This window comes from Panthera uncia, chromosome B1, assembly GCF_023721935.1.
Source record: "Panthera uncia isolate 11264 chromosome B1, Puncia_PCG_1.0, whole genome shotgun sequence".
In the NCBI taxonomy this organism is placed as follows: domain Eukaryota; kingdom Metazoa; phylum Chordata; class Mammalia; order Carnivora; family Felidae; genus Panthera; species Panthera uncia.
The window spans coordinates 129,831,108-129,903,196 of record NC_064811.1 but is presented as its reverse complement, the minus strand read 5'-3'; the positions used below and the strand labels follow the sequence as shown (position 1 = coordinate 129,903,196).

General features: G+C 36.8%; 1 protein-coding gene across 4 annotated transcripts; it reads left to right on the top strand.

Annotated features, from left to right (window-relative positions):
• Positions 1 to 31,457: 31,457 nt before the first annotated feature.
• Positions 31,458 to 68,910, top strand: MAP9 (microtubule associated protein 9). Of its 4 annotated transcripts, none has more exons than XM_049632325.1 (14): positions 31,458 to 31,652; positions 32,519 to 32,674; positions 33,431 to 33,515; positions 34,652 to 34,972; positions 41,348 to 41,577; positions 49,547 to 49,640; positions 51,410 to 51,654; positions 53,739 to 53,809; positions 54,837 to 55,005; positions 56,062 to 56,151; positions 57,804 to 57,965; positions 58,096 to 58,241; positions 58,421 to 58,553; positions 65,596 to 68,910. In XM_049632325.1, the coding sequence occupies exons 2-14, from the start codon at positions 32,600 to 32,602 to the stop codon at positions 65,716 to 65,718; spliced, it is 1,944 nt and encodes a 647-aa protein (XP_049488282.1). In that variant the 5' UTR covers positions 31,458 to 31,652; positions 32,519 to 32,599; the 3' UTR covers positions 65,719 to 68,910. The 4 variants fall into 4 exon arrangements, with proteins under 4 accessions (XP_049488282.1, XP_049488283.1, XP_049488281.1 ...); XM_049632326.1 differs by having other exon boundaries at positions 31,458 to 32,153; positions 51,485 to 51,654; XM_049632324.1 differs by having other exon boundaries at positions 31,458 to 32,153.
• The last annotated feature ends 3,179 nt before the right edge of the window (positions 68,911 to 72,089 follow it).

The following is a 72,089-nucleotide window of genomic DNA, read 5'->3' as shown; positions in this document are numbered from 1 at the left end:
GTTGGTAAAGGTATATATATAAACAAATACAGAATATTCTATTAATGTAATGGTGGAGGATAAATTACTTTTAATTCTTGTATGAACTTTAAAAGATAAAGTTATTAAAAATAACCATCACTAAAATATACATCAATAGATACACAATACAAATAAATTTAAATTGTGACATCAATAACAAAGTGGGAGGGGTACCTGGGTGGCTCAGTTGGCCGAGCCTCTGATTTCTGCTCAAGTCACGATCTTGCAGTTCTTGATTTCCAGCCCCTCATTGGGCTCTGTGCTGACGGCTCAGAGCGGTCAGCACAGAGCCTGGAGCCTGCTTCCATTTCTGTGTTTCCCTTTCTCTCTGCCCCTCCCCTGCTCCCCCCCTCCAAAAAAATAAATAAATAAATAAACATTTAAAAAAATGTTTTTTTTTAAATAACAAAGTGGGAGGATGAGTAAAAGTGTAGAATTTTTATATGCTATTGAAGTTAGGTTGTTATCAGCTTAAGATAGACTATTATAACTGTAAGATATTATGATATATGCCCCATGGTAACAAGAAAAAAAAAACAACTACAAGACAAACAGAAAACAACAAAATGATGAGAGTAAATTTTTCCATATCAATAATTTATTTAAATGTAAATGGATTAAATCCCCCCAGCTAAATGACAGAGTGGTTGCGTAGATTAAAAAAAAAAAATCAAGTACTGTATATGCCATCTATTAAAGACTCACTTTGATCTAAGGACATACATAGGCTGAAAGTAAAAAGATGGAAAAAGATACCCTATGAAAATGGCAATCGAAATGGAGCAGAAGTGACTACACTCATATCAAACAAAATAGACTTAAAGTCACAAACTGTCATAAAAACAAAGAAGGACATTGTATAATGACAAAAGCTCAATTCATCAGAAAAATGCTACAATTTTAAGTGTATTTGCACCTAACATCAGAGTACTTAATGCAAACATTGACAGAATTGAAGAGAGAAATAGACGGCAATATAGTAAAATTAGGAGACTTTAATACTCTACTTTCAATAATGGATAAAACAACTGGAGAGAAAAATCAACAAAGAAACAGCAGACTTGAACAGCACTATAGACTAAGTAGACATAAAAGGCATTTACAGAACATTCCACTCAACAGCAGCAGAATACATTCAAGAGTATAAAGCACATTCTCCAGGATAGATCGCATGTTAGAAAAAAGACAAGTCTTAGCAAATTTAATCATAATGGAAAGAAATTGTAAATCAATAACAGAAGAAAAACTGGATAATTCACACATGTGTGAAAAATAAACAGCACACTTTCACCAATCAATGGGTCAAAGAAAAAATATCAAAAGAGAAATTAAAAAATATCTTGAGGCCAGTGAAAACAAAAACACAAAATACCAAAACTTAAAGAATGCAGCAAAAGCAGACTAAGAGGGAAATTTATAACAATAAATACCTACATTAAAAAAGAAGAAAGATCTCAAATAAACAACCTAACTTGGCATCTCAAGAAACTAGTTAAAGAACAAATTCAGTCCAATGTTACAAGGAAGGAAACAATAAATGTTAGAGGAGAAATCAATTAAATACAAAATAGAAAAACAGTAGGAAAAAAATTACCAAAACTAAGAGTTGGGATTTTGAAAAGATAAAATTGACAACTTTCAACTAGACTAAGAAAAAAGACAAAATATTAAATAAATAAAATCAGAAATTAAAGAGGACTCATTACAACTGATACCTTAGAAATAAAAAGGATCATAAGAAATTATAACGAACAATTATATAGCAAGAAACTGGATAACTTAGAAGAAATAGATAAATTCCTCAAAAATACAACCTATAGGACTCAATCATGAAGAAATAGTAAGGCTAAACACACTTATATCTACAAAGGAGACTCAATCATAGTCAAAATTGTCCCAATAAAGAAAAGTCAAGGACAAGATGGTTTCACGATGGATTCTACCAAACACTTAAAGGAATAATTAATTAATTTCAATTATTATCATATTCTTCCAAAAGATTGGAGAAAGAACACTTCCAAACTCTTTCTATGAGGCCAGCATTATGCTGATATCAAAGTTAGACAAAGACACTACAAAAACAAAACAAAACAAATAAACAAACAAACAAAAAACTACAGACCAATGTCCTTGGTGAACATAGATGCAAAAATCCTCAACAAAATACTAGCAAACCAAATCAAAATCACATTAAAAAGATCATTAAATAAACCAAATAAGATTTATCCTTGGGCTGCAAGAATGATTCAACATATGCAAATCAAAATGTGACACAGTACATTAGCAGAATGAAAGATAAAAATCAGATGATCATCTCAATAGATGGAGAAAAAGTATTTGGTAAAATGTATTACCTATTTATGGAAACCTTTCAACAATAAGAGAAAGTGAAAAACTTATACCCTGAGCACCACAAATTATTGATGAAAGAAATGTAGAAAGACACAAAAAACTGGAAGGATACCTATATTCAAGAATTAAAAATTTTCACATTGTTAAAATGTCTATAGGATACAAAATGATCTACAGAGTCAATGCAGTATCGAAATCTCAAAGGTATTTTTCTGTAGAAATAGGAAAAACTATTCTAAAATTCACGTGGAATCACAAAAGATAGCCAAACCCACCTTAAGAAAGAAGAATAAAGCTAGAGGCATCACACTTCCTGATTTCATAAATTATGCAGCTACAGTAATTAAAATATTATAATCCTGGTATAAAGACAGAAATGTAGTCCAACGGAACAGATCCATGAAATAAATAATCCAGAAATAAATCCATGTGTGTACAGTCAATGGATGTTCAACAAAAGCATTAAGAATACACAATGGAGAAAGGATAGCCTCTTCAACAAATGGTGGTGGGAAAAGTGGATAGCCGCATCCAAAGAACACAACTGAATCTTTATTTATACCATACATAACAATCACCTCTAAATGGACTAAAGACTTAAATATAAGACCTGAAACTGTAAAACTTCTAGAAGAAAACATAGGAAAAAATCTTTATGACATTAGTCTTGGCAATGATTCCATGGACAGGACACCAAAAACTGACAAAATCCAAATCCAAAAGTGACAACTTTATATGTGTGGCAGGATGCCAGTGAGGTAAGCTGTATCTGTTTTACCAGGAAGTACACAAATAGATGTTTAAAATTATAAATCAAGTACAGTAGTTGAATTATATTTTTTAGAGATGACTTTTATGGGAAATCATTACAAATCAACCCTCAGTTAAACATTGTGGACTTTAGAAAGGCTGAGGGCCAGGAGTGGTAGGTTGGAAGAATGAGGGAATCATTTCATTTTAGTAGAAGCTTTTCAGTACTATTTTATTTTTATAGTATATATTAGTTACTTTGATTTAAAAATTGAGGTCAAAAAAAAAGGGGGGGGGGCATGGGCTTTTTGTTGGAAAATACTGTCTAAAGGCACACTGTTTCCTACTTTAAATTTTCTATTGTCCTCAGAGGCGCCTGCGTGGCTCAGTCGGTTAAGCGTCCAACTCCAGCTCAGGTCATGATCTCACACTCCGTGAGTTCAAGCCCCACGTTGGGCTCTGTGCTGACAGCTCAGAGCGTGGAGCCTGCTTCAGATTCTGTGTCTCCCTCTCTCTCTGCCCCTCCCCTGCTCACGCTCTGTCTCTCTGTGTCTCAAAAATAAATAAAACATCTAAAAATAAATAAATAAATAAATAAATAAATAAATAATAAATTTTCTATTGTCCAAGTCATACTTCAAAGAGCAGAAGTTCTCTTGTTTCCAGCTGAAAATTACCAGGACTTTTACAGAGAAGAGTAAATGTCTGAGCAATTATTAAGTAAAATGAAGAGAATGTTTCTGACAATACAAAGAGCTGCCTACAGAAGAACATGAAGAGCTACTCAGGAACCAGATTAATGTCCAAAAAAAGGCATAAGAATATAAAAAAATCTCCTAAGAGTACCTCTAATACCCATACTAAAGGCCTGGGTATAATCCAGTATTAAAAGAATAGACACTGTAAGAGTTGCTCCTGTAAGTATGCAGTTTTGGAATAGATGCAAAATCTTGAGAGATGTTTAAATCTTCAGAATCTCACCATCTTCCAGGAAAAAAGAAATGGGTTTAGAATCAGAGGTAAAATCTTCTGAATTAGGTAAATTTTCTGAGTATAGCTAGGAAACATCTAAAAATATATGTCATTTTTAATCTTTAAAGAAGCCAGAGAGAGCAATGGGAAAAATTAAATTGAAAGCATGGGGTTCAAACCTGGAAACGCAAGTTGGGCATACTTGAGTGACTCTAAGTATAACAAGCTAATTTGGTGTTCCTTATATAAATAACTTCAAGCAAATTGCAGAGCTTGAAAAGGAAATCAAGCTTCAGAGCTGCAAAATCTCACATCAAAACCACAAATGTTTTAAGGAGATTTGCCTAAGAGCATGCATGTAGATAAAATATTTAATGTTTATGTATTCATAAGCTGTACACTATAAGGAACTGCTTAAAGTGAAGTTATAAAATATATATTAATGAATGAAATGCAATTTTTAGAAAATGTTGCCACTTCTACATTCTTCTTATTGTATTTTCTTTTATAGAATAATTAGATGAGGTTTTTCAAATCTTTTACCGTATGCCTCCTATGCCACTACTTTTTGCCTTGGCCTTTTAGCTTGTATCTATTGTGATTACTTTTACATAAAAAATTTCTCTTAGGTAGCACTTTAAAAGACTCCTAGGGGTGCCTAGGTAGTTCAATCAGTTAAGTACCCGACTCTTCATTTTGGCTCAGATCATGATCTCATGGTTCATGAGATGGAGCCCTGCATCGGGCTCTGTGCTGACAGCACGGAGCCTACTTGGGATTCTCTCTCTCTCCCTCTCTCTCTGCCCCTCCCCCATGCTCACTTGCTCGCTCCCTCTCACATTTCTCAAAATAAATAAATAAACTTAAAAAAAAGACTCCTAAATTCAAAAGATACTTAGCATTTAATGAAATAATATTAAAATAATAATAAAAATAATAAAGAGGTTTGGGTGGTTTCCTTTCATAGAAGCTATTTTATGACCAAGAGTCATAAAGTTAATAATATGTAAAAGTTGACAAATACGTTACGAGTCTTTTGGTTTCTAAATTCTTCCCAACATTATCATGCTAACTTACCGAACCAATCAGATCAGGGTTGTCTTCACAGAAGTGAAAATTTGGGCCTTGGAGATACACATTAGTAAAAGCAAGAATAAGAGCCAAAAGGTCAGAAAAACCAGCTGGGTCATAATAACATAAGCCATTAGAGTATAGATTGGCCAACTCCATTTAAGAAAGTGTCTTTTGTCACTTTTTCTAGAAGCAGTCTCCAAAACAACTCTGTGTACAAGTCCTTGCTAAGGAATTACTCAGAGTAGAAACTAAGTGAGACATGCAGGAAGCTAGGCAGAAGAAAGGACCAGAAGCAAGAATGTGAACTCAGACAAAGTCCCAAGTAGGCTTGCCCAGGACCAAAGGCAGCTCCTAGATACAGGGTTTTCAGTGCTAACATTGAAAACATCAGCAAACTGGGATGAATTGGTCCCCCTGCCTCAGACTGCTCTTGCAGGGGAACTCAGGAGTATAGATTAGACCTCAGACTCATCTGATGTTAGTCAAGGGAGGTATGGCTCTCCTAATCACAGGCCAGTCAGTCACTTTTTAAGGGATAACTTGAAAGAACGACGTGTATTTCTGGGGACTTTGGGCTTCTAGCATCTGACCATAGAAGGAGCCAGTTGCTCAAAATAGTCATCTGAGAAATAATTGCAAGTTCTGGCTGTTTGATGTGAAAAATCTTCCAGAGGAGGTGAAGGTGACACACAAAACAAGGGAATCTAGGTGGATCAATTCCCTAAGAGACAAGCAGAAATCTACCCCCAGAGCTATTTGACCTAAAAGAGTTTTCTAGTTATAAAAATAGATTCCAGTAATAGATTCAAGTAAGATCTCACTGTTTCTAGATTCCCAAGAGACTGTGTTCCAAACATGCTTGCCTTCTTTATTTTCATATGTATTTTTCTCTTAACACAACAGAAGAAATGGTGAGATCTATCTATCTATCTTTCTAATCTGATGGAATATTATTTAGCCACAAAAAAGAACAAAATATTGCCATTTGCAACAATATAAATAGACCTCAAGAGCATTATGTTAAGTGAAATAAGTCAGAGAAAGATAAATACCATATGATCGCTTTTATATGTGGAATCTAAATAAATAAATAAATAAATAAATAAATAAATAAATAAATAACCAAGCTCATAGATACAGAGAACAAGTGGGTGGTTGTCAGAGGTGGTGGGTGGGAGAAATGGGTAACTTTTTTGGTTTAAATAAATTCAGTCATATCTATCTACCTATCTATCTATCTATCTATACATATGATTGAAAGATATGGATATACAATTCACAGAAAGAAAAGCCAAAAGCTCATATCCTTTTGAAAGTATGGTCTGAAGAATGCCCCAAATCACTATTAATCATAAAGATACACATTAAAATTCATAAGAGTGTTAAAATTTCAAAAGTTAGATAATAATTATTAGAAAAATTGTGAGGTTTTAAGATTCTCATTCTTTGCCACTGCAAATGTAAACTGGCATGGTCATTTTGGAAAACAATCTGGTAGGATTTAGTTGTCATATATATTCTTACACCCAATGACTTCCAATGTGTGCAATTAAGTTAAGCATACCTCAACACAGAAAGTATGTATTTACACATATCAAGTTATATTATACTGTAGGTGGGATCAGTTGCCCTGATTAGGAATGCAGATTCTAAGTGAGATTCTAATTTTAATTGGTAATGTTAGTGGTCAGTTAGAATTCTAATCAGGAAGCCATGCTCTAGAGTCAGCTACTACAAAATCTTCAAAGATTTTTACCTTCCATTAACACTAGAGGATTTACTAAGATTAATACATGTTGGGAGTGGATTTTCATTAGTAAAATTAATAGTATTCAGGAGGCTTTTCATTCTTGCATAAATAGGATTAAGAGTTTATTTAGTCAAGGAGACTGTATGCTAAGAGTTGGTGCCCTAAAATGTCTGTATCCTGCCACTGGTTCTCAGAGGATTCCTAGTTTCTTTTTACAAGAAGTGTTTTTTGTTTTTTTTGTTTTTTAATGCTTATTTATTTTTAGAAAGAGAGAGAGAGAGAGCATGTGCAAGAGACAGCCAGGTAGGAGCAGAGAGCAAAAGGGAGACAGAATCTGAAGCAGACTCCAGGTTCCAAGCTGGCAGCACAGAGCCTGATGTGGGGCTTGAACTTATGAACTGCAAGATCATGACCTGAACCAAAGTCAGATGCTTAACCACTGAGCCACCCAGGCACCCCAAGGATTTCTAATTTCTTGAGTTCAATGGATGATAGGCCATATCCTGTCATTGGAATATTGTCTTATTTTTCTGAAGTAAAGTTTTCATACAAGGCATTTTTGAAGCACCAAAGAAATACAGAAAGCTAAGAATTCATTGAGCTTACAGAAAAGATTATTGTTTTGTTCTTGCTTATTGATAAATATTCATTGGTCACAGAATGTGTTATAAGACTTGATTTAATTATAACTTCATGACAAGATTATAGGAAAGTAGGTGACTGTAATCCACATTTAACTATGGGTGGGTTCTGAGTCCTATTACAAATAAGCTAACAGTCATATGAACCAAGTTGAATTAGGTCAATTTAGTGGTCTTTAAACATTTTGCTCATAATCTCCTAAATGAATACTTATAAATTATGTTTCACAAATACTTCTAAGTTGACATTCAAAAATTTGATTAATTTCAATGAGATACAATTTCCAGATTTTTGTAAATATTGATATCGTGAAATTATTAAAGTATCTATTCAATGCTTCCAATAGAATCTAAGTATATTACAATTATGCACTTGACAGAATTAGAACATTATCAAATCAGCATCTGAGAAAAAGGTCTTATCCTAATTACATTATACTAATTTTCTAAAGTTCAAGGACAATTTGTCATAGGTAAGATTTTGGTAACATTTTGCCCAAAACCCTTAGAGATATTCTGCTTTGGAAGAGTATAATATAATGGTCTTTATTGAAATAAATATCAGAAAAAAGAAATGATATTAGTCTACTGTTAATTTTTAAGGTTACCAAATGTATGCTGATAATTTTAGTAAGTGCACTGCTGACAGTAGATTTCCAAACTTGTTTGCATTTTGTAAATCTAAATTAACCATTATATATGGTGTTACATCTGTTAACAGCCCCAATGGTCAAAACAAGTTATATCCAAAATTAAGAAAAAAGTAAATAAACTCTGGGGTTTTTTTTTTAGGTTTATTTACTCATTTTGACAGGCATCAGGGTGTGTGTGTGGGGGAGAGAGAGAGAGAGAGAGAGAGAGAGAGAGAGAGAGAGAGAGAAAATCCCAAGCAGCCTTGGCACTATTGCAGGGCTTGAACTCATGAACCGCAAGATCATGATCTGAGCTGAAGTTGGACACATAACTGACTAAGCCACCCGGATGCCCCAAATAAACTTGGCCTTTACTGAGAGAAATAAAGAAGTCGTCTAGCAAAGGGCATGAATATAGGGAAGGATGAAGAATTGGGGTCATTTCTGCAGTTACATAAATAATAGGGCAGAAATAGCCATGAAGTTTGCTTTTCTTCGCTCATCTTTCCTGTTCTACCCTACCTCTGTCGTCCAGATCAGCAAAACATACCAGGGACATTAAGTCATTCTGATAGAAGTGAAAGAGGGGCAGTGAATTAATTGTCATATTTTTTAAACAGACGATTCCAAATAAATGTCTTTTAAAATATATATCTGAGAAAGTGCAATCTAAAAATATTTTTTTAATGTTTATTTATTTTTGAGAGAGAGAGACAGACAAGAGTGTGAGTGGGGGAGGCGCAGAGAGAGAAGGAGACACAGAATTTGAAGCAGTCTCCAGGCTCTGAGCCATCAGCACAGAGCCCAACACGGGGCTTCAACTCATGAACCATGAGATCATGACCTGAGCCGAATTTGGATGCTTAACTGACTGAGCCACCTAGGCGCTCCAAAAGTGCAATTAAAAAATATCTATATCTATCTATATCTATATCTATATCTATATCTATATCTGTATCTATATTATCTATATCTATCTATGTATGTGTGTATCTATCCATCTATATATATGTGTGTGTGTATAGATATAGATATAGATATAGATATATAGATATATATCTGGAAATTTGGGTTCTATCTCTGTGTCTATCAGCCAATTGCTCCTGGACAGCCCAAGAGTCTGTCTCTGAACTTTGGTCTACTCTTTCTTAATGCCTTCATTATAAGAGTGTGCAACAGAGGTACAGGTGGAGTTGGTCAGATTGCGGGCTAGAGAGAAAGAGAAGAAAGACAAGGGGATAGGTAGACAAAGAGAAGATGAAAAAGAGAAATCCGTGGCAAGTCTAGAAAGAAACATGCATGTAGGCATTGCTCTTCCATGATTTTATCATTTCAATTCCTAAGATTATTGAATGATACCACCCTGACAGTTTTAATGAGAATCCATTATAGCTAGATAAGAAAGAGGGAGTCTATAGAGACAAAGTCGGCCAAATGGAGCCTGACCAATCCATTCATCTTTCACTGCAGTCACTGTTTGGCCCCAGCCTTCTAAAAATGAAAGATCCACACAGGCTGGTTAATCCCACTCAAGAAATGAAATCTGTGGGCCAACGGTGTCCGTGTCAACCAGGAGCCTGTTAGAAATTCAGAAGCTCAGATTCTACACCCATACCTGCTGAATCAAAATCTACATTTTAACCAGCGGCTGAAGGGATTTGCAAGTGAAGAACCTCTGGTCAAATGTACAGGGAACCCCCTTACATATGTACTCCCAGAAGCTAACAGGCTGCAGTGCAGAGATTAAGAGAGTCTTTGCCTCAACTGCATGCTTACTAAGGCTCACTAGGCTCATGGGTATTTGCTTAAGGCCAGCATAGGCCTTTTATAAATCCCACAATGTCCCCTCGCCAAAGCCTAAGGTCTAAAGCTATATATCCTGGTGCCACAAGGCCTCCATGTGTTATTTTGTTTCATAAAATTTACCTAGTTTGTTTCTCAAGGTTCACATTTAAAGGAACCACATGCAGGATTTTCTTTTTCTTTAAATAACATAAAATTAAACATTTTAAGGGGTCCCTGGATGGCTCAGTCGGTTAAGCCTCCGATTTCAGCTCAGGTCATGATCTCACGGTCCGTGAGTTCAAGCCCTGCAGCGGGCTCTGTGCTGACAGCTGGAAGCCTAGAGCCTGTCTCAGATTCTGTGCCTTTCTCTCTCTGCCCCTCCCCTGTTCACACTCTGTCTCTCTCTCTCAAAAATAAATAAACATTAAAACATTTTTTTAATTAAATATTTTTAAATGTACAATTCAGTGGCATTTAGTATGTTCACAAGAAGTAACTTTCATCGCCACAAGAAGCAACTTCATACATGCTTTAACAGTCGCTCCTCTTTCCCCTTTGTCCAGGCCACGGCAACTATGATTGGCTTTCTTTCTCTATTGATTTACATACTCTGGACATTTCGCATGGATGAAATCATACAGTTCATGCTCCTTTGTACCTGGTTCCTTTCACTTTGCATAGTGTTTTTGAGCTTCATCCATATTGTAGCATATATCGATACGAGATTTCATTCTTTTTATGGCTCAATGACCTTCTGTTGTGTGGATATACCACTTTGTTTATGCATTCATCAGTTGCTGGGCATTTAGGTTGTTTCCAATTTGAGCTATTGTAAATGTTTCTAAGAAATTTGTGTATAAGTTTTTGATTAAATACCTATTTCTAGTTCACTTGGGTATATACCAAGAAGTGGAATTACTTGGTATCTTGTGGTTTCGGTTTGCATTTTCCTAATGACTAACGATGTAGGGCATCTTTTCATGTGCTTATTCCTCACTTGATTATCTTCTTTGAAAATGTATCTTAACAAATCTTTGGCCCATTTTTGTTAATGGAAATATAACTGACATTAAACGTTATATTAATTGCAAGTGTACAATATAATGATTCAATATGTGTATATATTACAAAAATGATCATCACAGTAAGTCTAGTTAACATCCATCGCCACACATAGTTACACATTATATTTTTGTGATGAGAACTTTTAAGATCTACTCTCTTAGCAACTTTCAAATATATAACACAATATTATTAACTAAAGTCACCATGTTGTACATTACACTCCCCCATTTTTTAAATGTTCATTTATTTATTTTACTTTTGAGAGAGAGAGAAAGCATAAGTGGGGGAGGGGCAGAGAGAGAGAGAGAGAGAGAGAGAGAGAGAGACAGAATCCAAAGCAGGTTCCAGGCTCTAAGCTGTCAGGGCAGAACCCCAGGCAGGGCTTAAACCCACAAATCAGGAGATCATGACCTGAGCTGAAGTCTGAAGCTTAACTGACTGAACCACCCAGGCGCCCCTCCCCCACTTTTAAAAACTGGGCATTTTGTCTTTTTGCTGTTGAGTTCATTTGCACACTCATTCCAAATCTGATTTCAGAACCACCTGGGAGATAGATGTTGGAGGAAGTCAGATCTGCCTTATTATTGATGAAGCCATAACAGAGGCAACAGCTGAAATGGGGGAGTTAAGTAGAGTGATTCTGCCTCCTTCTCCAGTCCAGATCCTGCACTAGCTCACCCAACACAGGATTGTTGCCTCCAGGAGTTTATCCAGGATTGCTGCCTCATGTTGTGGTGGTTGTTTTTAAATGTTTATTTACTTTTGAGAGAAAGAGAGCCAGCCAGGAAGTGCAGAGGGGCAGGGCGGGGGAGGGGGGGGGGGATGAGAAGCAGCCTTCCCACTGACAGCAGAGAGCCCAATGAGGGGCTCGAACACTTGAGCCGTGAAATCATGACCTCAGCCAAAGTTGGGCCCTCAACCTTTGGAGCCATCCAGGCGTACCTGCCTCACATTGTTTTGAATGGAGTGAGGCGAAAGAGATATCTTACTTTCAGCTTTTAAAATGGTTAGCTCTAACCACATGAAAAACATGGATCAATGGCTTTGATGAAGTAACTCATCCCACTTCCGTGGAGACGAGTAAAGCATGGGTTAAGAGGCCACAATTCCTTAGTAAGGAAAATTCTTCCTCCTAGGAACCAGAAAGTGGGGAAAAATCATCTCCCTATTTGAACCACCAGAACAAAAGTATTTTAATTTTAAAATCACTTGCTTATTTTAACAACGTAAACTTGACATTTACTAAATATCGAGGTGATTTTTTTTCCACAGTCCTTCTCATTTTGTGTTTTAGATTGCATTCCTAAAATGAGTATGACATCGACTATCAGATTAAATGTTTATAAGAGTATTGTGACAGTTAAGGGACTAAAAATAAAAACAGACCACAATAGAAAATGTTTATATTGTATTTGGTTTTGTGTTCTTGAATTCTTTTTTATTTTTAGTTTTCTTGTTTACTTTGTCAGTCAAAATAAATTATGTGTTTGTTTCTGGAAGCATACAATAGTCTTGATTACCCCATTAAAGGGAGTCAAGCAGAGACATTTCATGGTTGAAGTAATTCCTTTAGAGCATATTATTTGAAGTACCAGACAGTACGTGGAAAAGAACACTGCCTGCCTGACATGCTTTTGGGAACCTCCAGTGAATCAGCCATTATCAAGCTGTGGGCAGCACAGAGCATTCGCAGTTGTTCCTGATGATTCTCACACCACTCGATTTCCTTAACATTTATGGTAGCTTCCCTGCTTTTCTGGAACAAAGGTCTTTCTGTAGTTTTTAACCCCTAATGGTCTATATTCCATCCCTTCTGGCTTTAAATACTTGAAACGGTTTCTACTCCTCTTACTGCACTCTGGCTGATGCAATTTTTGCTACCAGATAGCGTTCTGGGCGCATCAGAGAGCTTCCATGACTACCCAAGAATATCTTCTCCCTCCTAGACCCCAGGCCACGATCTGACTAAAGCAAATCTAAATTTTATCCTTCTACTTATAATGACAGCTCAAGCTGAATTATAGTGCTACTTGAATTCATAGTCTGAGCAGGTCTTCTTTATAAGTCAGGACATGGTTGAGAAAGTATGAGTCCTAAAGGCTGGACTTGAGAAATATGGGGAGATTTGGAATAATCTAGCGACGTTTCTCCTTTAAATTCCACTGGGTCTGTTCAGGAGCAAGCGCTTGATTTTCTTAGTCTCAGGGCATTAGATATTCTTTCTTGGAAATCCTTTATTGCCTTTATTTGAGGTATTTTTCTTATTCCTCAAAATGTGTTCTCCATACTTCTTAATAGCTTTAGATCCATAACTAGAGTTGAGTCTTACATGCTCTATGTGAACAAATAAAAAGTATGGAAAAGGGAAAGGGAGCATGAAGACCAAAATAATCACAATATCTTTCAATGTATTTCAGCACAAACCTGGAGAATATTTATTAAAATAGATTCTATAGGTGTTAAACCAGGGAGGGACTAGACTAACACAGATGTAATTTTTTGATTGCATATTTATCAGAGGGTCTTTATTTAATGTGCTGGCTCAAACCCTAGGAGTAGCTTTAATTGTTGGTTGTCTGATGGAAATCTAGACTCGGTGGTATTGTATATTTAATGAACTTGAGATTCCAGAACTTTTTTTGTGTAATCCCAAGAAGAAATCTAAAGAATAAGAAGATGGAAATGTTGGAGTAGCTTTATTATGTGTAGCTGATTCAACCAGTCTCTACCAGATGCCTTGAAGAACCCTGAAGGACACTCCTCTGAAGCATTGACATATGTCGGTGAGGGGACCTCCAGCATCCTTGAAGAGCTCTAATGCAGTTCTTTGTGGGCCAGAGTTGATGGTAGATATTATACCAGGAAACATATTCCTTAGTTTTACTGGGGAGGAAGTAAGATCTGAGAATGCTAGAGGCCAAGTAACAGCACTTAATTTCTAGTAATGAGGTGGGGCTGATTCTGTAATAAGTAGGAACGCTGGAGCAGTAATGAGAATGAAGTAACCTGTAGAGATCTTTAGAGGCAGCTAATTGATGATGCCAATTAGACAGTTGGGCAGCCTACAGAAGTCTCACTTGATCTCTACAATTACAAAAAAACCGTAAACATGCAGACCTCCAGGTTTTCGAAGATATGTGGTGCCACAATATCCCCTAAATCAATTCCCAGACCTGACTCAGTTCACGGATTCAAATTCACTTGAGGGGAAGATGAATATCATTGTGGATCAGGCAAAAGGGTCACAAGTATGAGCTCTAAATTTCCCTTTAATTTTAAGGGATCTATAGCCATTTTATGAGGCACTGGGGGAAGATAAACACAGAACACTGGCTCTGAGGTAAAGTTAAAATCTGGGGATCCAAAATGTCATGGTGTTCCATCAGTAAGAGAGGTTTGCTCTGTGAATATTTGTCAGCCTTTCTTCAGCTACCCCAGTGTATACTCAAAGCGGCATCTACAGCAAGGTTGGAGGTTATACATGAGCTCAAAATAAATGAATGTTTTGCCCAGGTCAGTTTTACTTTGGTCCATTTGGCTTGAGAATCAACCCTCTGCTAATTTGTGAATTGGCAATTGACATAGGCATTCCCTGCAACTTTTAGAAGCCACCTTGGCTCACTGAAACTAGCTTGTGGGTGATTGTGGTAGGAAGGGTTAAGAGGAAACCCTGGAACGGATCTTCCTTTTCAAATAATAAATTTTTTAAAAAGTACCGCTTATCTGAGGTGATTATAAATATCATGGCATCCACCCAAGACTAGAAGGGTACAGGAGTGGTGAGTCCTGTTGAGTCCTCAGTTAACTCACCTATTAAGTCTGTGTGGAAGACAGATTTACCTCAAAATAATAATAATAATAATAATAACAACAACAACAACAGTGGTCTATTACAGCTATATCAAGTGGTGACTCCAACTGCAGCTTCTGTTTCAGATGTGATCTCATTACAGACAGAAGTCCACAGAGCTCATGAGGCATTGTTTGAAGCTACTGAGTATTAAGAACCTTGTTTTAAAGATTTTTTTAAATGTTTACTTATTTTTGAGGGAGAGAGAAATGGAGCACTAGCAAAGGAAGGGGCAGAGAGAAAGAGAGACAAATTATGAAGCAGGCTCCCGGCTCCGGCTGACAGCACAGAGCCTGATGCAGGGCTCAAACCCACAAACTGAGAGATCATGACCTGAGCCAAACATGACCGGACCCTTAACCAACTGACCCACCCAGATGCCCCTAGAACCTTTTTTTTGTTTTTGAAAGGGAAAGAGAAAAATAAAGCGCATGTGTGAGTGGGGGAGGAGAAGGTGGGGGGAGAGAATCCTAAGCGGAATCCATGCTTAGCAGAGTCCACCATGGGGCTCGATCCCACGACCCCAGCATCATGACTTGAGCCGAAATCAAGGGTCAGTCTCTCAACTGACTGAGTTACCCAGCTGCCCCACATTAAGAACCTTTTTAAAAATACATATTGTTTAGCAAAAACCACTGGGAAACACTAATTTGCACATGGCAGAGAGCACACCATGCCTTCTCTGTTTTAACTTAAGGATATATGATCTATTTCTATTTCTTGATAAAGAACCCATGGCAAAGACCCCATAACCATGCTTACTTCTGCAAATAATTAATCTCTTTGAGAAAGAGCCCCTGACCTGGCTGCTGATCAAAACTTACCATCTTAGAAAACATGAATTGTCAAAACTGCCAAGTTATGAAGTCGAAGCGACATAACAGCACTCAATTATCAAGCGGAAGCAGTTCGTGCAAGATTGGGGCTCACGCAAGCCCTGAAGGCAGAGGTAAATTTACATAAGCTTCATATTTTTGTGGCATCTACTCCAACTGCATTTAACCTCGTCCTCAACCTAAACAAAAACCACTTGGGGAATTCCCTACGACCAGTTACTGAGAGAAAATAACCAGGCAATATGCCGATGTTGGTCAGCAGTAGCCCTGCAGCATTACAGCTCCTGAAGGAGAGTGAGAGGAAAAAAATCCTCCAGTGGGCAGAACTTGGGCAGTCAATCCGCTTATTCACTTTTGGTGCAATAAAGGGGGGACGGCAATTCCTCTACAAGGAGCTAATGAAATGCCTGATGATTTCTTGGAAATAAAAAAAATAGAGAATTGATGACAAGAAGGTTTGTGGATAGACCATTGGAATGAGACCCAATTTTTAGTATATTGTTCTTCTAACAGAATGCTACATATAAAGCCAGGAGGACTATATTAATAACCAGGTGGACAAGAATAGCTGATGTCCTGTGAATGTTAGTCAGCTTTCTTCAGCTATCCCAGTGCTCACTCAAAGTGGCATCCACACAATGATGGAGGTTATACACGAGCTCATCGAATTAAATTTATCCTCACCCAAGCTGATTTGACTACTGTTAATGTTGAATGCCTAACCTTCCAACAGGTGACACCAACTCAAGCCCCTGCTAGGGCACCATAGGCAGAGAGGACCAACCAGCCATTTTTATACAGTTTGATTCTATTAGACTGTACCTATCATGGAGGAGGTTGAGATCTGTGATCACTAAAATATACATAGTTACTCTGTATATGGCTTTGTTTTCTCTGTTTAGCTTGCCCTGCCAGAGACACCACCCAGAGGTTTATGGAATGCCATATTTACCATCATAGTATCCATCAGAGCACTACATTTGACTGAAGAACGCTTTTTACAGAAGACAGATGTGATATGCTAGGCTGATCCCATGGGACCACTGATTGTATCATGTCCCCCCCCCACCCCCCTTACTCAAAAGCGATTGGCCTCATAGTATACTTGAAAGGATTATTGAAGCCTCAGTTATTGTACTGGTCAGAATAGGATACTCTCCCACATGATGCAGTACATGCATTAAACCGGTATAGATACTATGACTGGCTCTCCCATAGGTACCCAGTTTCAAGAACCAAGAAAGGAAGTAAAAAAGCCTTGTCTTACTATTATTCCTAATGAATTACCTGAAGACTCTGTGTTTCTCATCCCTGAAATGGTAGGTTCTTTTCGTTGTGAAGGTGTTGTTTCCCAAAAGATGAATGCTTCCATCAGGAGATAAAACAATGGTCTCATTTAGAAGTTGAGACTGTGGCCTGGCCATTTGTGGCTTCTTTTGCCACCACGCAAACATGAGAGTAATTGATCTTGATTATTAAGGGGCAGTTGGGTTGTGTCTATAAAATAGGGACAGGAGGAGTTTATATGGAACATATAGCATGTATTATACAATAATTAATATGTGATGGAATATGTAATATAAAACATGGAAGGATTATCACATACAAACATATATTCCCAGCTCCGTTATTGACTTTTTACCATGTGCTAACATTAGGATAAAAGTATTACATGTTTATCTTTATTAATCTTCTCAATAGCAGTCAGAGATAGGTATTTCCATTTTTTTCTCTGTTTGCAGAGGACCCTGAGACTTAGAAACGTTGAGTAATTTACCCAAAGTCACAAAGTTATTAAGTGGAAGAGGCAAGATTTTAACACAGAGTTATGATTCCGAAGCCCAAACTTAACTGACACATTAAAACAAGCAAAATGCCACTATGCAAGACACATGAATGTAGTGCCCACTTGCAACATCTTTCAACATTTCCACTGAAATTGAAGATGTAAAGGAAAGTAAAAGCATGAAACAAATGTTTAACTAAAAAATCATAAAAAGAGAAAACAAAGAATACAGATTCAAATTTAATAAGCAAATGGAGGAAATTAATGAATAACGACACAAAAATGGCACATAAATCTAAGAGGTACTCATATGAATGACTAAAACGTGATAGGTTTATATCTAGTGTTAACAGGCATGGAGTATATTTATAAGATTGATAAATTGATATACCCATTGATAAATTGACTGCCCATTGATATACGAGAGTTGATGAGCACAGTCACAGGTGCAAGTGTGGTTCTGTACAGCATCATTCTTGTTAATTAATCAACATTCTTGCCCCACTGAATTGATTTTCAACCTTGCCTATTACCTTGTTTCCGATCTTTTCCTGTCTAAAATATATTTTGATTCCGTTTTTCAAAGATTTATTTTCCTCTATTTACCTGCCATTTATACATATCCAATAACAAGAATATTCTAAACTTAAAGGAAACATCAGCAATTAACCCCATCCCTGAATCATAAATGTTCAACTTAGTCTTGTAAAACCTCTTGGCCTCCTGAAAGAGTAATATTCCACCATAAGTCAATAAGAAAAAGCCAGGTATAAGAAATAAGCAGAGGTGAGTTCACAGATTTATTCTAACACACACGTACGCAATTGTTGAAACAGTCCTCTTTACTGTTTTTGAATATAATTTTTGCATGCACTTTTAATATATTACAAAGCTGTCTAAGTTTGCAGTACTTGAGGAGCATATTGTGGCAGCTGATTCACGAAACAATATATTCTTCAGGACAAAATTAGCATCATTAACTATCATTACCAGAATCCAAAAGTAGATAAGCTGTTATGTTTATTGCACTGTCCTTTCAAAAGACTGTTAAGCAAATTTCATCCCTCTCCACTAAAAAATACAAAAATGGAAATTCATGCAACTCTTACCTGATGTAATATTTAACTCAAAAAAAAAACCTTATATAAGATCCATATCATATCTACACACACAGAGCACACAATATCCCTAACTTTGCATGTCTATAAGTTACGTACAAGAATCATTTTTACTTTATTCTGTAACTGCCCACATATAACAGAGATTAAATGATGGAATCTCTCTATTTTAACATCTGGCCAGTGAGGAATAAAGGTGAATACACAGGGAGAAATGATCACATTGCATTTGCTTAATTATGAAAGTTTTTGTGGAGGATGTAAATGTGGGAAAGAGTTTAGAATGACTGTATGTGGGAGGATCAGAAGAAAGGACATTTCTATTTAAAAGGTGGTTTCAAAACACAGTGTGTATGTAACAATAAAACATAGGTTTGCCTGAATAGAGTGAGAAGGCAGGCTTGGAGGCAGGTGTACATTCATGGCATTCTGTATTTCTCTAACTTTTGTTCACATTTTTGTTGCTATTCATTGTATCGACCCCTGCAAAATTATTTAGAGGGCTTAGTCCATTTCCAATTGTAAAGCTGTCAGACAAATTGGAGCTGTCTTCCAGTAATGGTGGATAAATTAAGTATTATGGTTTGGGAAACTGGTTTTCAGGTTGCACAAGAACTAGGAGATTCTTATCTTTCTCCTCCCGTTCTCTTTCTTAAAATAGAAGTCTATATTCAACACTTCAGTGGCTGTCAGAAATTTTTGCCACTACCTACTCTAAAAAAGATATTTTATTCCATAATCTCAACATATGTGTGTTTACAATATAAATATATTTATATCTTATGTAATATATTACACATATGTGTGATGTATTTCCCATATATAATTACTCATTATGTATATGGGAATACAGACTTTCTGAAATAGCACATACTTTTTCAGTTTGTAATGTCTGTGTATTTTTGTACCATTCTAGTCTAGTTTATGTCAGGAATTTCTTTGTAATCTTGATCACAGTCAAATTAATGCGATGACTCATTAAGTGGGTCACACTCACAGTTTGGAAAATGCGGCCCCTCCTCGCACACACTCAGGGATATAGCTTGAAGCAGTTCCTGCCCCGGGCACACCACCCACTCCTTCGTCCCGTCCTGTGCAGCGTTCCCTGGTTTTCATGTTCTTTCACTCCACATATATTCCTAGCACCTCCAATTTAGAAATGGACACAAATACGGTATCTGATTTCCAACTCCTTTGTTGAACCGGGGAGGTAATTATCCGTTCCTGTGTATTGTTCCCTGGGCGGGCTCTCACCGCCCTGCGGGTTCCACCAGTTCTCTGTGAACTTCCGGAGAGCTGTGGCGGCAACCGCCCTGGAGTCCTCCTTGCATGCCCCTCGACTCTATGCACACTGAAAATGGTAACATCACAATAATAATAATAATAATGAAAGCACCACTGCAGTCCCCCATTTTCAAGATTTACCCTTATACTGACATGGATACAGGAAGTAGGATTGAAATTTCATAGAAATAACTAAGGTGAGAGTGGTGTGATAGAAATAGGGCAAAATGCCGCTTGGGTGGCTCAGTGGGTTGAGCGTCTGACTGGGCTCAAGTTCCTGAGTTTGAACCTCGAGTTGGGCAATGTGCTGACAGCTCAGAGCCTGGAGCCTGCTTGGGATTCTGTGTCTTCCTCTCTCTCTGCCCCTCCCCCTCTCACGCTCTGTCTCTCTCAAAATAAATAAACATGAAAGAAAGAAAGAAAGAAAGAAAGAAAGAAAGAAAGAAAGAGAAAGAAAGAAAGAACAAGAGAAAAGGAAGGAAGGAAGGAAGGAAGGAAGAGGGCAAAATCTACCTCCAAAACATAAAAGCAATGCCCAAAGTGACAAAAGACCTTATTCAAAAATCATTTGAATCCTATCCCAAAACTATGAAAGCCTGAATGTTTTTAGGTGTGTATGCAACAAAAGTCTAACCATAAAATCAAGCAGAAATATTCTCATCAATAATTCAATGTCTGAAATTAAAAAAAAATAAAATAAATGGAAGTATGTCTATTAATGTTTCCTGTAATAGAAATGTAGCTTATCCTAGGATTTTGGGTACTTCATATGTAATACTCAAAAAAAATAAAAATAAAATAAAAGAAGAAATTCTTCCATTTTTTAAATTTAGTCAGCCTAGTCTATCAAAGTCTCCTAATTAAGACTATTTCTCTTTTCACTTTGACTTTATGCTTGAATTCTTTATTTGCCAAAAAAAAAAGAAAATTATTAATATCTCTTTTGGGTTTTTTTAATGTTTATTTATTTATTTATTTTGAGAGAGAGAGCACAAGCAGGGGAGGTGCAGAGAGAGGGGGAGAGAGAGAGAATCCCAAGCAGCTCTGGGCTGTCAGTGAAGATCCCAACATGGGGCTGGAACTCAGGACCCATGAGATCATGACCTGAGCTAAAATGAAAAGTCAAATGCTTAATCAACTGAGCCACTCAGGTGCCCCATAATATCTCTTTTAATACTTCAATACTTGAAGTGTCTGATAATAGTAATTTTTATAGTGTAATTATGCCCCCCAAAACCATCTTAAATTAAATATAATTTAATTATACATAATTAAATTAATTAAGTATTATTAATTACTTATATATTTATATATAATGTATAATTATATAACTATTATTATTTATTAAATATATTAAATATAATAGTGTTGAGGAGGTTTTTTTCTTCAAGCTTTTATTTATATTCCAGTTAGTTAACATAAGCATAATATTAGTTTCAGGTATACAGTATAGTGATTCAACACTTCCATACAATATCCACTGCTCATCCCGACAAATGCCCTCCTTAGTTCCCATCAGCCATTTAACCCATGTCCCAGCCTACCTCTCCTCCAGCAACCCTCAGTTTGTTCTCTATAGTTGAGAGTCCGTTTTATGGTTTGCCTTTCTCTCCCTCGTTTTGTTTCCTCCACGTTATCTGTTTCGTTTCTTAAATTCCACATATAAGTGAAATCATATGTGTTTGTCTTTCTCTGAAAGACTTACTTTGCTTAGATAATACTCCCTACCTCAATCCATGTCATTGCAAATAGCAAGATTTCATTTCTTTTTTGATGGCTGAGTAATATTCCATTGTATATATGGATATACCACATCTTCTTTATCCATTCATCAGTTGATGGACATTTGGACTCTTTCCATATTTTGGCTATTGTTTGTAAGACTGCTATAAATATTGGGGTGCATGTGCCCCTTCGGACCAGTACTTTTGTATCCTTTGGGTGGTAATTGCTGGATCTGAGGGTAGTTCTATTTTTAACTTTTTGAGGAACCTCCATACTGTTTTCCACAGTGGCTTCACCAGTTTGCATTCCCACCAACAGTGCAAGAGGGTCTCCCTTTCTCGGCATCCTTGCCAACAATGGTTTCCTGTGTTGTTATTTTTAGCCATTCTGACAAGTACAAGGTGATATCTCACTTTGGTTTTGATTTGTATTTCCTTGAAGATTAATGATGTTGAGCATCTTTTTTATATGTCTGTTTGCCATCTGTATGTCTTCTTTGGAAAAATATCTATTCATGTCTTCTGCCCCCTTTTGAACTGGATTATTTGGTTTTTTAGTGCTGACTTTGATAAGTTCTTTATAGATTTTGGATACTAACCCTTTATCAGATATGTCACTGACAAATATCTTCTCCCATTCTGAAGGTTGCCTTTTAGTTTTGTTGATTGTTTCCTTCGCTGTGTAGAAGCTTTGTATCTTGAGAAAATCCCGATAGTTTATTTTTGCTTTCATTTCGCTTGTCTCAGGAGACAAAGCAAAAAAGAACATCCAATGGAAAAAAGGCGGTCTCCAACAAATAGTGTTGGGAAAACTGGACAGCAACATCCAAAAGAATGAAACTGAACCACTCTTTTACACCATACACAAAAATAAATTCAGAATGTATGAAAAATCTAAATGTGCGACAGAAAACCATCAAAATCCTGGAGGACAACACAGGCAGTAACCTCTTTGACATCAGCCATAGCAACTTCTTACTAGATAGTGTTGAGTTTTTAGAGAGGAAAAGCAATTCTCAAGAAATCACAACACAAAGAAATAATAACCTACATATTATAGTAAATACATGGGGCATTAATTTCTACTGGGGCTTCATTCAGTTAAACATTTATTGGACATTTATGATTTTCTATATAAAGTTTTAGGTTTCAATCACATTGGTTGACTACTGAACCTATTAACAGACTATCACATAAATACTGTAATACTACTGAAGGACAAGAGAACCAAATGTAAGAGAGCCCTGATGTTGCTATTGCTGCCTTGGGAATGAGAAAGAAGATTGTGGCTCAGAAGTAAATTCCATTTCTCTAAACCACTGCCAAATGGGAAATAGTAAAACCAACTTGCATTAAGCCCTGATTAAAAAGACATCCATGAATATGGATAAATTAAATGTTCCAATGATATTTTTAATAATGACTTGTATGGACACATGACATGTACATATCCTTATTAAACTGAAAGATAATACAGAAGTGAAAACTTGTATGCTGGGTGACAAAATAAGAACTCAAGAAATTTGCTATAGATTGAACGATTGAAAAAATATGCCCCAAACCAGACAATGTTATTTAACACATTAAAATATCAAATCCCACATTTAGGTTCAAAGAATCTTTTGAATCATATGGTATCTAGAAAACCACAGCATCTGGTTGAATACAAGTCTATAACATGTACCAATGTGGAACCCTAGAAAGATGTTAACTTAAGCTCAGACTGTTATGCAATGTTCAGACCTTAAAAAGGAATCATTTCTTTGCATAGGTTAAGCCACATCTATGTTATTCTGTTTATCTTTAGACACAACTCTTTTTTAAAAAAAGAATTAATTTTTTTAAATTATTTTTGAGAAAGAGAGAGAGCACACTAGCAGGGGAGTGGCAGACAGAGAGAGAGAGACAGACTCTGAAGCATGCTCCAGGCTTTGAGCTGTTGGCAAAAAGCCCAACGTGGCACTTGAACTCATGAACCATGAGATTATGACCCGAGCCAAAGTCGGACACTTAACCGACTAAGTCACCCAGGAGCACCTGGGCACAACTCTTAATGGACAAAATTGAATTATATTGCCCAGAAAAGAACAACCAGGATGGTAATGGGATGCAACTACGGGAAATAGCAGTAAAGGGAAATGGAGAAGGGGGTGGGGGGGGGAGTATGCTAAATCTTTCCAACATGGAAGTTTTATCATATGAATGAAGGATTGCATTTATTCCCTGAAACTCTGCAGAATAGGACTAGAATCAATGTAAAGAAAGTGGGGAAGCACATTTTGATTAAGTATGAAGAATAAAATTGTGACAAAGCTGCCCAACAATGGAAAACATGTATCATATGTTGATGTATTTCACCTATGTCATTGGGAGTGTTCCAGCAGCTGTTTTCCCTTAATATTGTCAAAGGCATTCATATAGCAAAAATTATTTTATTATTTCTATGGCATTCTAGGATTCAAGTTCCAGTCTTGCAGGATAGCACAGCTTCATTTAGAGACGAGAACTCTCTAAGTGAGACATAATGTTCTTGAATTGCTTTGTCTAAAAGAATCTAAAACATACTCAAATATAAACTTTAAAACTGATGTTCATATAACCATATGCAAAATCATGTCTGATTACTTCATTGTCTCACTCCATCTAAAACAGCAAGATTTCCTTTTTAAAAAGGTGAGCCCAAATTTGCAAAAGATTTAGATTTTGCAACATAAGCACCCAAACAAGAAAGAAAGAAAGAAAGAAAGAAAGAAAGAAAGAAAGAAAGGAAGAAAGAAGAAATAAAGAAGGAAAGAAAGGAAAAATAAAAGAGAAATAAAAAGAACGGGAAAAAAAGAATCCAGAGTCTGTACTATCTGTAACTTTTCAGACATCACAAAATTTTACGAACCCCAAGCACACAACACTTGAAAATGCAAAACAGAGGGGTGCCTGGATGGCTCAGTCAGTTAAGCTTCAGGTCATGAGCTCACAGTTTAGGAGTTTGAGCCCTGCATCAGGCTCTGTGCTGACAGCTCAGAGCCTGGAGCCTGCTTTGGATTCTGTGTCTCCCTCTCTCTCTGCCCCTCCCCAACTCATGCTCTGTCTCTCTCTGTCTCTCAAAAATGAATACAAATTTTTAAAAAATGTAAAATAAAACAAAAACAATAAAAACAGAAAGAAAAAAAACCAGATTCACTGACAAGCTAATACAGAAAATTGTTCTTATTAACAAGTATAGTACTGGCTTTTCTAAAGGGAAAATTTTGTGGGCCTTAATTATAGAAAGAAAAGCAACATTGTAATATATAATGCAGAAAAAAAGAAGTCTGGGGGCACCCGGACTTTAGGCACACTTAAAATAAGAAAATGCCCCAGGGGTGCCTGGGTGGCTCATTTGGTTAAGCATCTGACTCTTGGTTTCCACTCAGGTCATGATCTCATGGTTCATGAGACCGAGCCTGGCATCAGGCTCCATGCTGACAGTGTGGAGCCTGCTTGGGATTCTCTCTCTCCCTCTCTCTGTGCCTCCCTTGCTTGCTTGCTCTCTCTGTTATTGAATAAATAAACATTTTATAAAAAAGAAGCCTGCACCAGATTTTTATAGAGTACATTCTTTATTCTTTCTCCATAATAGAAAAAAAATCAGTTGATTATGGGTTGCATGGACATGCTGTTTAAAACAAAAAGTTGACATCTGGATCCAGCCCAAGGAATAAAAGCATCACCTTATATATTTACTCAGGAATCACAAAAGTTCATTTTAAGGTTAAGAAACTTGCATAGTAGAAAGTTTTTATGAAAGTTTATTCTAAGTTTGGCTACATTTTATGTATATAAAATGCCTAAAACTGAATCCTTGATTGGGCAAATGTAGTGCCTTTGAAGTTACATAAACTATTTAGTAATACCTTAGCATTCATCATTGCCTGTTTTAAACATGAAGAGCTTTAACTTATGTTATTTTTAGTGCCTGTGACCTAATGGATTTCCTTAAGGGCACTATATTAAATAGTGCCTTCCTAGTGCTAGGAATAATAGTTATAGAATTAAGGAAATTTGAAATGTTTTACTTTGACTCACATAAGAATATTTTTCCTTTTACATTTTAAAACAATTTCTCCTTTCTTTAACCCTTAATGTTTCTTTTTAAACACTGAAGAAAATATTTTATGTTCATGTTTTTACTTGATATGTAGTTTTTAAGTTTGTGCCAATATCTGAAATTTATTAAAAAAAAAAGATACAATAAAGTTGCACCGAATAAAATGAGAAGCAAAATTTAGCAAGCCAAATCGCATCTTATATAGGAGCAATAAGGGTATCCAACTAATGAATAAATCTAGGTGAAAACTGTTCTTATGCCTGTATGTTTTTATACATATGCTGTAAAAACTTTTCTGAAAGGCATTTTGGCAATAACTACAAAGCCAGTTAACGTACATATACTTTGAACCAGTGATTCCACCAAGTTTACCCAAAGTAAATAACTAAGGGGGCGCCTAGGTGACTCAGTTGCTGAGCAGCCAACTCTCGATTTCAGCTCAGTTCATGCTCCTAAAGTAGAGGGATGGAGCCCTGTGTCAGGCTCTGTGCTGAGTGTGGGGTCTGCTTAAGACTCTTTCTGTCTCTCTCTGCCCCTCTCTCCCTCTCGTGCTCTCGCTCTCTCTCTAACATAAATAAATAAATAAAGAAATAAGACCCAATGTTTATTCAAAGTTGCTCATAAAAATTGGGAACAGTCTAAAGGACTATCAGTAATAATTTTAGAATATACATAATTGTATAACTATAAAGTAATGCACAATTCAAATTGTAATTAACATGAAAGGATTTTCAAGTGAAAAGATCAGGTTCTAGAAGCATACATGTAATCTGGACATTTTCATGTGAATAGAAAAAACAGTATGGAAAAGAAGGCTAACTATTAACAATGACCATGGCTGAGTTTGGGAGAGTCAGGAATAGTTTGGGGTATGAGGAGCAGTTATGCAAAGTCTTTTAAAAATATTTATTAAAATTATATTTTCTTGTCACATTAAACTACTACATTTCTAACATTCCAACATAAGGAAAAAGCTGATCATTCAATAAGCCTCATGAAAATTATTTTAAAAGTGGTTTATTTTTCAATGTAATTTTTAATCACTCTAAGCATAATAAAATAGCTCCAAAATATTAACGGTTATGTTCCTGTTGTATTCCCTGGTGCTAAATCCTTTGCTGCCATCTTTTGGAAGTACATTACTAATGCATGCCATGGGATTTCTCTTCCCTTCTGGAAAAGACTTCCCAAAGGAGAAAAACAAAGAAAAATTACATTCTTGCAGGAGTGCAACGCTAAAGCAAAATTAGCTTTTCTGTATAGTGTGAAGAATTTGTCTTACGTTATCCCCAGCTGGATTCTGGCCTCTCTTTGAAAATCCTGAAAGGGGTGATCTTTTACAAGGAGACTCTGACCGAGCAATGCCTGGGCTTTCCTCAATGCCGCGTCTTAATTCTACAAAAACTCACAAAATTTTTGTGCAAAAAAAATTTTTTTTGTCTTTTCTACCCCTAAACCAGATTTGTCTTAGAGAGAAGGTGCACAAAGCAGGAAGGTTTTGAGCAGTTCCGCAAACGTAGATGAAAAGGGAGCTACAGTTGGAAGATGACATGTAAAACTACCTTACACCTTGTGGGCTAACAGATCAGGAAAGAAAGAACACACTAGCTCAACTTCGGAAGTAGGAATAATTGAGTTCTGTCTTTGAAACGTTACCAAAACTGAAGATTTCTTAAAACTTCAGGGACACCGTAAGATGTATAAGTAAGTAAGATGTATAAGTAACATCGTAAGCATGTATAATGCTGGTATATTTGACTAAAAAGGCCAGCTTCCCTCACTCATCAGAAGCTGGTAAGCACTTTTAATCAATTTTAATCACTTAAAATCACTTTTAATCAGCGTAAAAGTCTTGGCTGGTCATGGCTGTCTTTCGTCAAGATTCGAATACTTCCCTTCTGTTAAGTTCTCACCCCACAAGCTGCATTTTGAGAAATGCACCTGTATCTGGGTGCTTACTCTCATTCTCTTCTGCCCTGCGCACTCAGTGTTTAATGTAAATATAGTCTTTTATCAATTGACATGGAAGGGGATTTGCTTTTTGTAGCACACTTCTCAGAATGCCAGACAGGTGCTTCATTTATTCACCCAGGGCCAGCTGTGAGTACAAGATCCTTTGTCTCTTTCTAACTTGTGCTGCCAGTCCCACGACAATAAATAATTTGCTTGCTGAGGAGAGGGCAGGGAACTTTTGAAAAAAGAGTCACTCCTCAGATGCTTCTTGATTGAAAATAGATCTCATTCTCTTTGTCACCCAAAAGGGGGCACACTATCACTTTGTTCAAACGCTGGAATCTACAATGAGATAGACTCCACATTCAATGACCATTTCTTCTGCTTAAAATATACTTCTGATCCTTCCTTTTCTCCTAAACTCATTAATCAACTCACGCTTAATTTCTCTTTGAAAACTTTGTGTCTCCAGGAAGAATTCTTTGCTCTTTCCGGACAGCATCTCTCTTTGTACTTCTACAGAGAAATTAGCATGATGTAAAATCAAACCTTCCAGCTATCTCTGGTCTGTAAGATCCCTAGGCAGAGCTCTAGTCTGGTTTACATTTGAACTTCCAAAATCTGACCAAGAATGTTATTGACGTGGGTGTACCTACTGAATACATGAATGGATGAGTGAAGGCAAGGCTGAACAATGAAAAGGGCATAAACTCAAAAAATATTTGCAAAGCAAATATGTCTGAGATCAAATGTATTTTGGAAAATGAAAAAAAAATGTTACATGAGCTACGGAAGTTTTGTGTGTTGCAGTGTTGTATTTATTTTTTTTTTTAATTGAATATATGTGATCTTGTTTTGGAATGCTTCAAAAATTATTTTTCAGTTTAAAATGCTATGTGTTTATTCATGAGTTCATTAAACAATTGTGTATTTATTGCAAACTGTGTTAGATAAAAATAATAGTATTAATTCAGGTATCATGTTGTTATTAACATATTATACTGAAGCTACCTGAAAATATTGATAAAGTACATAATATTCTGCAGCTTAAGGTAATAGAATACTGTGCTTTACGTCTTGTGTACAATAAGTTCAGGTTAACTGTCTTTGTTTGCTGTAGCTTTGTAAAGGATAGCTTAATATTGTTTATTAATTATTTTGTACTAAGTTGAAAATAAAAATCTAGTGGGTACTGTGGAAAGGACAGGATCTTTTCTTTTTTTTTAAATTTTTTTAAACATTTATTTATTTTTTGAGAGACAGAGGAGACAGTGTTAGCGGGTGAGGGGCAGAGAAAGAGGGACTCACAGATTCTGAAACAGGTTCCAGGCTCTGAGCTGTCAGCACAGAGCCCGATGCGGGGCTCGAACTCACGAACTGCAAGATCATGACCGGAGCCAAAGCCAAACGCATAACTGACTGAGCCACCCAATAGCCCCAATGATCTTTTCTTAAAGGTTATTTTCACTAATATTTTTCATGAATTTTCTTTTCTTTTTCTTTTTTTAAGTTTATTTATTTATTTTTGAGGGGAGGGGAAGGGACAGAGAGAGAGGGAGAGAGAGAATCCCAGGCAGATTCTGTGCACAGAGCCTGATGCAGGGCTCTGATCCCACAAACAGTGAGATCATGACCTGAGCAGAAATCAAGAGTCAGATACTTAACCGACTGAGCCACCCAGGTGCCACATGAATTTTGTTTTCTTAAATTACATCTAAGTGAAAACTATATATTAGCTCAATGGATAAAAAATGAGCAGAGTTTTTTTGAATGAATATAAATATATAACATGAAAAATAAGGACTTCACATAGTGGGACAATGTGCATGCTGTGTTCTTACTATGGGCACGGGTACCATGATGGAATCATATTTGTTTATCCATAACTTATATGAAATAGAAAGTTAACAGTAACTGGTAAGAATGGATAATATTTCTCTTATGCAAAGACACAAAAATGTTTGAAAACATCAAACTTAAAGAAATATTGATCAAACTGAGTTTTCCACACAAGTAGACTATGAACAGAGCACAATATTTTTAAAGTTGCCTTGTAAATATTGTTAAAAGTATAGTCTTTAAACTAAATTTCCTAGTTCTTGTGATGTACATTTAACTTTCAATACATTAATTTATTAAATACATATCTGGGGGCACCTGGGTGGTTCTGTGGGTTCAGCACCTGACTCTTGATTTCAGCTCAGGTCATGGTCCCAAGGTCATGGGATCAACCCCTGCCCACCCCTGTCATGGTCTGTACTGAGTGTAGAGCCTGCTTGGGATTTTCTCTCTCTTTCTCCCTCTGCTCTTCTCCCCCACTCTATCTAAAATAAATAAATAAATAAATAAATAAATAAATAAATAAAATCTCAATGTGATTTATTTGTAAATAATTGTTGAATAAGTTAAAAATTAATAAACCTTTAGAGATATGGGGGAAATACCAGGAACAAGTTTAATTTCTAGTCAGGGAATTCATTTGGACAATTTAGCAAGGACTAAGTCTTTTTTAAGTTAAAAATAGTAAGGGGCACCTAGGTTGCTCAGTCACTTAAGTGGCTGACTTTGGCTCAGGTCATGATCTCACTGGAAGAGTTGGAGCCCCAAGTCTGGCTCTTTGCTGGTGCTTCAGATTCTGTGTCTCCCTCACTCTCTGTCCCTACCCCCACTCACATTCTGTCTCTCTCAAAAATAAATAAACACTAAAAATTTTTAAAAAAATAAAAAATTGTAGAAATCATGTTATTTCGAAGTCTTTAAAGAATTGCTTCTGTCTTTCGATTGTTTAAGAATTGCTGTACTAAGTGATGTCTATATTGGTTACTTCAGCAGAATGTGGTCCCCCAGTCTATGAGACTATTTTGTTCATTGCCTGGCTTGATTTTAACCAGATTATCCATCCACTTCGTATACAAAGAAGGGGGGGGGGGGGACTTTCCATGAAAGAAACACTTGGAATGGGTTTTCAGCTGTGTGGACAAGGGACTTTGTGTCTGTTGCATAAAAAGTGTATCTAGGGGCGCCTGGGTGGCGCAGTCGGTTGAGCGTCCGACTTCAGCCAGGTCACGATCTCGCGGTGCGTGAGTTCGAGCCCCGCGTCGGGCTCTGGGCTGATGGCTCAGAGCCTGGAGCCTGTTTCCGATTCTGTGTCTCCCTCTCTCTGCCCCTCCCCCGTTCATGCTCTGTCTGTCTCTGTCCCAAAAATAAATAAAAAACGTTGAAAAAAAATTAAAAAAAAAAAAGTGTATCTAATATTGACTGAAGGCCATCTCCGGCCTCTTGCAGGTGTTCCACCTACATTATTTCATTCAATACTCACAGCAACCCTCTAAAGTGGCTTTTTCCTTTTTCAGAAGAGGAAACGGGGTGGGGGGGCGGCAAAATTTGCATGACATCTCACGGGTATAGAGAAGGAGTGCCAGGATTCAATGGGGGCAGTTGGTCTCAGTCTGCAAATGTCTCTCTGTAGCTATTCTGTCCCATCTGTCAGTACACTACTCCGATTCGCAAAACTTCAAATCCTAACTCTGACAAAACGGTGATTCTGCTTTGACTTAAACAGGTGGAGGTAAGGGCTCTCAGTCCTCTAGCAAGCGCATGGCTTGGTCCCGGGTGGGAGCCTGGGGGGTCCTGTCTCCTAGGCAACTGCAGTAGCACAGTAGGCTTTAATGCACCCTTTCCACAGGACCCAAAGGGGTGACGTCATTTCCTCCGTCTGGGCGGTTGCCCCAGCGACGCGTCAGGCGGAAGAGCGGTGTCGGGTACCCGAGAGACCTGGCGGTGAGGAAGTCACTTCCTCCCAGAGACGCTGTTTCCTAGCAACCTCCTCCCATCTCCGCTTTTAGTCCCTCCTCTTTCCTCAGATCAGTGACAGCCTCCAAGAGCCGGCAGGCCCAGGCCCTGGCGAGAGGCTCTTGCCCAAGGCCAGGCGCTCAGTCCCTAGGGTAGCGGGGAGCTCACCGCAGGATCGGCTGGGTGGGTACAGAACACGGGTCCCGGGGTCTCGGAGGAAGGGGACTGGGACAGCGTTCGGTGTGCACGGGCCGGTCGAGTGCTGGGACCTGGGCTGTCTGTCGGCGCGGTGCAGTGCGGAGCCGGCGGGGACCCGGGTGCCACCTGGCCTGGCAAGAGCGGTTCCCGGCCGCGCGCTGCAGTGGATGGCAGGGTGACGGAGGCCCGAACCTCCACTCCTAGCACGAGAAAGGTTCACGGGCCCACTTGTGCAGTGATTTTAATGCTGCCTATCACGGAGGCTTCGTTTTGTTTTTAGCTCGCCCTATTAGCACTTTTATGGGAAGGAAGAGCGACTGGAAAAAAATATCGCTATTGCAGTTTAGCATTATGATCTTTGTCTTTCACTAGAACTGTACGCAAGGTTTTTTTTTTGTTTTTGTTTTTGTTTTGTTTTGCTTTTTTGGTAGCGCTCTTGGGTGTATCTTTTATGCTGCCAGTCTCCTTGGTAGTTTTCTAAATAAGGTATGGCTCTTTCTTGGACAATGTTATACTTTGGGGATGGAAGAGAGGTGAATAAGATATTGTATTTTAATTGGCAACATTTTATCATATTAACCTGTTGCAGTCATTTATTTGATCATCCTTAAAATAATTGCAAAATAATTTTAGGATAACTTCAATTTGACTTTTCTTTGATAACAAACTGGTGAGAATTTTATATTTCTTTAGAAGAACTCTACATATTTAAGTGATTATTAGCTTAATGTTCATATGAGATGCTTTTCTCAATTGTTTTTTGTTGGCTCTTTTTTTCTCTTTGCACTAACGGGTAGTAATAGAAATTCTCAAATGTGCAAAAAAGTCTGATTTCTTTTTGTATATTTCAGGCACCATCAGAATTTGAATTATTTCCCTTGCCTATTAGCCATTTTATAAAGATTTAAAAAAGAAAAAAAGAAAGAAACACTATGTCTGATGAAGTTTTTAGCACAACTTTGGCTTATACAAAGAGTCCAAAAGTCACGAAAAGGACTACTTTCCAGGTAAAGTATTTCAAACCTTTTTTATTTTGAGTGACTTGACAAGGTTAACTCTGTATTTGTAACGATGGACTCAAAATGATTCTAGGAATGACCCTGTAAAATGCAGGAGGAAATCCTACCTTCCTTTGGAGATTTTGCATTTCCTTTGGAGATCATATGTGGGCTCCAGTGTTACCAACTCTTCTGTGTGGCTTTCAGACTAGTATACTATCTTTTGAAATTTTAAATCAGCTTTTAAAAGTTAAGTTATATAGCAACTTTAAATTTGCATGTAAGTTTTGTTTTTTTTTTTTCTGTTGTGACATAATACCATTTCAGTTTTCTCTGTCTAGTCACTGCAATTTTGAACTCAGCTTCTAAGTTTGCCGTATGGATTACATGTATTACCACAATATGCTAAAACAAAAGATCACAAAAAGGACCAGTTTCTTCCAAAATGCCAGTGTGTAATAAATCCTGTATAAATTGAGTCCTGCCTTGTTTATTATTCTCCCACCCTGATTACAGCCTGTAATTCATTTATTTGATATTGCCTGTTTCCTCCGATTTAACTGTAAGCTCCATGAGGAGAGGGATCTTGTCGGTGGTGTTACAATGGAGTCTGAGGGTTTGGGTGCATGGCATAAGGATTATGTGTTATATGAATGAAACCTGGGTTTGAAAGCAGTTAATCAAGCATTATTTGTTTAAAGAACTAATTCTAAATATGAGACTTCTCTGTTTGGGTGGAAATTAATCTTAATTGTCTCGTTTCAGGATGAGCTAATAAAAGCAATTACAGCCCGCTCAGCCAGGCAAAGAAGTTCTGAATACTCTGATGACTTTGACAGTGATGAGATTGGTATGTGTGAATATGCAAAAGTAAACCACTTGTCCTTTTTTTGCTTCTTTAGTTGCATTTAGCCCATCCCTACAAAAACAATCACTTACGTTAAAAAAATACCTATAAATACACTGGTTTTAAATTTCCAACTTTTTAATGAGTAAAAAGCCATTCAGAACTTTTAAGAAGTTGTAGGATTGTCTTTGTTTATTTCTGAGCGTGTATACTGAAAATGTAAATTAATTGATAGGTTTGCAGTGAAAGGATGTCTGTCAGTTGTAAACCATGTTGGACACGAGTGTTGACCCTATGAGACCCTCCAGCGAATTGAAAACTAGGGCCTGTGGAACTAAACTTTGGTGCACATCAGAATCACTTTTGTAATACTTTTTATAAGTCAGATTTTTTGGCTATAATAGGGGCTCTGTTTTAAAAGCCTAGCATATCGGCACTGGTATTTTAATTTGGTTCTTTGATTATGTAAAAATATTAGCATTTTAGGTTTCAAGTGTAAAGACACATAATTCCAACCTCACAAGTCAGTGTATTATACTTTAATATTCAGTGAATAGCTCTTGATATTGTCTTTAAAAGTAATCAGAATAATAGTTAAATCATTGCTATATAGTTAAGTTAGCATTCTTTATCAACCTTCTCATAGTAAAAGCTAATACTCTGGTATGCATGAAATTGTAGTTCTGAAATTTTTATGGAAAAAAATATAATTAGCAAATAACCAGTAAAATTCTTTCACTTATCAATGTTCTTGATTTTATATAATGACGTCATTTGCAGATAAAAGCTTTACAGTCCAAAACCCAGCTTAAATATCCCATGTCATTGTTATTTTGCGGGACCTTTGGATGATTCTCAGAGCGAGTGTAGGGCTTGGCACACTCTTCACACTCAGTAAGTATGTTTTGAATAAATTAATGAAATTGAAATTTTTATTTCATCAATACCAACAAAAACTCCCTAAGTTAGCTGTGTCTTAGAACTGCAGACCTGTTGGTAAAGCAGACTTGCATCCATTCTAGCTGTAAGTTCATTTTACAACCTTAAAGATTAGTTTTTAAGGTTGTCTTTTTGATTAATGTAAACTTCACAACTTTAAAAAAGACTGTGGAAAACGGTTTTTCTCTCCCATTTTTCAGTTTCCTTAGGTGATTTTTCTGATACCTCAGTAGATGAAAATTCAGATAAGAAAAAAATGAATGATTTCCATTTATCAGATGATGAAGAAAAGAATTCCCCAAAACTATCTTTTTTGAAAACCAAGAAATCAAACATTGACATGACAAAAGATGAGCCAGCTTTCTCTGCCAAAAATGATGAGGACATGGCACCTGGTGGTTGTGGAGACGTGGTTGGAGCTCCCTTATCTGAATCTCAAAGTGAAGACCAGGAAATTGAAAAGGACAAAATTAAAATGAAACCTAAACCCAGGATTCTCCCAGTCAAAAGCACATCTTCAGGTAATTTGTTACGTTGGTGTAATCGCAGTTCTTATAAACTTATTTTCAGATAATCACAAAATATCTTTATATGGTAGCTAGTAAATATTTAAGAAATAGACTTACCTTTGTAATTTCGATTTTTTTTTAACTTTCATTCAGTCTTGAGAGACAGAGAGACAGAGTATGAGCGGGGGAGGGACAGAGAGAGAGGGAGACACAGAATCCAAAACAGGCTCCAGGCTCTGAGCTGTCAGCGCGGAGCCCAACGCAGGCCTGGAACTCACTGAACGGTGGGATCATGACCTGAGCCGAAGTCGGTTGCATAACTGGCTGAGCCACCCAGGCGCTCCTGTAATTTTAGACTTATAAATCAAAGTAATGGATTTATAAAACATATAGTTCTGGCATCCAGTTGTATGTCAGTCTTGCATCTATGCTGGTGCCTTTTAGAAGGTCAGACAGAGTACCTTGTCATTCACAACTGTGGCTCCCGAAGCTTCTCGAGCCTTGCGAGGCCTTTGGGCTTCAGCTTTGTTTTCAGGGGTGGATTGCAATGCAGTCCTTTCTAATCCATTTTACACTCCAGAAATTAGTGTTACAGCAGCATTAGAACTAATCCTTCGAACAATCATTTCCATGCCATCATTTGCCAGAAGATTTTCTGACATTTGAGTATTTGAAGGGAGAGGGTTTTGTTGTTGGTGTTGTTATTTAAGCCTCCAACTTTCCTTCAGAAAAGAGAATCTCTATTTAGTTTCTCTGTTCCCTGGGAAAATCCACTGAAACTCAGTTTCCTGAAGGGAAGTTCCTGGTGCGATTGGGAATATAGTAGTTTCTCCACAATTCTACTGAGCTCTAGGCACAGTGAAGTGAAGATGATGTGAAGCAAGAAGCAGACTCTCTGGGGCGCCTGGGTGGCTCAGTCGGTTAAGCGTCTGATTTCAGCTCAGGTCACCATCTAACGCTCCGTGAGTTCGAGCCCTGCGTCGGGCTCTGGGCTGATGGCTCGGAGCTTGGAGCCTGCTTCCGATTCTGTGTCTCCCTCTCTCTCTGCCCCTCCCCCGTTCATGCTCTGTCTCTCTCTGTCTCAAAAATAAAACGTTAAAAAAAAAAATTAAAAAAAAAGAACCAGACTCTCGGAGGCCCCCTGAGCCACCACACAAAAATATGGGCATAGAAGATTAAGGCTTTGGTGTCTGTTATTTAGCCCTTTTTTCCTGTTTTATAGAAAAAATATTCATTGATACTTACCTTCATAAAAGTCTATTTCCTTTATATCATTAAATACTGTACTGGTAAATACTTCCTACTTCACCTGTTAGGTATCACTGGTAACATTAGACAGAACTTTATTTCAGACATATCCCATTAACCTTCAAATAAGAAGATATGAACAGAGCAGGAAAAAAAGCCACTGTATGTTAATTACAGGTGACCTTGGCAAATAGGGTAAGCCTTATTGTCTTTATGAGGAGGAGGATGAAACCTGTTCTTCTTGTTCTACAGAATCATTTTGAGACTCTATGGAAGTGTGTCTGAGAAACTATATAAGTCTACAAAAATATAAGCACAAGGCCTAATGAAACAATTAAAGTGCTGAAATGTACCTTCCCAGTGTACTGAATAGCATCAAAAATGAAGAGAAAGGGAACATAAGGGAACTTGGCAAATATCCTGTAGTTCACCATTTCCCAAAACACATTCTACAGTTTGTTCATTTGTATCATTGGAAAAACACAGAAATATGGAAATTTTAAAGTAATTTCTTTATGAGAGAACTTGTTAGAGCCGTTCAGAAAGAAATATGCATGAGAGATCTTTAAGAAGGATTGAGTAGACAGTGTTTCCTAGTCCTAGTGAATTTGGAAGTCTATTTTTATGGATTATATTTATCCTATTTGTCTTGATTCTGCAAAGCTTTTCATTAGGTAAATAAGAAAGTATAAACACACAGAAGCTAAAATTTGGTCTGATGTAGATAGAAGCATATAATTAGAACTTTATGGTAGATAATCATCAATAATCCATCTATTTAATACCTTTTTTTAAAAACCTGTGACAAGCTAAAATGAATAAAGAAATACTTTTCTTAAACCACAAGATGGCACCAGGATTCTAAACACTATACACAAATGTGCAATACCTTATTTTTAAAGTCATTAGCCATTTGCAATTCGCTATATGTAATGTAAAACTAGTTACCAAAAACAGGTAATCATTTACATTTAATTATAAAAGAAAGCACTTTGAAAATGTATAGAAGTATTTTTTTCTTTCTGAATTGACAATAGTTCTAGAAGTGGAATTGTGGTATAAAGTACATTAAAGTCATTATTCCTAGCCTCTTCAGATTGAAGAAAAAAATTGAGGCTAGTGGTCAGTGCCTGGCATATACAATTCAGTAAGTATTTTAACGTATTAATGAATAAATGAATGATTCATTCCTGAAAGAAAGAATGTGGTTCACGGGTTAAGCTTTATCCCTCTCTAAATTTTTAGACTCTTTTTCTTACAAATTTGGAACTTAATATTTAAAAAAAACCTTTTAACATTTCATTTTTGAGAAACAGAGACAGAGTGTGAGTGGGGGAGGGACAGAGAGATAGCGGGAGACACAGAATCCAGAGGAGGCTCCAGGCTCTGAGCTGTCAGCACAGAGCCCGATTCGGGGCTTGAACTCATGGACCACGAGATCATGACCTGAGCTGAAGTTGGACACTTAACCGACTGAGCCACCCAAGCACTCCTAGAGCTTAATATTTTTAATGTGGTGAGACATTGCTGAGTAGCAGTTAATGCTTTATAAAAATATTAGAATCTGAAAGTTTCCTTTGCTCTTGCTTGGCTTTTGGAAAAAGTAGACTCTCATTTCTTCAAGCAAATGTCACATGGACAGTGATTGTAGAAAGTAATTTTTACAGGGTATGTTGTTTTTATTTTAACATTAAAATGACTAAAGGCATGATCTTCAGAGTCAGGGTGCTCTTGCTTTAATCCCACAAGCTAGAGTTTATGATCATGGGTGTACAACCTCTTTGTTCCTCATTTATTTGTCTGTGAATTGGGCAGAATAGTTGAACCTGCGCTAGAGGTTTGAGACAATTAAATGGGTTTATATATTTGAAGTGTTTAGAACAATCTGGTGGAAATTCAGCACTTTTCTAAGTGCTTTTATTATTTATTTTATTATTTAGCATTTGCTCATAAGCAGATCAATTTATTTCTCCACACATATTTATTGTGAATATAGTTTTATTTCCATAATGTTACAAGTGCTGTGATGATAACTGAGAATACGACATTATAAAGACCTAATACCAATCCTCCAAGACTGTCATAGTCCGTTTGGGCCACTGTAGCAAAGCACCATAGACTGGATGGCTTTTAAACAACAGAAGCCTATTTCTCACAGTTCTGGAAGCTAGCAGTCTGAGATCACAGTACCAGCATGGTCAGATGAGACAGAGCCCTCTTCTGGGTCTCAGACTTCTTATCGTATCTCTGTGTGGTAGAAGGGGTGAGGGAGCTCTCTGGAGCCTCTTTTATAAGGGCACTAATCCCATTCATGAAAGTTCCACTCTCATGGTCTGATCACCTCCCAAAGACCCCACCTCCTAATGCCATCAACTCTGTGGTTAGGATTTCAACCTAAGAATTTGAGGGGAGGGTGGAGACACAAACATTTAAGCCATAGCAAAGACTTTACAATTGAATGACAAAGTATATAAAAGGTATCTAAGGAAAGTAGGCACCTAAGTTTACTTGAGGGCATCAGGGAAGTCTTCCTGGAAATGGCAATAATAGTAATAACTGACAAATAATAGTACCCATAGTCAGAAGTCTTGGTTGCAAACTCAGCTCAGAGTTCAGTGGAAAGAGGAATTTATCACTTAATTGAGCATGGATGTCAGAAGACCTCTCTTTAGGTGTGATTAAGTTTAGAGAGTGTCCTTTTATGTCATCTGGATTCTCTCCACTTATGTCTTCCCTCCCTGACTCCGAGACCTTCTCACTCTCTCCTCCCACCCCTGTCACTGGCCCACTTACTCCATCCCTTGGTCCAGTTGTTTTTTGTCTGTTTGTTTGTTTGTTTGTTTTTTAATCATTTGGTCTCTTTGTCTCAGCCATCCCTTCACTTGGCAGGAAAGAATGCCACTAGCAGTCTCCAAATCGTATCCTCACAGATGCATATGATCTTAAAGGTATATTCTCCAACTCTAAATAGAAAAGTACTCACCTCCTGACCGCCTGCTGTGGACGGGGGAGATGAAGTTTCTGTGATATGCTGGGAGGGTGGGGTGCATTGCGGACCCCCCCTCCTTACTGAGGTACAGAGGAGGTATTTGCTAATCCACTAGAATCACAAGGATGGAGAAGAGGAGAGACTACCCCAAAGAAAACAGGAGTGATGGACACACCAAAACCAAAACCAAAAAAACAAAGAAAGAAAAAGGAAGGGAATAGTTTACCAGAGTTATCAATGTTCATTGAGTACCATACACTTTATATGTATTTTCTTACTCAGGTCCCACAGGTGCCTTAAGAATTCTTAACTCATGTAACCGACGGGAAAACTGAGGTATGTGGAGGTTATATGATTGTGTGAGAGTATGGTGCCAATGAGTGTCAGAGCCAAGGTTCAAACATGAAATATCTTAAATAGACAAACTCATCCAGAGAGCAGGTAGAATGGTGGTGGCCATGGCCTTTGGGGAGAGGAAAAGGGCATTTGCTGTTCAACAGGTGTAAAGTTTCCCTCAGGCAAGATGAAACGTTCTAGAGGGCTGCTGTACGACACAGATCCTTTAGTTGACAATACTGTATTAGGCACTTAAAATTTGCTAAGGGGGTAAGATCCCTTGTTAAGTGTTCTTATCACAGTAAAAAAAACTGACTCAGCCCCTTCTTTCAGGCATTATATAATATTCCGCTTACACTGAGCCTCGAATGGCATGCAAGCATTTGTCAGGAGAAGCAGCAAGCAGCAGGCGGACATTCTAGGCAGAGGGATCAGCTTGGGTAAAGGTATGGTAGCAGGAGGGTCTGTGGCGCAGCCCCAAGAGAGCAGTGAGCCGAGTATTTCAGGAACACAGACTACAAAGTGGGTGTACCAGGAGACAAGGCAGCACTGGTAGCCAGGCAGAAGACCATGAGACCTTTTATACCGTTCAGAGGCAATTAAGCTTTTATTTGGTAGGATTGGATGCTGGGGAGCCATTGGGGAATTTTGTGGGGAAGAGTGATGTGATCTGATTTGCATTTTGTAAATATCTCTGAGGCAGTAATCTAGGAGAGAGCAAATGAGTTGCTGATGGCGGGGATGTGGAAAGTGGGGTAAAAGAGAGATTTAGCAAGAAGACTCAACAGGGGGTCCTGATGCTTTGGACATAAGGGGAACATGAGGAGGAATCCAGGATGGCTTGAACATTTGGCCCGAGTTGAGAACATAGCTAAAATTGGCAATAAAACATTTATAGTGGTGCCAGCTTGGTATGGTGACGGAATCTTCTAGCAGCATTCATAAGCCCATTTATAGCTAACGAGGAGGAAGGTGTTGATTACTTCAGTTTTGAAGTTTGTCAGAAGAAAGCACTGGTAGAACAATGGAGAAACGAATATGTAGAACAGGTAACATTTAAGCAAGAAGTTGACGTAAAACGCTTTCTTACCTTTGAGGGCTGGAAGTATATCAGCATTACATTGTCGTTTTAAACTTGGAAGTAAAGGAAATAGTAACTCAGACACTTTAATAACCATGGAGAAGTTTTATGGACTCAAAAGAACACAGTTCACAAATGTAGTTCTTCGTTCCTCTCTCCAATGAGAGTAACACTCCTGTCCCCGGTACCCACATCATCCTCATGCTTGTAACACAACTTACCTGGCTCTTACAATGTCTTTTGTTTAGAATCATCTCCCCTCCAAACGTGTAAAATCCTTGGACAGGGCCCTTGTCACTGTCTTGATTATGAAGTCCAGCAATGTGAGTAATGTGTTCAGGGCCTGACAGCAGACATTCAATCAAGGTTTATGGATGAACCCCCTCATGTTATAGAGGCAGAAACTGGGGCACCGTTGGTGTTTTGTTTTTTAGTTGTTATTTTTTTGACTACGAGAGTTCATAAACTTGAAGAGTCAATTCTCACAAAACTAAACTAGTTACTTCCAGGATGGCAGCTACTTTGAAAAAAAAAAAAAAAAGTCTTTGAACTATGGCTCATTTGTGCTTCCTGGAGCTCTGTGTAGAGAAGGGTTGTGGGCTTCTGGACTGTCCAGGGAAGAGAGCCAAGGTGCATGGACACAGGAGGGAAGTATGGCGACACCTTAGGGTGTAATTGAAGTCATGGTCATTTTTTTGGTATGCTCACCTTAAAACACTTTATTTTTTGGCAGAAAACAACAGCAGCCTTGAAGCAGACAACCACTTCAGGCCTTCACCTCGGCCACGGAGCATGTTGAAAACACACAGCCACAAGGAGGAGAAAGATGGGCCAGGAGAAGGTAAAACAACTGCTCTCCGTGAAGAATTAGAGCCACATTCTGCACCTTCCCCCCTCCCAGCGCTAAATGATGGACAACTAGAAGCTGAGAAAAAAGCATTCTCGGAAAACCTAGATCCTGAGGTTAGTGCTACTGTGCAACTGCTGAATTTGTTCTTGAACTCAGGTCTTTGCATCTGATTATGAAGAAGAGAATGTGTGTGTGTGTGTGTGTGTGTGTGTGTGTTACATGTTCTTTTCAGCACTTGATAGAGAAATTACTTATTTTGATTTATTTTGACAAGGAAATAATTTAAAGATGTTTTTAATATACAGGATCCCATTGAATCTAAAGCTCCAACTGTAAGATATAACAAAGATGTATAACATTATTTTATGTACTGCTAAGAAAGAAGAAAACTCTGACAATGAATCTGTAATCCACCAGTAATTATAAGATGCACCATCCAATTTCAGGGAAAGTAAATGTGAAAAAAAGAAGTTGCCCTTTTGAGTCTATGCAATAATGTCTGTCTTTAATTGTTCAGAATTTATAGTTTTAGGGGTGCCTGGGGTGGCTCAGTCGGTTAAGTGTCCGACTTCAACTCAGGTCATGCTCTCATGGTTTGTGGGCTCGAGCCCCATGTCGGGCTTATGCTGACAGCTCAGAGCCTGGAGCCTGCTTCAGATTCTGTCTCCCTCTGTCTCTGTTTCTCCCCTGCTTGCACTCTGTCTTTCTCTAGCAAAAATAAATAAACATTAATTTTTTTTTAATTTATAGTTTTAGTCACATATCTTTGAATTATACAACATATGGCTAAGAAGAGTATAGCCAGTGTCATTTTACTCATTTGGTTTTATTCACTCAACAAATATGTGTGTGTGTGTGTGTGTGTGTGTGTGTGTGTGTGTGTGTGTGTATTTTTTAAATGTTTATTTGTTTATTTTGAGAGAGAGAGAATGTGGTGGAGAGGCAGAGAGGGAGAGAGAGAGAATCAGAAGCAGGTTGTGCACTGACAATGCCCCCAATGCAAAGCTTGATCTCACAAACTGTGAGAATACTACCTGAGCCGAGATCAAGAGTCAGGTACTTAACCGACTGAGCCACCCAGGCACCCCTCAGCAAGTGTGTATTGAATGATCATGGCAATGTCCCATATCTGGAGGGGATACAGTAAATGTGATCCTTCAGGATTTCATCAGAGAGTACACTAGGTATTGTTATTAGGGGAGAACACTTGGGCCCCTCTCTTCACCTTTCACTATGGTTAGTGAACTTACACATAACAGTTCAGAAGGAGTAAGTATGGGAAGAATGTTTGCTCTCCATAATCTGCTTTAGCAGATCAGGGAAAAGAACTAAATGGTACCTGGTTGAGCTTCTTTCTTTTTCTCCTCACTCCTCTGTGCTGGTGTGTGTGTAAGGATCCGGTCCCTTCGAGGTGGCACAAAGGGAGCTGGAGGACCTCCTTCATGTTAGGACTAAACAGATGGATCCTTCCAATTCGGAGGGGAAGTGTGAGCACAATAAGCTACTGACTCAAATCTGGCTTTGTAGCTTAGCTTTACCAGTAAAGCCGACAATTTGATATAAATCTATCTGAGCTCAAGGTGCTATTTCCTAATTTGTTCTGAAATCAGGAGAAGAAAAGAGGGTGTAATCGAACTGTTATTTTTTTATATTTAGTAAAACTAATTGCCCACGTGGGTTTTGTGTCAGTTTACCGTAGCTACTGTAACAAATTGCCATGAACTGGATGACTTAAAACAACAGAAATTTACTGTCTCCGTTCTGGAGGTCAGAAGTCCAAAATCAAGTTATGGGCAGAGCCATGTTCCCTCTGGAGGCTCCAGGGAAGAATCCTTCCTTGTTTCTTCCAGCGTCTGTCGGTTGCCAGCAGTCTTTGGCGCTCCGTGGCTTAGAGCTGCCTCACTTCCATCCCTGCCGTCATCATCATGTGGCCTTCTCTTCTTCCCTGTGTCTCAGTGTTTCCCTCTTTTTCTCTTAAAAGGACACCAGTCATTGGATTTAGGGCCCACCTAATCCACTATGTTCTCATCTTCACTAATTCCTTTTGCAAACACCTTGTTTTCAAGTAAGATCACATTCTGAGGTTCTGGATGAAATTTTGAGGGAACACTCTTCAAAGTGGTACTGACACCTAACTTTAGATGCTCCCTGCTAGCATTTCTGCATCCCTTGATTAAAAAAAAAAAAAAAAAAAAGAAGGTGGTATTCCTAAAGTTTTTAAACTAACATCATATTATGACAAGATTTAATCAAATGAAATATCAACCCATAATCGCACCATTTAATAACAACTATGTTCATCATTCTTATTCCCCTCTAGGCTGTTTTAGCATACTTGTCATAACATAATTTGTATCCTACTTTTTCTTTGTCTCTTAGCATTGGGTCATAAAGTATTTCCACATTGCTGGGTGATCTTGAGAAGACTACATTCACCTTACTGATTATAACATAGCCCATAACATAAAACTCTTATGTTATTTCTGGGTACGTTGGATACTTCTATTTTTAATAATCCGAATGTTCCCTATTTCTCATTATAAAGATCTTGCGGACTATGCTCTGAATCTTCTTTAAGCCCACCTCCTCAGGGATTTCTCATCTATTTTTTGTTCAGCTCTTCTCTCTTCTATGTCTATAACCTTTGGCTCTTCACTGGAAGTCAAAGACTGGAGGGGTCTGTGTCTATCCGCATTCTACTATGCTCAAGTCTCTTTAATTGTGTATACACTCTTGCCTGATACCACACCTCTTCCCCCCCAACCTTACCTTCCTGCAAATGTCTCAGCTAGATTTTGAAAGGTGACATTTACTTTCTTACCATCCTCACCTCCTACCTTTCGTGTGTGTGTGTGTGTGTGTGTGTGTGTGTGTGTGAGAGAGAGAGAGAGAGAGAGAGAGAGAGAAAGGTGGAGATGATACGTATGTATGTATATATGTCAAACTTAGCATTCCTGGGATAAGATCTGGTTGATCACAGTAGAATATTTCATTGTGGGATTTGATTTGTTAATATTTTGTTAAGATTTCCACATCCGTACTTATAGAGGCTATTTGTCTATATTTTTTTCCTTATAATGTTATTATCAGGCTTGGGTATCCTATGAGTTGGGGAGTATCTCTTCCTCTTTTATTTTCTAAAAGTTTGGTACCATTTTTTTTTCTTTAATTAAGAGAATTCACTAGTGAAATTGTCTGGGATTTTCTTTGTGGAGAGGTATTTGATAGTAAAGTGTATTTTTTTTAAAATTTTTTTTTTAACGTTTATTTATTTTTGAGACAGAGAGAGACAGAGCATGAACAGGGGAGGGGCAGAGAGAGAGGGAGACACAGATTCTGAAACGGGCTCCAGGCTCTGAGCTATCAGCACAGAGCCCGACGCGGGGCTCGAACTCATGGACCGTGAGATCATGACCTGAGCCGAAGTTGGACGCTTAACCAACTGAGCCACCCAGACGCCCCTAAAGTGTATTTTTTGATAGATATTTTGGTATTCAGGTTTTCTATTTCATCAATTTGGTAATTTAGGTCTATTAAGAAATTTGTCCATTTCATCTGAGATGTTGAATCTATAAACATGAGGTTGTGATAATTCTTTTATTCTTTTGATGACAGTGAGATTATCATAACATTCCATCTTTTATTTCTAATATATAGATTATGTTTTCTGTCTTCCGTGTAATATCTTGATAAGCATCATCCAGTTTTATTAACTTTTCTAAGAACCAACTTTGGCTTTGTCAGTTTTCTCTGTTGTTTGTTTCCAATTTCACTGATTTTCACTCTTCATTTATTTTTCTTCCTTTTTTTTTTCTTTTACTTTGTTTTGGTTTAATTTGCATACCCGTAAGTTGGAAAATGTATTCATTGATTTTAAGCCTTTCATCCTTTCTATTAAAACCTTTGAATGCTATAAATTTCCCTCTCTGCACTGCTTTAGCAGCACCCAATTTTTAATGCCTTTTATTTTCATTATCATTTCTTTTAAATATATTTTCTAATTTCCTTTGTGATTTCATTTTTGGCTGATTTGTTAATTTGTGGTGAGTGATTTTAGTTTCAAATATCTGGATTTTCTCTATACGTAATTTTGTATTGATTTGTAATTTAGTTTTGTTATGATCAGAGACTATATCTTACATGATTTCACGTTTTACAAATTTTTTTAGATTTTTTTTTATGGATCAGCCTAAGTGAAAATTAGGCTTGTGAAAATTCCATTTGCATTTACAGAAGATGTAAGTTTTGCAGCTGTTGGATATACTGTTCTATAATTTCTGTTTGGTCAAGGTGGCTGGTGGTATCACTGAGATCTTCTCCGTCCTCACTGATTTTTTTGTCTGGCTGGTTTACCAAGTACCAACAGTGTTAAAATCTCCAGTTATGTTTGTGAATTTGTCTGTTCTTCCCTTTAGTTCTATCAGTATTTTATGACTCTGTTAGGCACATACACATTTATCAATATTATGTCTTGACCCTATTTACATTATGAAATGTTTCTTCCTCTGGTAATTCTCCTTATCTTGCAGTTTGATTTGTCTAATATTTCAGCTTTCTTACTACTGGTGTTTGCATGGTTTATCTTCTTGTATCATTCTCTGCAAACTATTTGTGACTTTTTCTTTTTTATATAATTTTTATAATAATTCTTTTATAATAACTGTTATGTTATAAAAAACTGTCACTTTTTTTTTTTTTAATCAAACCTGACAGTCTTCTTTTTAATTATTGTCCATTTGGGAGTGCTCAGTCCGTTTCCTTTTAATTTAGGACCAATTTGTTGCTGTGTGTTTTCTATTTATCTGTTTTGTTTTGTTTTTTAAGTTAGTGCTGTCATTGTCGTTCCTCTGTAACATTTTCCCTGACTTTTTTTTCTTTTTTTTCCTTGAGAGTTAATCACATAGGTTTTAGTTTCCAATTTTGATTCCTCTATTGCCTTTTTAACTGTACCTATTTGTGTTATATTTTTAGTAGTTGCTCTGTGGATTACAAGATGCAGATATAAATTCTTACAATCTACCTAGTGTCAATAATGTACTATTTCATATTTAATATAGAAATCTTGTCATAGTGTAGTTCCATGTATTCCTTCATCCATCCTGTTATTGTTGTCATGAACACTGCATTTACATATCATATAATTCCCACAATACAGTGTTACAATTTTCCTTTAAAAAAACTTTTTTGTCTTTGACTTTTAAGGAATTAAAAGAAAAAAAAAAGAATAAATATTTATAGTTTTCTTAAATATGTCTACCATTTCTAAGGATCTTTATTCCTTCCTATAGATCCAGATTACTTTCTGGTATTATTTCCCTTCAATTTTAAGAACTTATTTTTATATTTCTTGTAATGCACGTTTGCTAGTGATGGGTTCTCTCGATCCTACTTATCTAAAAAATATTTATTTCATCTTCATTTAAAAAAAATTTAATGTTTATTTATTTTTGAGAGAGAGAGACCGTGAGCAGGGGAGGGCAGAGAAAGAGGGAGCCACAGAATCCAAAGCAGGCTCCAGGTTTAGCTGTCAGCACAGAGCCCAAAGTGGGGCTCAAACCCGGGAACTGTGGGTCAGCTTAGCTGAGTATATACTTCTAGGCTGATGACAGTTTCTTTCTCATCAATCCCATTCCCCCAGCTCTTTATTAGTTTCCATTGTTCCTGGCTGGTATTATTTCCGGTGTGAAATCAGCAATAATTCATTTTGTTGTCTTCCCATGTATGTTTTCTTTTTTCTGGCAAAATGTTTTCAAGATTTTTTTTTTTAAGTTTTTTATTACAATAGTTTGACTGCAAGGTAACTAGATGTGTGTTTGTTTGTTTTTTTAATTTTTATCCATTTACTTACTTTCAGAGAGAGAGAAAGAGAGAGAGAGACAGCACAAGTGAGGGAGGGGCAGAGAGAGAAAGGGAGAGAGAGAATTCCAAGCAGGCTCTGCACTGCCAACACAGAGCCCGATGCGGGGCTCAATCCCACGAAACTGTGAGATCATGACTTGAGCTGAAACCAAGAGTCAGACACTTAACCGACTGAGCCACCGAGGTGCCCGATGTGTGTTTTGTTTTTTAATATTTATTCTGTTTGGGTTTCACTGAGCTTTCAGGATCTATAAACTGATACTTTCTTTGAAAATGGAAAGTTTTTATGTATTTTTTTTCCTGCCCTAGTTTTCTTTTCTTCCTTTTAATATTGAAATCTTTGATATGTCTCATTCAGTCTCTAAAATTCTGTTCATGTTTCTTCAGTCTTTCTTCCCTTTGTTATTCAGATTGAACAATGTATTGGTCTGTCGTTGAGTACACTGCCCATTTTTGCCATCCCTGATCTGCTGTTGTCTACCCAGCAGATGTTTTATTTTAGTATTATAGTTTCCAACTCTATAGTGTCCATTGGTATTTTTTTTATTTTTCATATATTTAATAAGATCCCCATCTAGTCAACTTCCATGCATGTATTTCCTCTAAGTGCTTGAAAATATTTTTAATACCTATTTAAAGTCCTCATTTGTTCATTGCAACATCTGGGTCATCTCTAGCTTGGCTCCTAAGTACTGTTTTGTTTGTTTGTTTTTAATGTTTGTTTGTTTGTTTGTTTGTTTGTTTTAAAGACAGAGAGAGACAGAGTGTGAGCAGGGGAGGGGCAGAGAGAGGGAGACACAGAATCTGAAGCAGGTTCCAGGCTCTGAGCTGTCAGCACTGAACCCCATGTGTGGCTCTAACTCATGAGCCATGAGATCATGACCTGAGCTGAAGTCGGACGCTTAACCGAATGAGATACCCAGGTGCCCCCCAAGGGCTGTTTTTTATTATTTTTGTTTTTGTTTTCATAAATATGAGTCACCATTTTCCATTTCATCACCTATCTAGAAACTTTTTGATTGAATACGGTATATTATGAACAATATGTTATAGAGATTCTAGAGTCTGTTATGTTCCTCTGAACATGTGTTTTAGTGTACAGATATTGTGGTTGGACTCAAATTGCCAAGTCTGTCTCCCTTGCCGTGGATATCGACAGAAATCTCTGCTTAGTTCTTTTGGTTTCTAATTGCTCTGATTTTACAGGATCTTCTCTGATGTCTTCCCTGTGCCATGCATAGATGAACCAAGGGTTTGGGATGAATTTCATAAACAAATGTTGGGGTTCGTGCCACTGCAGCTCTTCCTCAAATTTACTGGCTGACTTTATAGCCCCAAACTCCGTGCCCTGACCCTTTAAGCCAGCCTGGTGAGGCTGCAACCTTCTACCACTTGGGCTGCAAGGATGGGTGAATGAACTCAGGCAAAAATCTACTAACTTGCCAGTCTCCTCTGGCAGAGCTTTGCCTCTCAAAGTAGATTGCTGTGTGTCAGCCCTTCTGCCATTTTCTCAGATAGTTTCTACTTCTTGCTTTTGGTAAATAGTTGTCCCATAAAATATTGTGGGAAAGAAAAATAGAATTTGTTACTTATGCAGTAAAGTCAAACTCTTACATTATGATACCATCAACTTTAGGCTAGATTATTATTCTGTAAAGAGATGTTTGGCACAGACATACAAATATTAATTATTTCACTTCAGATATAATTTTCAGAATTGTGAGGAAAACTCAAGTGCGTGGAGTCTATGTACTTTTTGTATCTAAATATTTGGTAGTAGTTGTCTACTTGGTTTTATAAATGGCTTTTATTTGGACATTTGAGACCAAGGGTTTTTGTTTTACTCTCTTCATACCTTCTTAGAAATAAGAATTAGAGAAAAAGATATCAAATCTTTGTCTCAAATATTTATGAGATCTGATTTGAGAGCAAGAGTTTTGAAAATTGCTAAAAACAAATATCGAGATGCCCATGAAAGAACTAGAAAAACTCTTTAGTGACCCCTGTTCATGATCAAGACATCAATGTTTGAAAGTAAAGCATATTAGCCTCCACAGGCTTAATGCTTTTGGTGTTTCATCTGCAAACTCCTCATAAGGCCGATTTCAGAGTTATGAAATAGTCTTAATAATGCTATTGTCCCACCACAAATCTTAAGAACTAAACTTACATAGTAAATACTCTTTTTCTTTTTTTTTTTTTTTTTTTTTTTTTTTTGAACAGGATCCATGGTTAACAAGTCTATCATCGTCATCTCTTAAAGAAAGTCTTGGAGATTCCTTATCACCAGGATCTGGGGAAAAAGCATCCATACAAGGTAGTTATGTCAAATTGTTACATCTTATTTTATGTTTGAACTCCATATTGCTAAGAATCTGGTTTGCAAAAGACATACTTTTCAGAATGATACATGTCTGTATTTGCCTTAGTTTTAACCCCCCCCCCCGTGTGCTATTTACTAACCATGTGATTTTAGATGCAGAACTAGACAAGGTTACGAGAGCAAAGTTACCTAATCTCTCTGGCCCTGTATACTGACCTTGAAAAGGGGGATCTAAGAGCAAGCCACCTCATCTCTCATGGCTGTGAGAATTAAATGAACTAATAATACCTGTAAAGCCCTTAGAACAGTGCCACAGTAAGCACGTAAGTAAGTGTGAGCTGTGACTTACTAATGCATTTCTTTCCTTAGTCCTGTGACATATAGCTTGATGGGAGCTAAAAAGCATAGCTATTTCTAGGACCAGGATGTGTGCATTTATTAAGTGCTTGCCATGTAGTATAATTTTTGTCATTTTACAGATGAGAAAAACTGAAGTGCAAAGATATTGGGAAACATACCCAAAAGTCAGTGATAAAACCATAATTTGAATCTTTGGCTCCAAAGTCCTTGTTCTTTTTACTGAATACATTAATTAGCAGTTCTAAAGAATTCATTAATGATACTTGGAGTCGTGAGTGCTCTCCAAATGAAAATGTATAACTATAATTACAAAATTATTTTAAATCCAGCTTAGTTCAAAACCAGTTCCAAAAAATGGCTGTAATAATGAAAGCAGCAGAATTAAGACTTTGACAATAAAAATACAAAGTTGGCCAATAGGTGGATCCTAGTAGAACTGAAAATTGGTGATCACAGACTTCTTTCTGTTGAACATTCCAAAGTGGGGCAGGCAGAATAATAGGAGAAGTTCTGTAATAATGAAACAGAATCTTGTCATGCCACTGCTTGAGGCTGTCCCTTAGAGCATGGAGATGAGTAATAGGCCAGCTTTTAGTGCCCTGTTGGTATCATAGACAACATTTCTGCATCTTGGCAGAAATAAAACTGTCTAGATGGGGGCACCTGGGTGGCTCAGTCAGTGAAGCTTCCGACTTCAGCTCAGGTCATGATCTCGCGGTTCATGAGTTCGAGCCCTGCATCGGGCTCTGTGCTGACAGCTCAGACAGAACCTGGAACCTGCTTCAGATTCTGTGTCTCCTACTCTCTCTGCCCCTCCCCTGCTCACACTCTGTCTCTCTCTCTCTCAAAAATAAATAATAAACATTAAAATAAAATTAAAAAAAAAAAAAAAACCTGTCTAGAAGAAGGCTTTATTCTCTGTGTGGTGGACTCTTCTAAAATTTCATGAATTCTTGGTTCTCCTGCAGCTCTGCAATTTTGCTCCCGTACCACTTGTACCTATAGTAGCATAGAGATGTGTACCTCCTGCCCGCACAGCTTCTTTTTCCAGCTAAGAAACACAGGCTTTCAAATAGAATAGATAATGCCCTCTCACTTACTTGGTTTATCACCAACAGGAGCTTTTGGTGTGCCTTTGGTTTAGGGTAGTTATTTCATTCTACTTACTAATATGATTTTTTTTTTTCCTAAGTATTAGGTAAGTCAAATGCTTTAGTACATTAAGTAGCCACTTTCTCTTTTGTACATCACTTTGGAGAAAAGTTTATTCAAGTTGAATACAATAGCTCTCTTCACATTTTATTTTGCATGGCAATCCTCATTTAGTAGAAAGCAAATGAATCTGTTATCTACCTTATTAGTTCAGAAGAGAGTTTTAGTTTTGTGACTCTGTCTCAAAATAGATCAGAATGAAGAACTTACTGAAAACCACAATTCCTTGAAATCAAATGAAAATGAAGAGAATTCATTTTTGATAGACTTTGTTACTACTCCACATGAGAAATCCAAGGAAAGTCAAGTGATTACTGATGACCTTGAAGAAGAAAAGGAGAAAGCTGAACTGATCATGAATGAGTTGACAGCTGATCCACCGCTATTGAAATCTCAGAGTATCGTAATATCCGCTGATACAACTGCATCTTCAAAGGTATTTATATAAAATTATACCTTTTATACTACAGCAAAACTCAAAATAGATCTGTTAAATATTTTACCTGCCGTATCATGTACTCTTGAATTATCTGTAGAAAACTCATCTTTTGATACTGGTATATTATCAAGTGGTTCTTATTTAATTCAATACTGTTTTACTTCAGGGAAGATTTGCAGTGAATATAATAAAAGTCAATATTTCATTAAAAATTATCAAAGGTTGGGGCGCCTGGGTGGCGCAGTTGGTTAAGCGTCAGACTTCAGCCAGGTCACGATCTCGCGGTCCGTGAGTTCGAGCCCCGCGTCAGGCTCTGGGCTGATGGCTCGGAGCCTGGAGCCTGCTTCCGATTCTGTGTCTCCCTCTCTCTCTGCCCCTCCCCCGTTCATGCTCTGTCTCTCTCTGTCCCAAAAATAAATTAAAACGTTGAAAAAAAAAAATTAAAAAAAAAATTATCAAAGGTATATGATCATAGTATACTTTTAAATATCTAGAAATATAAACCCATAAGTGGGTAGGTTTCTATAGGTCTTCGTGTTACAAAAATGCATCTATCTGGAACAATTTCTAAGGTTTTGAATTAGTGAATTTTTAAACATTTTGGATATCATTTTTAAACATTTTATACATTTTAAAGGAAATCTTTAAGAAATGTTTACCAACATCTTTCTTGTTTAAATGGATGGACAGTATCATTATTAGAAACATTATTATTATTATAACCTTGAGAACCAGATTTATGGTGTGTAGGATTACTTGAAACTATGCCAGAGTAGTATACTTTTAAAATTTATGGTATAGCATTTTTAGTCTTTATTTCTCTTGAAGCTAGTCTTTATTTCTTATAGCTATAGTCAGCTGGTGACTATGTGTATTTACTATTGGGGAAGGTAACAGTGCTAGTTGAAGACTTGTGGTTGAATAGGACTTTTATAATACAGAATACTAATGCTTTGTATTAAAATTTACAGAGAAGGTTCATTAAACCATGTTCCAGGTATATTGTTCGTAACCACTTTCCTTAGGAAAAATCACTCATGCCAAGTAAGCCATGTAGGTTTCTATCTGTGTTCTCATTTGAATGCTAGCAGCCTTCTGTGTAAAGGAGAGAAGTTACTCCTTAAAAAGAAGAAGGGTATTTGGAATTTATAGATGGGATCCTAGAAATGTCAAACAGAGGCAGTTCTAAATTACAACAGGCAATTTATGTATAATAAGTAAGACCATGACATTTCTTTTGACTGAATCCTTGGCTTTATCCTTACTCCCCTTAAAGGACCTTCCTTAAGTCTGAATCACATCATTCCCCTGCTAAGGTCTCTTTGTTGGATTGTCATCATAAGAATAAAATGCAGAGGGGCACCTGGGTGGCTCAGTTGGTTAAGCGTCTGACTCTTGATTTCTGCTCAGGTCATGATCTCACCGTTCATAAGTTTGAGCCCCAGGTCTGGCTCTGTGCTAACAGCACGGAACCTGCTTTGGATTCTCTCTCTCTCTCTCTCTCTCTCTCTCTCTCTCTCTCTCTCCCTCAAAATAAATAAATCAACTTAAAAAAAAATAAAATAAAATGCAAACATTTTACCACTTCCTAAGGACCTCACACATTCTTCTCTGACCATCTGTTCCTCCACTCTCCCTGTCATTCACTGTGCTTCAGCATCATTCACCTTTTTCTGTTTCTCAACATTATCAAGTTCTTTCCCTTCTCGGGTTCTTAGCCCTTACTACTTCTTTCTTTCCGTAGACCTTCCTTCATGTGGCCCCTTTCTTCTCGTCATTTATCTTAGCACTGATGTCAAGACCTCAGGGAGGCCTTTCCAGATCACTGTCGTTAACATAATCCCTCACTCTAGTCATTGTCACAGGGCCCTAGCTTAACCCCTTCTTGACTCACATTTGTTTTTGTGTTTCATGTCCATCAGCCCTCCCTAAAGTGTAGTATCCTTATTAGTTCCCAGGGACTGCTGTACTTGACACATAGTAGATGTTTCAAAAACATTGATTTCCTTGCAGCTTTGCCCCTAAATCTAACTGTGATAGTTATGGGGAGTAATCCATCTATGGTATTTTCTATTTAATAGAAAACAATTGAAGACAGAAATATGAAGAATAAAAAATCAACAAATAATAGAGCGTCCAGTGCATCTGGCAGGTAATAAAGTTATTATTATCCCAAATTTATGAGTTTATTTCCAACAGAGCTAATTTTAGCTTAACTTCTGTAAAGTGAATTTCATTTGGTATTACTTGATTTTCTTTAAATTCCCATCTCATGAAATGAATGAAGTAGTTATTTCATGATAAGACTCCTCAGTTGATCATGTTCTTTTTTGATGAGGAATTTATTAGGGATTCTCTATACTCTACATTATTCCTGGGTTAGAGTTTCTTTGCTGTATGGTAATAAAGCTAAAGTCCAGCATTAGACTTCTCTGTTAAGTGTCTTTGTCTAACACATGACAATTATACTTAAAACCTTGAGGATCTGTGGACTAAGGTGGTTTATTAAAATGACAAGATTCTATATTGCTTCATTCACGCCGATGATAATGAATGTCTAACTCATAAATGCTAATCAAAAGCTTCTGTCTTTTAAATTACCGTTAATCAAATAAAGCAAGGGTCAGCAAACCTTAACTGTAAAATGCCAGTTAGTACATGGATTAGGATTTATGGGCCATATTCTCTTTCTTGTAACTACTCAGTTCTGCTGTTATAGCAGGGAAACAGCCTTAGGCAACATGTAAATGAATGATCGTAGCTGTGGTGCACTAAACTTACAAAATAAGTAAACTGTACAAAACTGGGTAGTGGGCCATATTTTCCTGCCAACCCCTGAAGTAGAAAATGCTATTCTAACTATTTAGAATTGTTTTCTTGTAACAAAATGATACAAGAGACTTAAAATCTACTTTATTTATATTATTTTCTCCATGTAACTTGAGATGTAATCCATGTTTCTTAAAAATGTTCTAATTACAATTTTCTAGAAAGAGCAAGCACTTTGAAGCTCTAAGTAAGAAAAGACTATCATCGTTGTCTTTTTTTACATTTTCAAAATACTTATAACTTATTAATTTATAATGTAATTTCAGATATAGTAGCTGTAAATTCTAATGTGTTTTTCTTCTACCAAGTGCAATTGTAGTAACTGTGTTGATTTCTTTGGATCTTTTCAGATTAATGACCTCTGACTTTTTAAAGAAATCTAGTTCTATAAGGAGACCACCGTCAGCATCTACCTCTTCTCACTATTTAGGGACTTTGAAAGTCTTGGACCAAAAGCCCTCACAGAAACAGAACCTAGAACCTGAACGAGCAGATAACATAAGGGCAGCTGTTTATCAGGTAAAAAGGAAAACATTTTTTAAAAATGAAGAGTCACCTAATAAGGTTACCCGTTTATCAAGGAATAAAATGACCCTGTCAGAAATGGTGGTTTAATACTTAATTTATTGGGAAGAATGTTCCTTTATAATACCTGAGCAACCCAAAGTTTTTTTTTTTTTTTACTAAATTATTTCCTTCTAAGCTTTGCTTAACCAATCATAGCTGGTTTTTTTTATTTTTTATTTTGTAAGTTTCTTTTCTTTTTTTTTTTTTTACATTCATTTATTTTTGAGAAGCAGAGTGAGACAAAGCATGAGCAGGGGAGGGGCAGAGAGAGAAGGAGACACAGAATCCGAAGCAGCCTCCAGGCTCTAAGCAAGCAGTCAGCACAGAGCCTGATGTGGGGCTCGAACCCACAAACTGTGAGATCACGACCCGAGCCTAAGTCGGACACTCAACCGATTGAGCCACCCAGGCGCCCCCATAGCTGTTTTTAAAGAAAGAGAATATGCCATGAAAATTTATAAAATTCCAGCCAAAGCAAAAATATGGTTAAGGTCTATATATGTTTTTATGCTTTTTCTTCTTAAAATGTATGAACAAATGAACAAATGTATGAACAAATTTATGAACAAAAAGTTTTAATTTTTTTCTTTCCTAAGAATTTGTATTTGAAGTAAGCTTGCATAGCAAAAGACTCTCCTGATTTTTCCTCATTTCCAAAAAGGTCCTTTTTTTTTTTTCTTGTCTTGTTTATTACACTACATAGTACACTTTAGAAAATCGTACTTGAGAAATTTGGAGAAAAATGTGAACTTTCATGTAGCCATCATATTCAATCTTTGAATTCTGTTGTTAAATCTAAGAAAGATGACAGACATATTTTTTATTCATACTTATCTTTATATATTACAATATTATTAGAAAAAGAAAAATGATACTAGTGTATATAGAATTTCTAAATTTTGTGTTTTGCCTTTTTAAAATTTTAATCAAATATTTCAGAAACGGATAAGAATTCTAATTCATTTGGGAAACTTTGAATATCATATAGTTTCTTTCTTATTCTCACAGGAGTGGTTAGAAAAGAAAAATGTATATTTACATGAAATGCACAGAATTAAAAGGATTGAAAGTGAAAACCTAAGGATCCAAAACGAACAGGTATTCTGAAATACAGAAGTGGAAAATACTGTGGATTTTTAAGTCAGTAAAATATCTCTAAATATTTAACATTGCTAAATCTACTGTTGTTTAAATGGCAAAATAACATGCATAAGAGAATCGATTTCTGATTTTATTTCTCTGGTACTTTATACATTTTTAGTTTGATATGAATATAACCGTTTTACATGAAAACAGATACACAGAGATTTCTGTTTTTCGTACTCATTTGACCGTACTCATTGTGAACTTATTGTTGCTTGTGGACACCTGTTCACTCTTACTTCACTTTTCCTTGTGAAAAATTGACTTCAATCTTACGACTTAGCCAAGAATGTAAAGGGTCATCAGACATTGACCTCTAGTTTTCCTCTTTTCCACCTTGAATTTTATACGTGTCTTCAGGACCAACCCCTACATGAACTCTTGAGCCATATCCTTCCCGCTGTCCAGAGGTAGGCTCTTATTTCAGTACTTGAGTCTCTGCCTCTAACGCCTGCCTGGTAGTCTCCGACATGCTTAGTTCCTTCGCATCTTCTAAACTAAAAGCCCTCTACTGTGCTGTGCAATACTTCAATGGATTCAGAGAGGAACCTATTTCCCAAGTGCAGGGTACTGCATGGAGCAGCCCTGCAGGGGTGTGCCACATCCCCGTCACCACTTTTGCAGCGTTTCTCTGCTGTGCTCAGTGCCAGACACCTTCTCGTGTGATCTGCGCAACTCGGGGAGGTACGTCGTGCCTTCCCTTCTGAATCATGTTTTCTCTAAGGCTTTCTGTCGTTTAATGGTAAGCAATATTTTAGAGCAAGCCAAGAATATGGGATTAGGTGGAGGTAAGTAAAGTCATAACATACTTACCATACACTCACCCACACATTTTCCCGTCTGCACATAGTTTCAACATGTGGGCTCTGTTGTTTAGTAACAATTTTATGCTTTGATGTCAGTCAGAACTCCAGTTCAAAGCAAAAATCTGTGTGACTTGGCCAATCTACCTCACTCTGACTTACTTTATAAGCCTGTAACTTTCCTGATATCTTTCTTTTAATGGAATGTGTGTTTTTTTGAAGTTTATTTATTTATTTTGAGAGAGAGAGAGGAGGGAAAGGGCAGAGAGAGAGGGAAGGAGAAAATCCCAAGCAGGCTGTCAGCACACAGCCCAACGGCGGGGCTGTATCTCATGACCCTGAGATCGTGACCTGAGCCGAAATCAAGAGTAGGTTGCTTAACCGACTGAGCCACCCTGGTGCCCCCTTAATAGAATGTTTTATTATTAGTATTTTACAGTAGTACTTGGCCTATTAGTTTTGACAACATTTGTTCAGTACATTTCCAAAAAACAGTTCTTTCCCATGAATAGCAGATCAATATCAGATAAATGGTTTAAGAAAAGGACATTTTAAAATGCAATGAGTAAAAATAAAATTAAAATGCAATGAAAAAATCAGATGACTTTTTTTTTTTTTTTTTTGTAAATCAACTTGTCTAACCTATCCTAAATAAATTATCTTCTTTGAAAAACAATTTCTAGAAACGATGACTATGTAGGGAAGGAAATACAATCTGTATGTGTATATCGTATCGGTATCTTCCGATACTTGGCCATCTATTTACCCGCACACATCTAACTGTCTCTTATTTTTCTGAAATAGAAAAGAGCTGCTAAGAGAGAAGAAGCATTAGCATCATTTGAGGCCTGGAAGGCTATGAAAGAAAAGGAAGCAAAGAAAATCGCCGCCAAAAAAAGACTTGAGGAAAAAAACAAGAAAAAAACCGAGGAAGAAAATGCTGTGAGAAAAGGAGAGGCGCTACAGGTATGCAGGGGCTTCGGACATCTGCCTTCCTTATCCTCCCTCACTCAGCACCTGTGGGACTGATTGACTGGGCTTCTCCTTACCTGGTCACATCCACGGTCAGTAAGAAACTCGTTGTGAACTCTTTCAGGCGTTTGAACGATGGAAAGAGAAAAAGATGGAGTATCTTAGAGAGAAAAATAAAAAGGAGAAAGAATATGAAAGAGCGAAGAAGCAGAAAGAGGAGGAAACTATTGCTGAGAAAAGGAAAGATAACTTAACAGCTGTAGAGAAATGGTAATCCCAAATGAGAACTGTTTTGCTCCATTTCAAATGAATAACGCTCTAGGCTTTTAAAACATTGTTTGCTTGAAATTTACTAATGTATCGGCATCTCATTACCACAAAGATGTATTAGGAAATCTTTATTATAGCCTCTCCTTTAACCACCCAGTGTTTTGTACTGTCCTACATAGGAATGAAAAGAAGGACGCCTTTTTCAAAGAAAAGGAGAAAGAGAGAATAAATGAGAAAAGAAGAGAAGAACTGAAAAAAGCAGAGAAGAAAGATAAAGACAAGCAAGCTATTGATGAATATGAAAAATGGCTGGTAGGTATTGTTTGTTAATGCACCTGTGTCTTATTAATGTACTTTATTCATGACTTCTCTGTGCCTAATTCTAGTTCTTTTTGCCCCTGCCTGCTGCCATTTCTACTCAAAGCTGCCTTGTTGAATCTGTTCTCTCCCTATGTCTATCATATTGCCTTTGATTTACTCATTTCTGTTAACGCTTCTACTATTCCTTCAAGCACTCAGGCGTAAGCCTTCAGGCATGATACTCTTCCTTACCCGCATTCCCAGGGTTAGTCACTTACCAGTCATGCCTAGTCTTCCTTTGCAATGACTCTTAGGTGTAAAATCACGGAAAGCTGACAAGTGCACTGCTGAAGGACTTGTCAGCTTTTAGGTGGGACTTGTCATGACACATAGTAATACTGAATTGAACGGTGAGAAAGTTATTCCACTTTTTAAATTCTCTTTTGCTCTTTCCAATGACCTCGAGGAGAAAGTCTCATTTTGGTGCTTTTTAACGAAAGAAAGCAAATAAGAAGTTCGGGAGGAAAATGTCTACCTGGACTTAACATGTTTCTGTTTTTTAAATATTTTTCTTCTGTTTTAGTCTACTTGTGTTTATAGTTCCTTTTCATTGATGTTAAGCAAAATACTGTTTTCCGTTTTAAAATATCATCATATATATACGTGTTTATCAATTTTTGACTAGGTAACGTGTTCATATGAAAAGCACTTTACATCGGTAGGTGGCACATTCACGCGGGTAGTTAGCACCTCCATAGGTGGCACATTCATGTGGGTAGTTAGCACTCCGCCTGCTGCAGCAATCACAAAGTGTAAAAGTTGCTCCACAGGGGCATAGCATCCGGTAGGGCTCTCTCCAGTAAGATTTCTTATAAACTTTTTGAATTCATGTCAATGTGCTAGTTAAAAATACTGTTCAGGGTATTTTGTGGTTGTATTTCTCTGGTTAGGACTGACTTTTAGCATCTTTTCATTTGTGGAAGGGTCACTTGTCATTTTTTTTTGTAAACTGTTAATCCATAGACTTTGCACATTTTTCTGTTGGTCTTTTTCATATTAATTTTCAGAAGCTTTTTTATACACTAGGGAAATAAGCCTATTTCTGGTAGGAGTTACAACCACTTTTTCCCATGGTTTTGTTGATCTCTCAACTTTGCATATAGTATTTTATGCGATGAACAATTTTGTTTTAGCTTCTGGTGTCAAATTTATCAGTCTTTTGAGTTCTATTTTCAGGCATAGTTGAAAAGACTTTCTTCATGACTTGAAGTTAAATAAAGTGCTCTCATTTTTCTTCTAGTAACTTTATGATTTTAATATCTTGACATTTTAACATTTGACCAGCTTATAATTTATCTTGCTCGTGATGGGATATATGATTCCAACTTTATTTTTTCCAAACACATCTCCTATAAAAAAGCCTTTTACCCAATGATTTGAGGTACTGCCTTTGTTATCTGATACATTCCCGGAACTTAGGATCTGTTTCTTCTCTTCTTTTTTTTTTAATGTTTATTTATTTCTGAGGGGGGGGGGGGGGGGGGGGGGAGAGAGAGAGAGAGAGAGAGAGAGAGAAACAGAATATAAGTGGGGGAGGGACAGAGAGAGAGGGAGACACAGAATCCGAAGCAGGCTCCAGACTACGAGCTGTCAGCACAGAGCCTGACACGGGGCTCAGACTCACAAACCATGAGATCATGACCTGAGCTGACGTTGGACGCCCAACTGACTGAGCCACCCGGGTGCCCCAGGATCTGTTTCTTGACTTTCTGTTCCATGGGTCAATCTCAGATCTCACTGTACATATTCCATATACTGTTTCATTGTCAGGACTTTATATGTTTTCATATCTGTTTTGTTTAATCTTCCTTCATAGCTCCACTTTCAAGTATCTATTATTATTTACTTTTTCACATAAACTTTAGAATCAACAGTAGCTAGAGAAACATTCAGGACACAAGGCAGACTATGTAAAGATAAGATAAAAACATGAAGCATTTAGGAATAAACTTAAGAAACGTGCAAGACAAAGACAACTATGAAGAAAATTTTAGAACACTCCTAAAGGACACAAATGAAGACTTGAGAACATGGATCAAAACTGCTCTTGGATAGAAACACTCAGTCTTATAATGATGTTATAGATGTCAGTTCTCCCTGCAGTAATTTACAAATTTAATGCAATCCTAATAAAAATAGCAACAGAATTTATTATTGTTTATGTGTTGACTTTCGTGCAGCTTTATGCCAGTTTCAGGCAGAAAAACAGTAAGGAATAAGGTGATCAAAATTGGTTTAATGGTTTGAATGAGGAAGGTAGTGTTTCGTGATGGCTTTCTTAAACTTTTTAAAAAAAATTTTTAATGTTTATTTTTGAGAGAGAGAGGGGGGTGGGTAGGGCAGAGAGAGAAGGAGACACAGAATCCGAAGCAGGCTCCAGGCTCTGAGCTGTCAGCACAGAGCCCTATGCAGGGCTCAAACCTACGAACTGTGAGACCACGACCTGAGCCGAAGTTGGACGTTTAACTGACTGAGCCACCCAGGCGCCCCTTCCTTAAACTCTTAAATAGTGCTTGGTTCTAAGAAAAATGAAAACTCTTCATAGATCAAGGAGACATACACTGTGTGCTAGTATCACTTGTAGCAACTAAATGTACGTGTTTAAGTTTTCAGTTTTATTTTCACTTATTCTTGAAAATGGAATAGAATCTCCTTAATGACTAAGCCACAGTTAGGTACATTGTGTTTTATTACAGTACTTAGTCACTTTCTCATCCTGATCAGTCCTCTAGAGAACAAAAACTCATCAATCAAAGATGTACGATAAAAATGACTTGTTTTGATGTCAGTATAACCTCAACAAATATAATGCTACTTATAAAAACATCCGTATACAATATGTTACAGAACTACTCCTCCATTTTACCAATCTCTTATTAAAATTTGTTTGCAGATAGTTTGGAAAAATACCTCTATTTAGAAGTCTAAGGACTTTCATTTTAATGTAAAGTTACGTGTCAAAATTTTGTTATAAAATCTAATTTGAGTAGTGAGCATTGGATGAGTTATTCTTTTAGGGGAAAGTTATAGCCAAAGATCAGTAAGACTCTCTTCTTTACGCTGGTTCCCAGATTAATTAATAGTTGCCTTTAATAAGAAAATGAATAAAAAGTTCAGTCTCCAACAGACAACAGTCAGAAGGACTTTATAACAAGGTTCTTTTAATTTTTAATTATTGCTTGAGTAATATTACCAATAATTAATTATTACTCAAGATAACATTACAGATCATCTGAATTGATATTAAGGTTGATAGTTGCTTATTTCCTATTCTGACCTTTTTAGTATCTACCAGTAAGAACAAACTTGTTTCATGTTTCCCTCTCTCTCCCCATGTTAAATGGAACAGACAAAAAGAGGTTTGGTCAGTTTCTGTGGACACAGCCTAGTCTTTGCTTTTCTGCTACCTAGCAAGAGGGTCTGCCTCCCTCTGAGATACTAAAATGATTGACCGTGACTCAATTATAGTTTTTTTTGTTGTTTTCTCAATTAAGATTCTGAAAGGAGATTCCCTCTTTGCTTTAGTAGGACTAGTAGGCATGCAAACATTTTCATGATCTGGAGCAGGGTGTTAAAATAATTTCATACCTCTCTATTCTTTTCGTTTTATGTGAATAATTGTATGTCGATGGAAACCTTGCGTTACCGTATTCTCCTTGTGACATCTATCAGTTCCACACAGGTACGGGTAAAAGAACCATAGACACCTAATAATTTACCAAAAATGCTGTCCCTCCCAAGCTGCCCAGTCTGCAGAGGCAGTGTTGTTTAAGGGTTCCTGGGTACTGCTGCTCCTTGAGAAAATCACCAAGGTGAGGAAACCACCCAACTTTCAGGTGTTAGCAGAGACTTGGAGAAATGGAAAGACAATCTGAGCTGCAGGGTGAAAGGAGCGAGAACTGTTAACATTTCAGGTAGTCCTAGATTAATATCTAGATTTCATGGTATATCGCTTCTCGGCCTTTTGGCTAAGATCAAGTGTAGATTTCATGGTACTTCCCACATACTCAGTCATCTCTTTGACGGGTATGTGTACGGGGAAACAGAATGGTTCGAAAATCCATCTGCTTTCATGAAAATGTGAGATTCTGGAAGGTAATATTTTCAAATAAGATGAGGGTCAGAACTGTTCCCATCAAGCAGTAAAATAAAAACTTACCATTCCATTCACCCAGAAGCCAGCGTTCTCGCCTGGATTATTCCCACCACTTCCCAGGATATGTAGCCCTTAATCCCTCATTTGCCTCCAGAGGTGGTCCCACATTTCACTGCTTTTTCTACAGCTAAACTTCTAAAGGTTTATTTACACTTCTTAGTTCTCCATACCCTTTTCACCCTCCACACACTCCGAGCTTGTCTCTTTTGCCATTGTGTTACAGAAACTACGCTTTGACAGTTAGTTTTGCAGACCATGTAGCCATCCAATGTGTTGTTTTCTGCCACATTCCCCGGACCTCTCAAACATTCTAGATAGTCGCATCCTCCTTCTTGCAGCCATCTTCTCCCCTGGGTGCCCTGTTCCCCTGGTTTCTCTCACTTCCCGGCCTCCCTTCCCAGCGTCACTTGTTGACTTCTCTTCTCTTACATATGTTCCAGTTGTTACTGTGGCCTGCGGGCCCCACCGCACCTCACTGTCCTGTCTTTATTCTCACCTGGCACCCCCTTCCCATCTTCCCAGTTTGAGTCACGCTGGCTCTCTCGTTTCTCCTCACATCCCAAGGTTCTCTGACTTGTCTGAGCCCTGACATATACTGTTCCCTCTGCTTGAAATGCTCTCTCCCCATCGCGTATCACAAGTGGCTTCTCTTACCCATCTTGTCTCACTCACAGTGACATTCCTGAGTCCACTTTTCTTTGCAAGTACTCCCTTTTGCTCTTTAACAATCACAACGATTTTTTCATGATGTTCCATAGAAATTCTCACAACTCGAAATGATCTGTGGTTTATTTGATTGTTTATTAACTGCCTATTTTGAAAATCCCCTGAGGGACAGGGACCAAATCGGTGTGTTTGGATTTTAGAATCACTTTATGCATGGCCCTCACTATGCTACTTGACCCAGAGTAGGATCTCAGTGCTTAAAAGGTGAATGAGTAAACATAAATCAAAGCAGTATAGTACCAAATATTAGACCCCCCAGGACCCCTCAGAACCTGTTACAAGTAAGGATATGCTATATAATAAAGTAACGCAAATTAATACATGCAGGGAAATTATAATTTGGTTATTTGTGTGTCATTTGGACATAAAATCCCTTCAGAAAATTACCCTACAACAATAGAAACTCCAAAAGAACTAAAGCAATGAATATAAAATGCCAAACAATAGAAGAACCAAAAGAAAATAAAACAGTATCAAGTCTCACAAGATAAGATGCTTTTCTAAACCTAGAAGTGCTATGGAAATAACAAAGGAAAACATGAACAGATATGAAATTTAAAATCATTAATGCATTAACATAAAAAGTCAGTGTAGGTGCTGCTTGGTGAATTCCTACAGCAGCTTTGAAAAATAAATTATTTCCCAGTAAAGTTGAACATAGTCAAACCCTACAAACCAATTTTACTCCAAGCATGTACATGGAAAGAAAATCTTGACTTATAAGTACAAGGAATCAAACAAGGATGTTTATAACATGGTCATTGCGTGGAAAAAAAAAAAAAAAAAAGGAACATCATTCTTTCACAACAACAACAACAAAAATTGATTAGTTGTGATAAGTTGCTATGCTGGAATTCTAGGAGTATTCTATGGAATATCAAGGAACTAGAGTTATACCTCATATAGCTGGATCTTGGAAATATTAAGATGAATAAAAGAGGATGTTGCAAAAAATATATAGTGTGTTCCCTTTTATTATAAATTGTAAAAACATGCAAAAAAAGTTACTTATTGGGGGATTAATACATACATGATAAAAGTACTACATATTATAATAAAATATTACAATAAAATTAAGAGATACACTGGAATGATAAGCATCGAATTCAGAGCAATGGATACCTCAGTGGGGTGGAGAGGAAGGACTGTGATAAGGGAATGAACACCGAGAGCTTCAAAAGTATTGGTCATGTTTTCTTTTAGAAGGCAGATAGCGGGTTCACAGGTTTTGACTGTATTACTCTTTAAACAGTTGTCACGGCTGAAATATTTCTTATTTTTTATTTTATTTATTTATTTATTTTGGTAAAAAGGACTAAAAGTAACATAGATAAAATGTTTGCTGCAAAGATAATATTTACTGTATGAAACTCTGCAGGGGGCGCCTGAATGACTCAGTCGGTTAAGTGTCTAACTCTTGATTTCGGCTCAGGTCATGATTTCATCATTCACGGGTTCGAGCCCCGCATTGGGCTCTGTGCTGGCAGCACGGAGCCTGATTCTCTGTCTCCCTCTCTCTCTGCCCCTCCCCAACTCATGCTCTATGTCTCTCAAGATAAATAAATAAATAAATTCTGAAAAAGGTGTTTATGATATCCATATCGATGAGCCAAATAATTGAGAAAAAAATTCACTTAAAAGTGCTAAAGAAATCAAAATGTGCTCAAACTCAATAATAAGCAAAGAAACATGAGACTTAGCTTTCAACTATTTATGAAAATTTTGAAGTATCCCTGCTGCTATGGCAGATTCAACTTTTGCACCCAGTAAATTTAGTTCTGAGAATCTGTTCTCAGAAAGTCATCCACCGACCTCTAATAATTATTCTCTTTGAGTTATGGAATTTTAGGGTTTTTTCCCATTTTTCACAATTTTATTTAAATATTATCACTTTTAATATTAAAAAATAAGTGATTAAGTGGTGTATTAGTTCCTGTTGGTAGTATTCTTTATAAGCAATATTCTCTAGCTACTGTTCCTTTATAAACAATTAAATCGGAAATGACATTTAAATCTCCTGTAATGGATTATTTTGTTCTTCAATGAGCAACTTGATTTGAAAATAATGTTCATATATGTATGTAAATTTACAGTGTTCTGTTTTCTCTTTAGGAAAAGAAAGAAAGGCAGGAAAGAATTGAACGAAAACAGAAGAAACGTCATTCCTTTCTTGAAAATGAGGCACTTCCTCCCTGGAGCCCTCCAAGTCGAACTGTGTTCTCAAAAGTGTTTTGATAATTCTCATTCTTACGTGAGATGTAGTTATTTATCAATTCACTAATTTTAGCCGTGAGTTTGAAACTATTTATTCAGTTAGTTAGAAGAGTTCTATGTTATTAAACGCCAGCCATTTCCACTCACTGTGGATAAGATGCTTTGGAGTTTAATCAATGAAATAATTGAAGGCATTTTTCTTGGACCGTAGATAAGCTGCCTCAAATGAGAAGCTAATAATCAGATCGCTCTTACCGTTAAAAGAACCCTTTATCATGTCTTTGTAATTGTTACAATCAAGTGACCCATGACCACTTTCAGCCGTGCCCGGTATTGAAGTGTGTGTATTCCCCAGAATAAAGGAAACCATTTAGGTATGACAATCATAGAAATAATTGAATCATTCTGTGAATGATTGTCCACCTAGATTCAGGTTTTAAAAGGAATCATTGCTGGCAGTACGCATGTATTATTTTTTCCAAAACTTATCTTTAACTTGAGTGGTTGTACTTGCACTGTACAAGTTACAGTTTTGGTCCGGTGAGGCAGAAGCTCAGTAGAACTCTAATCCTCCAGGCATTCTATTTAAGGAGTATGCCTTATGTTTTAATATGAGTGTATCTGTCCCAGATTTCCATGACAATCATAGACATAGGCATTTGAGTAGACCTCTCAAATTTGTCCTCTAAATTCTATCTCACTTTATTATTTCGGTGATATCAAAAGATATCCGTTTCTTGGCAGTGAAATACTCACACAATTGAGATGGAAATTCCACACGAGTTCAAGGTCATTATCACTGTTATTATTTTCCAGATTTAAGCCATATAGGTGATAAAGGCAATATTTGACCTCTTAACCTATTCTAGATTCTTATAGCTTATATTTAGAAGACAGCTGTATAGGAAGGTAACTTGTAGAAAATGCCCAAAGAATCTTTATTTATTTATTTGATCTGTGCATATCTTTATATTAATTGGACTCATACTTGAACTGGTCAGCTAATTTATCACAGACCAAATGTATGCTCTCAGAGTTGTGATACTACTTTAGCCAATGATGGGATGCAATGATGGGTGAGAATATAATTACTTTTTATTAAGCACCTATTGTATGGTCTCTTCTGGGTCTTTACAAATGTTAATTCTTTGCAACAAGTATTCAACGCAGGTATTATTTTTCAGATTAAAAATGCTGAGACTCAGAGAAGTAACTTGCCATACATTTAGCATGTGACATTTGAGATTAGAATTGAGTAAGTCTTCCTCCCCCCAGAATCAATAGGCTCATTTTTATGCTCTGTATTATATCAACTTTATAAACACATTTTACCTCTCAGATCCTAAAATCGTGCATTGTTACTTAGAGCTTGTATTTCCTTTTAAGAAATATCTGTTTGTTATCAGAGATGGTGAACTTTATTAGATCTATAAAATGAAAGAAGATTTCATAATATGTAAAGAATTAGTCAAATGCCTTGTATGTAGTATTAGAATGTCAGGAAACCCAGCAGGTAGTGGAACATAGGCTTTTGAGATAGTCACTCAGAAGGTCCCACTCTGAGGATTAGGCTGGCTGCAGTGCGTTCAAGATAAGAGACATCACAGATCACTAGATCACATCAGTGCTACAGGTAGTTGTGTTTTTTTTGTTTTTTGTTTTTTTTTTAATTATAAACAAAACTAGAAGCCTTTTTATACTGCCAGGAACCAGGAGAATACTTCATGAAATTGAAACTATTATCACCAATGTGTATTATCAATATGGGATTTAGCTCCTCTGTTTTTCACCAAATAGATATATATAGTGCCTACCAGGATGAATCGTTGTTTATGGTATCTAATTAGCTATTCAGAGCTAAGAAGGTATTTGCAAATTCCAGGAAAGTTAAAGGAAAAAAGGTCAGGGATATGAGATCATAAATGCATATGTCATAAATTTCACATTAAATGTTTACACTTCCCAATTATTTTCTTCTTCATTATCATTTAGTGGCTTGCTATCATCGCTTCTTAGTTGCAGGAGCACTGAATGAAGTTAGTAATTAATGTAAAGCATATGGCACATAATAAGGACTTAATAAATGTTCATTTTCACTTACTTACTTCCATAAGCCCTGCATTTCCCCACTTCATGTATGTGAGGAGAAGGTCAACACGGATGGAATTGATAATGGTTATTTGACTTACACGTTCTTAGCATGCAAGAAGAAATCTCCACTTTCCTGGCCAGTCTGGTCATCAAAAGAGAATATGGAGGTGAGTTGGATTAGAGACCTCCTAAAAAGAAATCTAAAGAAATCTAAATCTTAGCACTGCTTGTGAAGTAGAATGAAATGGGAAATTGAGGTGTTTGCGAAGACCCAGCAATTCATTTCCCTCAGTGGGGAATTTTGTCTTAACTACGATAAATAATAAATTACTTCCTGTTTACAGTAACACCTGCTGATCAGTTATCTAGTTGAATGAAATCCTCTCTTCTTCCCGTAGCAAAAATAAAGCTGAGTTTTAAGAGCTGGATGAAAGTAAAGTACTGTTGACTTTCTGAGATCCAAAGGAGAGAATCCAACCTGGTAATATTCTCTTGAATGCATTTATCTATTTAAGGGGTATGATTTTCCCATATATCCTTTAAAGTATCAAATATCAATACATTTGCTCATCAAGTTTTCATTAATTTATAATAGGGAATTCAAATTAAAGACACTAAAAGCGTATAGATTTTCAGACTAAAATTCTACTTTTGTAAACTGTATTGATCACTTGAATGCTAACACCTCAAAGTACAGAAAATAAGAATTTAATGAATATTTTGTAATATGACTGAAAACAATTTCCCTAGAAATTGGCAGATTAATACAAAAATAAAATTGTATACAGAATGTATTTTCCCCGTAACAAGCAAGAAAACAGTAGTGCGTTCTATAAATAGAGAAAAACTATATGGCATTTTAGATCAGTAGGAAGTGGCAGTTTTCTTAAAGAAAATAAGAACCATTCAGGGATAACAATTTTCCAGTGGTTTGTATTGCATCCTGTTTTGAAAATGTTAGTAGTTCATTTATTGTTCTAAATAGTATTGAAACTGATGTCTCACTGTTGCCAAAGCGGTAGCTGAAAATAGTTAAGTGTTCCCAGTTGTATATACCTTGGAGTGATAAAACTATGTATCTGGAAGGGTTTTAATAATTTAATAAAGTTGGCCCAAACACTATTTCTAAGTTGAATGACTACTTTGACTTGCCCAAGCTCAGATCACTAACCATAAGAATCCAAAGTTAGAAATCAGGTGTCCAGTTTTCCAGTTGTAATCAGCCCGCCATTCCACAATTTTGAGATCTGATAAAACTTTCACACTAACTTTTGTAGCCATGGTAATTATCAACTTAGTTCATTTTGATTCTCTCCAATGGTCCCTTATTCTTCCAGTGCCTTCTCCATAACTCCACCAGATCAAAGCTCTTTGGGCACCTCCACCACTATTTCATGGGTGGGGGGAGTACTGAAGTTTCTGAAGCTCTGGGTCACAGGCTACAGTAAAATGGAAAAAAAGGAATTTCTCAAAATGGGAGAAATTGCATGTTAGCCAAAGTAGGTCCCGAGAATAAACTAGTACAGAAAACAAATTTTCCTGATGTAATCTTGGCTCTAATTTCAGTAGTGCTATATTAAAAGGTATTTAAACCCATATGCTTCCATTCTACACAAAGCAAAGATATTACCAATTGTCCTGCTTCCTAGGTACATTGGCTGACAGAATAATGAATGCTATGTAAATGCTTAACTAGAGACTTCCCTGAATTCTTTTTATTTTAAAATTTCTTGTGATTTGATTATTTTGGAACATGTTACATGTAATTGTATAATGTTAATTAAATTATTGGTATTAAATTTAGGATGTTTAAGAATTACTTGAGGAGATGTATTTAATGTCTGCTTTTTAGTAGCATACTTCATGTTCTGCTTAATTAAAGTTAATCATTAAAGATTTATTTTATTGGGTCCTGTTATTTATTGATTGTGCCAAATTTCATTTCATAACGTTGAAAAATGTGGTGTGAGTTTTATTTGTGGGCTAAAGGTGAAATGATCATTGTCATTTGCAGCAACATGGATGGATCTAGAGAGTATAATACTAAGCGTAATAAGCCAGAGACAGACAAATAGCATATGATTTCACTCATATGTGGAATTTAAGAAAGAGAATGAATTGAACAAAGAAAAGAAAGAAGAAAAAAAAAAAAGACAAACCAAAAAACCAGACTCTTAACTATAGAGATCAAACAGATGGTTACCAGAAGGGAGGTGGGGGGCAGGGGCAAGGATGGGGGAAATTGGTGAGGGGGATTAAGAGTACACTTATGATGAGCACTGAGTAATGTATAGAATGGTTGAATCACTATATTGTACACCTAAAATTAATATAACACTATGTTAACCACACAAAAGTTTTTTTTTAAGATGAAATAATTATATTATGATGATGTACCTTTTATTAGAAATGACTGAAATTTTGAAAAAAAAAATTTGGATATAAACTTTTTTTTACTTGAAATACTACACAAATTACAAAGGTAATGTAATTATAAAATTATCAAATAATTAGAAAGTGCAGCATCACCTGGGTGGCTTAGTCGGTTGAGCATCTAACTCTTGATTTCAGCTCAGGTTATCATCCTAGGGTGGTGGGATTGAGCCCCACATCGGGCTCTGCCCTGAGCGTGGAGTGGAGCCTGTTTGGGATTCTCTCTCTTTTTCCCTCTGCCCCCTGACTTGTGCACGCTCTCTCTCTCTCTCTCTCTTAAAATAATAATAATAAGTGCAAATAGCAAAAATAACCCACATTCCCATCTCCCCGAAACATTCATAGTTAACATACTCTGTACTCTCCCAGCTTTTAATTTCCAGTGCATTTTTTCTTGTAGTTGAAATTAAGCTGAGAATGAAGAAGGCAGAGATATAGTTCCCTCTATCTCTGTTTTCCTCCGTGTCTATCTCTGTCTCTGTCTCTCCCATGCTACCTATATGTGTTGTATTTCTATATTTTCTCTCTCTCTACATATAGAAATAGAACACATACACATAACATGCATATATACAAACTTTTTTTTTTATTCCTTAAAATAGAGATCAAACTGTGTATTTGGTTACCAGAATTTACCGCTCAACAATATATAATGAACATATGAACATATTTCCATATGACATATGTCCATATGACATCTCAGGATGTCACGGATCACTTAGATCCCATCAAATTACCAATAAATAAAGGAAATTTCATAAATAAAACTAGAAACCTTTTTATATTGCCAGAACTACAAGACATGGAACGAAGTTACTTAATGGGTATGGAAATTCAGTTTTGCAAGGTGAAAGGACTTCTGGAAATTGGCTTCATGACAATTCGAGTGTGCTTAATGCTACTGAACTGTGCATTTAAAAATGGTTAAGATGGTAAATCTTGTGTCCATTTTACTACAATTTTTAAAACACTGCACAGCAAAACAAAACAGTGACTCATTCATCTATATGAATATAGATATATGAATATGAATATGAATATCTATATGAATATAGATATAGAGAGATATAGAGATATATCTCTATAGAGATATATATAGAGAGATATATATAGATATAGATATAGATATAGATATATATAGAGAGAGATATATAGAGAGATATATAGAGATATAGATATATAGAGAGAGATATAGATATATATCTCTATATATAGATATATAGAGAGATATATATATCCCTATAGAGATATATAGAGATAGAGAGAGAGAGATATATAGAGATATAGAGATATAGAGATATATCTCTATAGAGATATAGAGAAAACTTCTCATTACAGATATGTCTTTTCTTTTGGTCTGATCAGATCGACTTACTCATCCCACACGACTCATCCTTGATTCAATTACAGTTTTGAGGACTGTCCTAGCTGCTAGGCTTAAACCGAGATTGACCACTGAGTAGAAAAGCAACATTTCCACCACACCTTCTAATAACTCCTTTCAGATATTTTGTCTTGGATATTCTTCTTGCCCACTTCATTTTTGAGATAAGCTTTAGGGTTCTTTCTAAGCTTTTAAAACAAAATTATTGGTAGAATTGCGATAAGCATGCATGAGTAAGAAAACCTTTTGGTTTAAAAAAAAAACAGAATGAAACCAATCCCTTTCTGAGACTGATTAATGTTCACTCACATTTTTGTATGTGTAGCCATTTAACTCTTAAAATTAATGAACTCTATGGTGCTCATGGATTCCCTTTAGGGAAAATCCACTGTGATCCTACACACACCCAGAGTAACTCAGTTACTTTCTTTTCTACACTGTTTCCCTGCCTTAAATAACTCTTATTGAAGGTCTCACCTTTGTA

Coding starts and splice junctions, on each gene's coding strand:
- MAP9 (XM_049632325.1), top strand. CDS start 32,600: ATGTCTGATGAAGTTTTTAGCACAACTTTGGCTTATACAAAGAGTCCA. Junction 56,152..57,803: donor TAAGGATCCAAAACGAACAG/GTATTCTGAAAT, acceptor TTTCTGAAATAG/AAAAGAGCTGCTAAGAGAGA. Junction 58,554..65,595: donor ATGAATATGAAAAATGGCTG/GTAGGTATTGTT, acceptor TTTTCTCTTTAG/GAAAAGAAAGAAAGGCAGGA.